This window comes from Temnothorax nylanderi, unplaced genomic scaffold (genome assembly GCF_030848795.1).
Source record: "Temnothorax nylanderi isolate EJ_2023f unplaced genomic scaffold, tnyl_v1.0 TNYL_tig0822_pilon, whole genome shotgun sequence".
Lineage (NCBI taxonomy): Eukaryota > Metazoa > Arthropoda > Insecta > Hymenoptera > Formicidae > Temnothorax > Temnothorax nylanderi.
In genome coordinates, this window is record NW_027249884.1 from 1 (window position 1) to 63,619 (window position 63,619).

At 35.3% G+C, this 63,619-nt stretch overlaps 7 protein-coding genes and 1 long non-coding RNA gene across 17 annotated transcripts; 3 read left to right on the forward strand and 5 right to left on the reverse strand.

Moving 5' to 3' along the window:
* Positions 1–6: 6 nt before the first annotated feature.
* LOC139785523 (transmembrane GTPase Marf-like) lies at positions 7–4,122 on the forward strand. The gene is made up of 4 exons (XM_071724694.1): positions 7–13; positions 94–389; positions 875–1,042; positions 1,651–4,122. The coding sequence occupies exons 2-4, from the start codon at positions 138–140 to the stop codon at positions 1,924–1,926; spliced, it is 696 nt and encodes a 231-aa protein (XP_071580795.1). The 5' UTR covers positions 7–13; positions 94–137; the 3' UTR covers positions 1,927–4,122.
* A 6,124-nt stretch (positions 4,123–10,246) lies between these two features.
* LOC139785524 (uncharacterized) lies at positions 10,247–13,637 on the reverse strand. 4 transcript variants are annotated; one of them, XM_071724695.1, is made up of 9 exons: positions 13,485–13,637; positions 12,899–13,406; positions 12,089–12,226; positions 11,747–11,890; positions 11,588–11,662; positions 11,468–11,512; positions 11,147–11,373; positions 10,531–10,690; positions 10,247–10,420 (listed from the first exon to the last, which is right to left on the reverse strand). In XM_071724695.1, the coding sequence occupies exons 2-9, from the start codon at positions 13,395–13,397 to the stop codon at positions 10,266–10,268; spliced, it is 1,443 nt and encodes a 480-aa protein (XP_071580796.1). In that variant the 5' UTR covers positions 13,398–13,406; positions 13,485–13,637; the 3' UTR covers positions 10,247–10,265. The 4 variants fall into 4 exon arrangements, with proteins under 4 accessions (XP_071580796.1, XP_071580799.1, XP_071580798.1 ...); XM_071724698.1 differs by having other exon boundaries at positions 12,899–13,030; positions 13,485–13,625; XM_071724697.1 differs by having other exon boundaries at positions 12,899–13,409; positions 13,485–13,582.
* Positions 13,638–14,053: 416 nt separating this feature from the next.
* Positions 14,054–16,090, reverse strand: LOC139785525 (uncharacterized). Of its 2 annotated transcripts, XR_011721975.1 has the most exons (6): positions 16,076–16,090; positions 15,776–15,986; positions 15,037–15,648; positions 14,754–14,958; positions 14,566–14,664; positions 14,054–14,461 (listed from the first exon to the last, which is right to left on the reverse strand). It is a non-coding gene; the product is annotated as an uncharacterized lncRNA (long non-coding RNA). The 2 variants fall into 2 exon arrangements; XR_011721974.1 differs by having other exon boundaries at positions 15,037–15,986.
* Positions 16,091–19,307: 3,217 nt separating this feature from the next.
* Positions 19,308–21,051, forward strand: Coa8 (Cytochrome c oxidase assembly factor 8). The gene is made up of 3 exons (XM_071724702.1): positions 19,308–19,616; positions 20,489–20,686; positions 20,769–21,051. Exons 1-3 carry the CDS (start codon positions 19,539–19,541, stop codon positions 20,964–20,966), a joined length of 474 nt encoding a protein of 157 aa, XP_071580803.1. The 5' UTR covers positions 19,308–19,538; the 3' UTR covers positions 20,967–21,051.
* Positions 21,052–21,691: 640 nt separating this feature from the next.
* On the reverse strand, positions 21,692–26,027 carry LOC139785526 (protein claret segregational). 2 transcript variants are annotated; one of them, XM_071724700.1, is made up of 5 exons: positions 25,731–26,027; positions 24,280–25,334; positions 23,496–23,793; positions 23,058–23,332; positions 21,692–22,614 (listed from the first exon to the last, which is right to left on the reverse strand). In XM_071724700.1, exons 2-5 carry the CDS (start codon positions 25,332–25,334, stop codon positions 22,191–22,193), a joined length of 2,052 nt encoding a protein of 683 aa, XP_071580801.1. In that variant the 5' UTR covers positions 25,731–26,027; the 3' UTR covers positions 21,692–22,190. The 2 variants fall into 2 exon arrangements, with proteins under 2 accessions (XP_071580801.1, XP_071580802.1); XM_071724701.1 differs by having other exon boundaries at positions 25,815–26,026.
* A 5,578-nt stretch (positions 26,028–31,605) lies between these two features.
* On the reverse strand, positions 31,606–35,110 carry LOC139785531 (probable ATP-dependent RNA helicase DHX37). Of its 5 annotated transcripts, XR_011721977.1 has the most exons (8): positions 34,983–35,110; positions 34,131–34,898; positions 33,638–33,977; positions 33,176–33,557; positions 32,891–33,097; positions 32,584–32,795; positions 32,407–32,504; positions 31,606–31,755 (listed from the first exon to the last, which is right to left on the reverse strand). XR_011721977.1 is itself a non-coding variant. In XM_071724706.1 (4 exons), the coding sequence occupies exons 2-4, from the start codon at positions 32,733–32,735 to the stop codon at positions 31,679–31,681; spliced, it is 315 nt and encodes a 104-aa protein (XP_071580807.1). In that variant the 5' UTR covers positions 32,736–32,795; positions 32,891–33,030; the 3' UTR covers positions 31,606–31,678. The 5 variants fall into 5 exon arrangements, 2 of the variants coding, with proteins under 2 accessions (XP_071580807.1, XP_071580806.1); XR_011721978.1 differs by having other exon boundaries at positions 33,171–33,977; XR_011721976.1 differs by having other exon boundaries at positions 32,891–33,977.
* Positions 34,345–36,854, forward strand: Tfiis (RNA polymerase II elongation factor). The gene is made up of 4 exons (XM_071724704.1): positions 34,345–34,431; positions 35,020–35,197; positions 35,281–35,636; positions 35,767–36,854. Exons 1-4 carry the CDS (start codon positions 34,363–34,365, stop codon positions 36,100–36,102), a joined length of 939 nt encoding a protein of 312 aa, XP_071580805.1. The 5' UTR covers positions 34,345–34,362; the 3' UTR covers positions 36,103–36,854.
* Positions 36,855–39,590: 2,736 nt separating this feature from the next.
* Positions 39,591–58,192, reverse strand: Hdac4 (histone deacetylase 4). The gene is made up of 13 exons (XM_071724703.1): positions 58,038–58,192; positions 57,504–57,586; positions 53,269–53,375; positions 50,857–50,997; positions 50,018–50,115; positions 49,787–49,921; positions 48,113–48,437; positions 47,428–47,871; positions 46,993–47,262; positions 45,865–46,214; positions 45,088–45,642; positions 44,431–44,570; positions 39,591–44,302 (listed from the first exon to the last, which is right to left on the reverse strand). Exons 1-13 carry the CDS (start codon positions 58,140–58,142, stop codon positions 44,239–44,241), a joined length of 2,817 nt encoding a protein of 938 aa, XP_071580804.1. The 5' UTR covers positions 58,143–58,192; the 3' UTR covers positions 39,591–44,238.
* Positions 58,193–63,619: the final 5,427 nt, after the last annotated feature.

The window sequence follows — 63,619 nt, forward strand, 5'->3', positions numbered from 1 at the left end:
GAAAATGGCTTAGGTGATTTTCGATTACATATTTTGTGATTTGATATGAAGACGTAGCTGAAGAGCTCAAAAATGTTTTATATTCTATTGCAGGATCAAATTTACGAGCCAGACTCAGCACGGCTTTAGCATTGAACATGGAAAGCTCGCAGCGAGAAATGACCGAAAGGATGTCAAGCTTATTGCCCGAAAATAAAAGACAAATGTCGCTTAACATTTTACCACGACGGGAACCATTCGAGATATTTTATCGACTAAATTGTGACAATTTATGCGCAGACTTTCATGAAGATCTAGAATTTCGTTTTTCTTGGGGTTTTACAGCAATAATTAATAGATTCGCAGGAAGGCAGAGTCAGAGATTAGCTATTGCCAATTATCCGCAAGAGGTAAGATGTATTGCGGATCGTTGATGTGTTTTGAATCAATTTTTTCTTTATAAAATATAAAAACACTCACTTATAAATTATAAGCGATTAACAGTGAAAATTAAGCTTTAGGAAAACAAATAATAAAATTGTCACGAGTATTTTTTAGTTAATTTAAAGTAGATTTTAATTTGATAGAATTTTAATTTGAAGCTTAATACGAAATATGTCTCAAAAAGATACAGAGAAACAAATTTATATTCTATATTATATTGTACAAAGATGTGCATATGAAATTTATAACAATCATGATTTTTCTTGACTTTTAGTTTTAGCAACTTTATTAAAGAAAAATTAATTTAAAATTTGACCAAGAATTTGCGGTTAAAGAAAATACACTTTTAGTAAAAGGCACTTTGTATAAAAATATTATTGCAATTGATAAATGGTTTTTATGTCACATTTTAAGTGTGAAAGAAATATAAAAATAATTATTTTTCCTACAGATTCCGCCATGTATCACATCACCTGCAGATAGCATCGATTCTCTCAAATTTGTTTCAAGTACATCAAACTTTCCAGCAAGATCTGATGACTGGTCATTAGCTACTCGTATAGCAGTTGCATCTGTAACATCGCAGGGTACAATGGGTGGTCTTATTGTTGCTGGTTTTGTATGTACAATTTTATTTACAATTTACTTTTACGCCCCTTATATGCAGAGAGGGAGAGAGGGGGAGGGAGAAGGGAGGGAAGACAGAGACAGACAAGTAGTGAATGTCTCATTTATATAACTTGAATACCTACTTTAAATATTTCGTATGTTTTTGATGATGCTAGAAATATCAAAGAAAAATTTTGTTTCGAAATATTGTAATAAGCAAAATTTTGCTAAGAATCATATCTTTCGAGATTTTAAAGTCATTGACATTTTTTTAAATGAAACATATTTGCATTATTATCGCGTTGTAATAACTGAAGGCAAGATCCGGTAATTTACAATCAGGTATTTATTGTAATCTTTATGTGACTTATTTAAATATGAAAAATTGAGATATATATATATATATATATATATATATATATAGATAGATGTAAATAATGAAATAACTATTAATAGAGAGATTAGTGAAGAAAATTGATTGCAAGAAATGTTCAAAATATGATGTTTATTAACTTCGATACATTTTAAACGTTTGTGTGTATACATGCATGTGCAATATGGAGGAGAGGCCGGAGAGGTTTGTGAAAAAAAGATTTCACAAATAAGTGTTTCTTCTAGATGTTAAAAACAGTAGGCTGGAGATTAATCGCTATAACTGGTGCTATATATGGTGCTTTATATCTATATGAACGTCTAACATGGACTAATAAAGCAAAGGAACGAGAATTTAAACGACAATATGTTTCGCATGCTACCAAGAAGTTACGATTGATTGTGGATCTCACTTCTGCAAATTGCAGTCACCAAGTACAACAGTACGTTATAATATCTATATGTTATAATATTTATACATCTATAATCTATACAGATACGACAGTGTACAAATATGTGTAAGAAATAATGTTGCTTTGATTTCAATTATTTTTTTGCTCTTTTTTTAACTATTTGATACTTTAAAATTAAAATGTATATATTATTATAATAGAATTTCAATTTTTTGTAAACTATATATGTATAATTAGTTAGAATAGAGATTTATGATGTAACATGTTTTTCTCTCAAAATGACTTTTCAAACTAACTTTCTCAATTGTTAAAATTTTTTTATATTACAAAACAACATATATAGGGGAGACCGGGGCTAAGCCGACAACGGGGCAAACTTGACACTAGGCTTTTTGCCAATTTAAATCTATCGTAGAAACTTGCCTTTCCTACTGTAAATGCGTCTTTATGTGCCAGTATTATCAACGGAATTTGGTAACATTCTGAGTTATAGTGTAATTTTTAACGCGACATAAGCGTTTTTGATAGTGAAAAGTAATTTTTCTGATCTCTCGAAAATGTCTACTCTTTCATCGAACTTTACTCTTGCGAATCTACCGGTAAGTGATTTTGATGGGAAATTTGATGCTCTATATGAATCCGATAATCGTTTTTGCATATTTTCAAAATTTTCATGTTTTTGAAGTGACAAAAGTGAAAAACGACGTCCGGGGCAAAGTCAACACCACGCCGTTTCGTCGGCTCCCAGTAACAAACGATGCTTGTCATGCAGCCGTATGGCTCATGACAAATGTATGCGCACGTCCGATCGCGAGTTTACCTGCATTAATTGTTTTTCAGACATGAGTTTAGATGAAGATAATTGAAAATTCAACAATTTTTGTTCTCATTATTTTAAATGATTGTTCTAGCTACTTTATTCCGAATTTTTGTACTTTTTAAATACACAATAAACAATGTATTTTCATTTTCAGACAGTAAAAAATAAGTTCCAGATCAAATTGTGTCGATCAGACAAAGTGTTGAGTTTGCCCCGGCGGGGTGTCGAGTTTGCCCCGGCATTTTTTAATTCGAAAATTTGTCTTCGCGTCACTTTTCCTTTTCTGGCGGCAAAACAAAGCGACGTACAGCAAAATTTCCTGAATCAATTTTGTACCTGAAGAAACACTCTTTAAATATGTACCATTGAATTTGCCTAAAAATTTTAATTAAATATTAAAAATTGCCTTTGAAAAAATAGTGTCGGCTTAGCCCCGGTCTCCCCTACTTATTTTTTAAATTTCTTTTCTATAATAATGTTTGGTATGATTATATATAGGGAGCTCTCTAGCACATTCGCACGGCTCTGTCATTTGGTAGATGAAACAACATCCGAGATGGATACCGAACTTAAAACTATAGCGAATACTTTAGCTGTATTGGAAAAAGCAGCAGCTAAGGCAAAGCATCTTCGAAACGAGGCCAACTTTTTAATAAATGAGCTTGATACATTTGATGCAGCTTATCTGAAACCTTTGAATTAAGTGAACAATCTGTTTTGTACACATTTATGAATTTATTGAAATAGCGTAATAACATTGATAGTGTAATAGTTTTGAAGGAATACTTATATGTGATGTAGTTGTTTAAATATCTGTAATATTTTGTTTTTAATCTAAAAATAGTAATTAAATAACATCTTATGTGACAATTGAATGATAAACATTTATATGCATAGGTATAGATTTATATTCTCATCTTATAATTTAGTGTGGTTATCTAACCCTCTTATTACAGGAAAATCATGATTTTTATATTAGATAAATCAAGAAAGAGAAATGGACAGTCGTATTTAAATTTACGATAACAATATAAGACACAATCTGTTAAAACGTACTAAAGGATTGTTTCTACCTGATACAAACTCTAGTCTTACAATTAATGTACAGGAAAATAACTTCTTACAGTAAATCATGTCAAATAACTTATTTTTTGAAATACATAGTAACTATTCTTTTCTAATAGAAAATTATAATAAATATAGTTGTTACACAAGAGAGATGAATTAAAAACAAATTTATATAATTCTCATATTTCTTACTTTCGAAAGCATTACAATATTACAAGTCATTAAATATTCTATCAAATTTTGTTTAATGAGGCTCCTATAAATCATACTTATTTTAGATTTATTACAGATGTATCAATCTTATTTAATTAAAAGAATCAAGCATATATATGTATAAAACTTTATCTTTTTATGAGACTATATTTACTGAAGAATGTATGTAATTGTAAAACTATGAATAAATATGGTTAACTGTTATGCATGAGTAATCATTTTATATTAATATTTGTTTAACAAGTTTAAGGGGGAACATATGAGTAGACCGCAAGAAAAGAAGGTGAAATTCGGGAATTTTTATCTTGGAAACTATTAATTCGATTCGATCCGGGTTTTTTTTATTTAAAAGTATCTACATTGAGGCTCGTTCACAAATTTTTTTAAGGGAATTCATTCCCTCGGAGCGCTGTTCTCGTGGCCGGCGTAAAATGTGTTCCTCGCGGACACGGTTCACGGTTCCCAGAATATCTCGAGAACGGCTGGACCGATTTGCTTCAAATTTATACACAATATTTTACGATAGTTTTTCTCGTTTCCATCGGCAGATTTCATTTAAAAAAAATTTTTTTACCGAAACGTCGACTGTTTGAACTCACATTCATTTTTCGACCCAAATTTTCGACCTTTTATAGTCTGATAAAAAAAAACTAGTTGAGTAAAGAAAAAAATCTCCCGATGGAAACGAGAAAAACTATCGTAAAACATTGTGTATAAATTTGAAGCAAATCGGTCCAGCCGTTCTCGAGATATTCTGGGAACCGTGAACCGTATCCGCGAGGAACACATTTTACGCCGGCCACGAGAACAGCGCTCCGAGGGAATGAATTCCCTTAAAAAAATTTGTGAACGTGCCTCAATGTAGATACTTTTAAATAAAAAAAAACCCGGATCGAATCGAATTAATAGTTTCCAAGATAAAAATTCCCGAATTTCACCTTCTTTTCTTGCGGTCTACTCATATGTTCCCCCTTAATAAATGTATATATTGTATTTTTATATGGTTTTATTTCATATACATTAATATACTTTTCAATATAAAAATAATTAATAGATTGCGGATTTCTATACAAATGTATTTCAAAAGATTTAAAAGATTTTTTTTAAATGTTTATATATCATGCAAGATGAGATTAAAAGAGAAATTTGTTTTGTCACAAAAATATTCTAAAAATACGTTTAATTCTACTGCGCATATTTTAAACAATTGTGTGTATTGTAAAAATAATTACATGAGATAATTAAGAATATAATAAGATATATTTTTAACAAGAAATTATATCCATGTTTTACGTAATAATGTTGAAAAAAGTATTTTTTTCTCTACAAATTACATTTCTATTATACAGTTGTAATAAAAAAAGCAAATTGTAAAAAAAATGTTATGGAATTGTTATATAATTATGTTGTTATGAAATAGTGATATTGAAGATGTGAAGATTTTGGGAAGATGTTTTATTGCATCATCTTTTAAATATTTTTATGATTTCTTTAAGACATGTGTGTTATCTGGGAAACGCAACATCTAGGAATAACAGGTCTCTGATTTAATTACAGTAATAAAAATAATAACTTTATACAGGGTGAATCTTAATGGATGCACCAACCATTTACCATAGGAGATGAGTTACCGACCGCAACTGTAATGAACCGAACGATCCATAGGTGACACCAGCTTGAATCGACCGCTTCGATCGACGAGTCCGAGGTGATGTACAGGCAAGTTAAAAACTGTGAATCAAATAACGTATATCGTATGTTCATACTTTTCTAATATATCCAACTGTCTTACGCATTTTTCTTTTTACATATAATTGTATTTAATTTGATTTCTTATTATTCTCCATCTATGCGCAACGTATTAACCGCATGTACTACGTTTACGCGAGCGTTACTTTTGTAGTAACTTACGATAATTCACTCGTTTACGCAGAGTAAATTATCGTAAGTTACTACAAAATTTCCTTTACGCGAAGGAATTATCGAAAGTTACTACAGAAGTAACGCTCGCGTAAACGTAGTAATATAGTACGGGATCCGGCCGCGTGATTTATACGTTTATCTTTATCTGTTATTTTATCGAAATGCGATTTTAATGGAAGATTACATATCAGGTCATACATCGCGGCCGGTGTGCCTAGCAAAATCTTGCCGCAAGTACCCTCAATTAGAGCTGTTTTAATTAAATTTTTTAAGACAACTTTGTTTATTTGTTTGCGAAGTAAATGAAGCGTCATCTGAAAGAGAGTGATCTAAAAAACTTGAAAAAAATAGGTTCCCACCTCTCAGTCTGCCGCAACCTCCTGGCAGCCAGATGCAAAAAGGTTCTTTTTTGTTAATTATCAACGTTCATCGTGTATCGAAACAATTTTTACACAAATTGAAGCTAAATTTTTCCTCTACACGATGGAATATGGTTGCCTGCGTAAAAGCTGCCGCAACTAGTGGTTGCCAGCATTTGAATGACTCGCTCTCGCCTGCGCGAGCTCTTCAATCTTACAATGTGTTACAATGGAATAATCACAGCAATTTCCTTGCATTTCTTTAATATTACAATAGTTTTTAAACAAGTTTTCAAAAATTCCTTTTATAAATAAATTCCGCCGCTCATTCGTCTTCCGACTCGTCTGAACTCGCAACATCATACTCCAAATCATCAGAATTATCATTCGCGTTTTCAGATCTTTCATTCATCGACACGCGCAATTTTTGTAAATTCGATGTGGCAAAATGCTACAGATCCGTGTTGTATTAAATTACGCGCTGAAGATTGCGGTTGGTTATTAGATGGTTTTTTGAAACCAACGTGGTTCGTTGGGTACCCAACGCCGTTGAAAGTCGAAGATGTATTGCGCATGTCGATGAATGAAAGTTCTGAAAACGCGAATGATAATTCTGATGATTTGGAGTATGATGCTGCGAGTTCAGACGAGTCGGAAGACGAATGAGGGGCGGAATTTATTTATAAAAGGAATTTTTGAAAACTTGTTTAGAAACTATTGTAATATTAAAGAAATTCAAGGAAATTGCTGTGATTATTCCATTGTAACACATTGTAAGATTAAAGAGCTCGCGCAGGCGAGAGCGAGTCATTCAAACGCTGGCAACCACCAGTTGCGGCAGCTTTTACGCAGGCAACCATATTCCATCGTGTAGAGGAAAAATTTAGCTTCAATTTGTGTAAAAATTGTCTCGATACACGATGAACGTTGATAATTAACGAAAAAGGACCTTTTTGCACCTGGCTGCCAGGAGGTTGCGGCAGACTGAGAGATGGCGACCTATTTTTTTCAAGTTTTTTAGATCACTCTCTTTTAGATAACGCTTCATTTCCTTCGCAAACAAATGAACGAAGTTGTCTAAAAAATTTAATTAAACAGCTCTAATTGAGGGTACTTGCGGCAAGATTTTGCTAGGCACACCGGCCGCGATGTATGACCTGATATGTAATCTTCCATTAAAATCGCATTTTGATAAAATAACAGATAAACGTATAAATCACGCGGCCGGATCCTAGACTAATAGAAAGAAATATCTTTTGTATCTGTTTCTACGTTTATGCGAGCGATTACTTCTGTGCGATAACTTACGATAATTCACTCGTTTACGCGAAGTAAATTATCATAAGTTACCACAAAATTCTGTTTACGCGTAAGAATTATCGTAAGTTACTACAGAAGTAACGCTCGCGTAAACGTAGTAAGAGTATCTTTTTTTATACGATTTTTTTTAAATATTTATATTTTAATACAGTTTTACTTGGTGGCGATTTCTTTTCACGCTTACGCGGAACATTTTAGCGCGGTAAAAAAAGAGTTGGATATAAGCGGGGAAAAAAATAAAAATATTCTACCATTCTTATACAAAATTGAGCAATTCTACTTTTCTACAAGAAATATTCTACTGCATACTTTATGGATATAAAGTAATAATGTGAAAAATTAGAAGTAATAACAGTGGACTTCCGCACCACCCTTGAGGTACCACCAATGGCGCGTTAGGTTTTTTAAAGTGGACCTTCGCCTGGAGCCATATTGTACCACATCTTTAGACCTTTTCAGTATAAAAGTTCAAATAGATACATTGAAGTCATATTGCGTAAGAGCGCACGCAGATGAAAAATTATATCAACGTGTGACCGTGCGCAACACATCACCAATTTATCATATTTTTACTTTAGTATGTGCTCGAAATGGCCCCCCTCCATTCTCTCACAAAATGTAGCCCTTGTCAAAATTGCACTCATTCTCAATTTTTATTCTCAATACACAGATGCTTACTTAAAAAAAAAGTAATGTCTACTGAAAAACACAGTAATATCTAAAGATTAAGATCGTAAGCGATACTGTCTGAAAGAAATAATAGAAAAGAAATAATTGCTGAGAAGTTCCATTATTCAATCATGTGCGATTCTGTAACCATTAAGTACTGTTGGCTCTTTATATTCGTTTTATCGCGCGAGTTCAGAGCAGTTCAGAGAGATTCATAACAGTTATTGTAGAATAGATTGTTAGCTCAGCGTTAGCGTATTAAACTGTCATTCCGGAATCTTAGGTTTGAATCCCGTCTCCCGTCAATGTGTTTTCAAAAATTGTAAAACAGTGCGTAATTTTAATTAATAAAATAGAATATGCGAAACCACGAATACAAATTAAACTTAAAAATATTCAAAAAAATTAGACCTATTTGAAAATATAAAAAGAAATTTTTTTTTTAATTATTGCACCGGAATCATTACTGATTTTTATCGTAATGGTTACTGTGAGATCCGTACTGGTTACTGAAAGAATGTTTACTGTAGTAGCGCGTAATGGTTACTGTAAGAAAGATTAAAAGTTGAGAGTGAGCAAAAATACAGGAATTATTACTGTTTTTCGGCTCTTAGTGCAGTAATTAAGTTTGCACAACGCGACTTGCTAGTGCTCAAGATCTGAAGGATTTAATTGTACGAGCTTGTCGTGCAATAAGTCCACGGGTCTTGCGCCGGGTGCATCGTGTAATTTTAAAAAAGGCTACATTTTGTGAGAGGCTGGAGGGAAACCATTTCGAGCACGCATACTGAGATAAAAACATGATAAATTGGTAATGTGTTGCGCACGGTCACGTTGATGTAATTTTTCATCTGTGTGCGTTTTTACACGCAGTAAGACTTTAGTACATCTGTTTAAACCTTTATACTGAAAAAGGTCTAAAAATGTGGTACATTACGGGTCCAGGCGAAAAAACCTAAAGCGCTATTGGTGGTACCTCAAGGGTGGTGCGGAAGCCCACTGTTATTACTTCTAATTTTTCACATTATTACTTTTATATCCATAAAGTATACAGTAGAATATTTCTTGTAGAAAAGTAGAATTGCTCAATTTTGTATAAGAATGGTAGAATATTTTTATTTTTTTTCCGCTTATATCCAACTCTTTTTTTACGCGCTAAAATGTTCCGCGTAAGCGTGAAAAGAAATCGCCACCAAGTAAAACTGTACTAAATATAAATATTTAAAAAAAATCGTATAAAAAGATACTCTTACTACGTTTACGCGAGCGTTACTTCAGTAGTAACTTACGATAATTCCTTCGCGTAAAGGAAATTTTGTAGTAACTTACGATAATTTACTCTGCGTAAACGAGTGAATTATCGTAAGTTACTACAAAAGTAACGCTCGCGTAAACGTAGTACATGCGGTTAATACGTTGCGCATAGATGGAGAATAATAAGAAATCAAATTAAATACAATTATATGTAAAAAGAAAAATGCGTAAGACAGTTGGATATATTAGAAAAGTATGAACATACGATATACGTTATTTGATTCACAGTTTTTAACTTGCCTGTACATCACCTCGGACTCGTCGATCGAAGCGGTCGATTCAAGCTGGTGTCACCTATGGATCGTTCGGTTCATTACAGTTGCGGTCGGTAACTCATCTCCTATGGTAAATGGTTGGTGCATCCATTAAGATTCACCTATATATATATACATATATAATTTACGTATATATCGTGGAAATACCAGAAAAGTAAATAATTTCTTACTTTTAATCAATTCAAAATACTTTTAAACAATTATCTGTCCCTATAAATGTTTATTCCGCATTAATTTTCGCATCTCTTTTTTGTGTGGTAGTTGATTTATTTTATCTACTTTCTTTTTCCTATGTTCCTCTCTTTCTTGTGTTTTCTGCATTGTAATTTGCAGTATAATTTCTTATAAGTTCAGTATCTTCATATTTTATAGATTCTGCAGTCATAATTGCTTTAGCGTCATCAGAAGTCTCAAAAGTTCAAAATTTCACAAAAACAAATCTTTTGAACTTAACTTTACCTTTACAAATATTATATTATACATATATTTAATATTCGTTATCTTCATTACATTCGTTACATTTTGCATTATTTTCTTTAGCTTGATTTTCTCTTTTGTTCCTTTGATTTGCAAAACGTAACCATTCTGCCGTAGTGTTCTCGAAATCAGATTCTGTATATGTGTAGTGCGATGTTATCTCTTCTAGAAAAAGGAAATCATATAAAACTAATAGAAGCATTGTAATAAGAAATTTGGTAAATTCAGCGACACACACATACATATAGACACACACATATACGTCTATAACTTACTTTTCATAATTTTGATGGAATATAAGTTGGATATTTGAAAGTTATTACGTAAACCTTTCCATGAACATTTCATGGCACACTCATTTGTTATTAATTTTTTTAAACATTTGTGTATGTGATCTTTGGCATTATTGCCACCAGTTTTTGATACAAACTGTTTCTGTAAAGAAAAGAAAAAAATTAAGAAATATATTTTACATTTACTTCAATGGATTACTGATAGAACAGTATAATATTATAAGAGGATATGATAAAGTTTAGTGAAGATATTTTTATTCAAACAATTATAGGTATGTTTTTCATCCAAAAAACTTTTACACATAGTTGAACCTTCTGGGTTTCCTCACCGCGGAACTCTTGATTAATAACGTACATCAGAAACAAAGAAATCCAAAGAAAATAAAAAATAATTCCATCGAGCTTAAACTAATTTTTAACTTCTTGTAGAAATATAATTATAAAATATACATATATTAAGTAGTGAATATGTCAATTTTATTGTACAATGTTTACTCTGTAGTTAGCAACAAACATGTTATGCAAAACATTTTAATAAAGTGTTTTTATATTAAAATGAAATACAATTGTAAGGATAGTAAAGAAATGTAAAACTTACAAATTGTGTTACTGACTCATTTGACGTTCTCAGTAAGCATTCAAATTGTTTTATCTCTTCTATTGTTTTAAGTGGCAAAAACGGTGCGATGAGATCGTCATTAATTTCAACAGAGCTTTTTGTACTTTTGTGTTTAATGGCATCTTCTATTTTATATAATCGTTGGTTAATATTTCTCAATGAAATATTTGTAGCTGCCTGCATCCGTAATATTTGGTCCAACTTTTCTACAATACAAATTCAACAATTTGATGTACGAAAAACTGATCGAATATCTTGTGTGCACAAAGTGTTAATAATACGAAAAGGGATATAATTTACCTTTTATATTACTATCCTGTACGGTTTCGGTAAGTTGCTCATATCCTAAAAAATTTTATGAAGTTAATATGCTGTATGTTACAAATAATCTCTGTTGATTTTAACAATGTATATGTATACCTTCTACTATTATAGGCATGTTACTTATTTCAGAATGTAGCCTCTCGTTAAATGTAGATGGGACTGGGTTATTTTCTGTAAATGCATTAATGACTAAATTTAATATTCCTATATTTATAATAATTACTCTATTTTTCATAATATTTCAAATCATAATACCGTTTTGCGAAATTTCGTACACACTATTTCCACTTGCATCGTTGAATGTTGCAACTTGTGGTACGTTGACATGTTTATTCTTTATTTGAACGTTTGAAGGACACGATGGTACTGTAGTAACACTACTCACATTAATCTGTTTTCCTGTACAAAAAAACAACAATTATAATTCTAATATTTTAATTTCTTTACAAATATATCACATTTTATCGAAATCAAAAGATAGAAGGATCCTTCTACAGATTTCATTATAAACATTTAAAAAAAAAGGCAGCAAAAATTATGCGTAATTATAACATAAAATAAATGTAGTACACTGTATGTTTGTACTGTATGCATTACTTTTAATATGTTTTCTACATTGGCAATTATGCTGTTCTTCCTCGCTATCACTGTATACAGTATGTCGTCTTTTTCTTTGGCCTAATCGCTCTTCATCAGTTGTCATATCGTTTAAATTGACTGCACTTTTTCGAGATGCTATAATGAAGAAAAAAGTAGCATATAAGTTTCTTGTATAAAGCATCATGATTTTTGTAACAAAGTGCGTTTCTTGATTGTAATGTGTATATATACCTATATATATATATATATATATATTTATTTATTTATTTATATATATATATATATTTATATATGTAATTTTCTACATGTCTATCAAAAGATAGCTTCCAGCTTGTATAAAAAAATGTTTTGCTTTTTAGGATTTCCTAGGAATGGTGGGTCAAGGTCAAGGTGAGCTGTAGCAAGAAGCGCTTTTTCCAGCGTGTGGTTCTGTCACATGCCGCTTACTAGGAATTGAAATTTACTGTTACTAGATGATTCTATAAGAAGCAAGATATCCTTCTTATAGCTGTAGAAAGCCACCTTTTGTTAGGCATGCTGACAGTTTGTCTTACCGCTTCCCGTGTGATTATTTACTTATATTGTTTAACTAGTTCCTTGATATCTATCACGAAATGAACAAAATGACACATAAATCATTATTCAGTTCAACTCGAATCTACATAGTACGGCTATTGTCTATAAATTTTCAGTCACCCTGTATGTGTGTGTGTGTGTGTGTGTGTATGTGTGTGTGTGTACATTATTCTTTTGTCACCATATACATAATTAAAAGTACAGGCGAGATAAAATAATGCATGTACTTACTGCAATTTGCACCATTAACTGTACGAGGCCGCCAACATTGTTGATTTTGAAGCAAAAGTCGAACATCCTTAGGCAAATCTACATGCCCATGTCTTCTCAGAATTGTAAGTAAATCGCTAGCAGCGTCATGTGCTATGTTACAATCAATAATAAATGTTTGCAAATCATCCCGTAAAGTAATATTATTCGTACAGTCAGAAACATTTGTTACTTCAAAGACGTTATATTTTATTTCAATATCTTGCTCTTCGTTATTTCGTGTTTCAAACTGTGATTCTATACTTAATTCATTTATTTCGTTTACATATGAGGGTGACGTATGACTCCTACAGGATGTATTATCAGAACTTATGGAAACAATTTCCGCTTTATCTAATAAATTAGACGATATGTTTAAAGGAGTTGAATGTAACAATTTTGAATCTTTATAACGATTTAATTCAATCTGAATTAATTGATCTTTTCGTCCTTTTGATAACGATTGGAAATCCTTAGGCATGATGATGTTCTGCTTGAAAAGATACAATCAAGCAATAAACGAAATAAATATTATTTACACACAAATATTCCATATTATAATAAATACCTATCTTCTTCTTCTTCTTCTTAGGTTTATTTTGGCTCCTGCCTCTACGAGGACAATATGGCCAGCATTTGCCACTGCTTGCATAGGCAACTGAGAGGTGCGCTGTTGTATTTGAGTGTTGACTCTACCACTTGAGTCGGACGCTATATGTAGGGGGCCAAGACTAGGGGAAATGGAAACAAGCATGGTAGAAAGAAAACAAGGTATGCTGTTGCGCATTCTTTCTAATAACCAATGAGTGTGTTAGGCCAAGCTGGAGACATATTGGTTTATTGGCCAATAGAATTAAGACCGCAGTTTTTTAAATAAGAATTAAATTCTTTTTCTGTTCTGCATATAATGCAATTTTATTTCATGTAATAATTAATTTTAAGTAAAAAATGTTAAAATTATATATAAATATTAAAATAAATGTAAAAGAAGCATGAATTGAACAATATAATAGATGTATGAAGAAAAAGTAAATAATTTTCTGAAGTTTTAAAAATATTGTGGATATAAGATAAGTTTATTTAAATACAGCAATTTCAATAAATGTAATAAATATTTTATTTTAATAACACGAGAAGTTGTGTTCAATAAGTTTATTATTGAATAGTATACAAGAAATTGATATGTGAAAATGAACATATGTGGCACGTTGATATTACAGATTTCAATACATGAATTTTGAAACTTTTTTGTATAAACGTTTTTTTTTACATCAGACACTAATTTCTTATTAATTTTTCGCAATCTTATGTACGTTCTTGTACGAACAAGACATAGCATTACTTCTTCAGGTATACCATACTCTTCTGGCATTTTTTCCATTGTTAATTTAGTTACAGTCTTAAATTTTTAGATAAGCCAGAAGTTCCGTGAAATTCTTCAAAAATCTTGTTCATTAATTAACGCTGCTTCAATGAAATGATCAGAGGGATAAATCAAATGACCATCTGATACTGTTAAAACCCAATCAGGCTTAACTTGCACTGCTAAAAGTAAAAAATATTTAAGAAATGAAAATATAAAACAACATGCAATAATTTCTTGTACAGCAATGAAGTCGTTAATACGCATGAAATCAATAAAATTGTACCTAGCATTTTCTTTTGAAGATTGCATAAAACATGTTTCTGTTTTATTTTCCATTGAAGTGTCGATCAAATTGGTCTCGGACTCACTAAAACTGTTTTTGCTGTTAAAAAAAGATATTGTAAATAGAATTTATTGCAATCTTCACATATTATAATAAGAAAACATTTTATATAATACAATAATACACACCTGCTGTTTTCACTAACATTTATTATGTTGTGTTGATTTTGCACTTGCTTTAGCACTTCTCCTTCCTTCAATAGTGGCAAGTGTTGGAATTGCATGATCATGAAGTCTTCGTAATTTCTTAGGCGAGTAATTTTCGCAGTTTGCTAAATACGCTGGCTTTGGTTTGTATAACAGCTTGGTGTAAAGTGGACAGAGCATATGCGAGCTACAAAAATTAATTTCAATAAAGTATTAAAAATATATGCCTCAATATTATAATTTATATAGATTCAAAATAGCGTACCGTTTTTTAGGTTAACTTTTTTCTTGGAAACTTTCATCCATTTTAACGCAGTTTCTTCATCCTTTGGATAAGAGAAAAATTGAATATTTTTCTCTTTTGCATTCTCACTTCTATTTTTGCATCCACTTACACTACACATAGGCATTTTAAAAAAGACAAATTAAGCCGAAACACGTTCACTTCTGACGTATGTATATACATAAAGTATATCTATATATATTCAATATGGCGCTTGCTTGGCCGTCGCCATGTCTGCGCAGAACATGCTCAATTTCGACCCCTCTAACGAGCACACCTTGTTTTCTTTCCACCATGGAAACAAGGATATGGGGGATCTCAGGAGTCGTATATGCGCGCGCAGGCGCGCGAACTTACAAATTTAAATCCGTTGACTTGCAGAATGCCATAATGAGTCTGTAAATCCTGATTGTAGGTTTTTTTAATATCGTGAGAAAATCATCGCAGTGCGGGCCCGCGAGGGATTCGACCATTCGCCGGAGACCCGCGGCCCGGTCAGACGTCAGAGGACAACGAAAGATGATGTGATTTATGTCTTGCGAGGGATCCCCGCAAGCGCACGAACCGTCGTCGACAATATTTTTTCTAAAAAGACTATGATTAAGACTGTAGTGATTCGCTCTCAGTCGGGAAACCGTGACTATCGCATCACGCTTCAAATTTAGTTTATAATACCACGGTTTGGGGGTATTGACATAAATCGTTCGAAAGAAATGATTACCTTTATGCAGAGCCCTTTTAAAAAGATAATTGTGAAATTCTATTGATAGTCTCTCTTTTTGATCGATAAACAGGTCCGAGTGAGGAAGTTTAAAGACGGGGGGTTCTTGACCATAACGAATGGCCTTTCTGGCGAGTTCGTCTGCCTTTTCGTTACCAGTGATGCCCTTGTGGGATGGAATCCAGATAAACTGTATGGTTTTTCCGCGCTCCTGCGATGCGATTAATTTAGTTTTGATGAGTGGGATCAAATAATTTGAGCGGCACGTAACCGGGTTCATTAGGGCGTCCAAATAAATACCTATGAACTATCCACAAACGGCCGTACCAGAAAGAATGGAGAAGCCTGAGAGCGGTACTCACGATCGCTGTTTCGATTTTCGGTAGAACTAGAAGGAAACCTGAGAGCGGCCATGGACGTCATGGACGCGATTTAGGCTGAGTTTCCACTGAGCGCGCGCGACGTGTGATGCGCTCAGTGGAAACTCAAGCGTCGTCTACAATTGACCGCTGTTATGCTAGGTCTACAATGCGAGTCGCAAAGTCGTGAGTCGCAAGAATTGACCAATCACAATCGAATTTGAGGAGAATAATCGACTGTGATTGGTCAATTCTTGCGACTCATGACTTTGCGACTCCCATTGTAGACCCAGCATTACACGTCGGGTTTAATAACATCGGTAGTTCTTAGGCTGGCAAATCACAGACCGCTGTTACACGGCGCCGTTAATCGAGTTTAATAACATCGGTAGTTCTTAGACTAGCCAATCACACTCATTCTTCAGAAGAAGGGAATAGCTGTGATTTGCCAGCCTAAGAACTACCGATGTTATTAAACCCGACGTGTAACAGCGGTCACAGCTATTCCCTTCTTCTGAAGAATGAGTGTGATTGGCTAGTCTAAGAACTACCGATGTTATTAAACCCGATTAACGGCGCCGTGTAATGCTGGGTCTACAATGCGAGTCGCAAAGTCGTGAGTCGCAAGAATTGACCAATCACAGTCGAATTTGAGGAGAATAATCGACTGTGATTGGTCAATTCTTGCGACTCACGACTTTGCGACTCGCATTGTAGACCCAGCATAAAGCCGTGATCAGACTACGGATTGGGATTGAGATTGGATTGAAATTTGATCAATTAGAACAAAGTTTACTAAACTTGAAGTTAGTTTTCTTTATTCTGATTGATTAAATTTCAATCCAATCTCAATCCCAATCCGTAGTCTGATCACGGCTTAAGACGTAAGCAGTAAGTTATTGAGGGAGCTTTCCAGCAAGCGACACAAGTGGACACGAGCATCGTTCTATCTTTCTTTTTTGGTAATAAGTAACAAAGATAAAACCATACTTGTGTCGACTTGTGTCGCTTGCTGGAAAGCTCCCTGACTTAAGAGCCACCGCACAAGACTCTCGTATGGTCACGTAGCATAACGTAACGTAAGCCAACGCAACAAGAAACGTATATTGGTTACGGCCGTTACGGCGTTATACGTTTCTTAAGCTGGCCACACACACTTTTTCGTAAAAGTAACAGTAGGATTTCGACCAATCGCGTTCGGAAACGTACGGCCGTACGTTTCCGAATCGAGCAACGCGATTGGTCGAAATCCTACTGTTACTGTTACGAAAAAGTGTGTGTCCGGGCCCTTATGCGTTGATCTACGTTATGCCCGTATCAGACTACGGATTGGGATTAAGATTGGATTGAAATTTGACCAATCAGAGCAAAGTTTACTAAACTTGAGATCAGTTTTCTCTGTTCTGATTGATTAAATTTCAATCCAATCTCAATCCCAATCCGTAGTCTGATACGGGCTTTACGTTACCATGCGAGAGCTTGTGCGGAGGCTCTAACCGATACGTTTCTTGTGCGTTGACTAACGTTACGTTACGCTACGTGACCATACGAGAGTCTTGTGCGGTGGCTCTAAAGCCTTGTGTACACGATACTAGAAATCGGTCCGAGTTTCGGTTTAAGCCAATCAACTTGCAGCTCTTACAGAAAAGCAGCAGTTTCATTGGCTTAAACCGAAACTCGGACCGATTTCTAGTATCGTGTACACAAGGCTTAATGCTGGGTCTACAATGCGAGTCGCAAAGTCGTGAGTCGCAAGAATTGACCAATCACAGTCGATTATTCTCCTCAAATTCGACTGTGATTGGTCAATTCTTGCGACTCACGACTTTGCGACTCGCATTGTAGACCCAGCATAAGGCCCGGTCTACAATGGGTGTTGTAAGTCGTAAGTCGTAAGAATTAACCAATCACAGTCCATTATTCTCTTTGCGGTCGAAGAATAATGAACTGTGATTGGCCAATTCTTACGACTTACGACTTACAACATCCATTGTAGACCGGGCCTAAGGGCCCGGATACACACTTTTTCATTACAGTAACAGTAAAGTTTCGACCAATCGCGTTGCTTGAATTGGGAACGTACGGCCGTACGTTCCCAAATCGAGCAACGCGATTGGTCGAAACTTTACTGTTACTGTTACGGAAGTGTGTGTGGCCAGCTTAAGCCCCGGACACACACTTTTTCGTAACAGTAACAGTAGGATTTCGACCAATCGCGTTGCTCGATTCGGGAACGTACGGCCGTACGTTCCCGAATCGAGCAACGCGATTGGTCGAAACTCTACTGTTACTGTTACGAAAAAGTGTGTGTCCGTGGCCTTAATGGGATTTTTACAATTCAAGAATAATCGACTGTGGTTGGTCAATAACTTACTGCTTACGTCTTACTGCATACTCCTGCTGCCATTGTAGACGACGCTTCAGCCAGTTCAGCCTAAAGGTGCGATTTCACGATGACGCTCGACGCTGGATTCAAGCGTCAAATCTGGTCACGTGATTAGATTCAGCCAATCCAGTGGTTAGGTTAGATTTCGCGTCCCTCTGAATCTATAGGTGCAATTTCACGATGACGCTCGACGCTGGATTCGAGCGTCAAATCTGGTCGCGTGATTAGATTCAGCCAATCCAGTGGTTAGGTTATATTTCGCGTCCCTCTGAATCTATCACGTGACCAGATTTGACACTCGACGCTCATTTCAGCCAATCCAGTGGTTAGGTTATATTTCGCGTCCCTCTGAATCTAATCACGTGACCAGATTTGACGCTCGAATCCAGCGTCGAGCGTCATCGTAAAATCGCACCTTAAAGATGCGATTTCACGATGACGCTCGACGCTAGATTCGAGCGTCAAATCTGGTCACGTGATAGATTCAGAGGGACGCGAAATATAATCTAACCACTGGATTGGCTGAAATGAGCGTCGAGTGTCAAAGCTAAACACAGTTTAGCTTTTTGACGCTCGAATCCAGCGTCGAGCGTCATCGTGAAATCGCACCTTAAGGCTGGGGCTACACTATGCGCGTTTTCGCGAATCGGATTCGCGAATCGTGCATTTGTATACCATGTGTGCTTAGCACGAATGGCATACAAATGCGCGATTCGCGAATCCGATTCGCGAAAACGCGCATAGTGTAGCCCCAGCATAAGATGCGTACGCGTAACTTGCACCTGCCAATCAAATCTCAGTCTCAGTACCTAATCGTATCATACGTGTATGGTAGTGAAGCCAGCCTTGTGGCTTCTGCACCAGTGAAACGTCTTTCAATAATAAATTATGACACTTCTGGCAGTCTGGCGTCTCTAAAATCAATGGCCGTAAAAAACCCGATTGGGGAATCGAATGTTCAGCAGAAAAAGAAGATGTATTAATTCGATTTGTTGTATTAATGTGATAAAATCTTGAGATGTTGAACGTTGCACTGCAATGTTATAACTATCGTACAAAACATTTCACAAGACAACTCTGTCGGTTATTTAGTGTGGTAAATATTTTGATAAATATGGACATTGATAATTTAATTGTTGCATTCCAATTTCCAATGAAATTTTATATAGGTATCAAGAGTGTGTAGAATATGTAAGAACAAGATAAATATTTAATTTAAATTAATTCGCTCTCCTTAAATTTTGATGAAAACGCACTTGATCGTATGTGTAAAACAATGCTTGGAAAGTTAATATTGTTAGATATTATAAAAAGAGTAAATTAACAATTAAGCACAGTGTTTTTTAAAATGAAAGATGTTATACTGATCGAATAAACGCACAGAAATGTGATTAATATCTTTGGCATATTTATACTTAAATAACAAATTAACAAATTAAGTGGAATGGTCTGAATTTCAACATCGACCTATTGATGATATGGAAACTTTTTATTCAATTAATTGTAAGGCAATGAATCTATGATTACAACCTAAGAGATTAGCGCGCATAGATTTAAGATTGTTTTTATTTATAATTATTTATCTTATTTAAATATTTTGTTAAGTAGAGACATATATACATTGGCTTGCATAGAATATTTATCCATTGGCTTGCATAGAATATTAATAATCTTTATTTCAAACATGTTTTCTATTCCTTAAAAGTCTTTATACCTATTTGTATAGTAAAATTATTATTTGATTTCAAGAACTAAGGATATGTTAAATACAAGCCTACAAGTGCTAAGGTTTTATAACAGATTTATGGATCTTGAAAAAAGTACTTTTAACATGTTGTTATTTTATTTTCGTAATAGAGTGCATTTTAATTATTTCATATTCTACTCACAAAAATATATAATAAGTAATAGAAAGTTCCATCTATATATATATTTTATTTATTTATTTATTTTAATCATTTTTGCTAGGAAACAGTTAAGCTAAAAAACAATTATCAACTTCGTGATGTAATTGGACCTCCTGATCCAGTTTCAAACCTAAGACCTGTTCTATTTGCCAGCCCCACAAAGGAAACATATTTAGAGAAGAGGTATAAGGAGCTTAGGAAAGAGACGCAACAATGGAATCAGATATTCTGGTCCAAACATAATACTAACTTTATTAAGGTACTAATTTTATTGAGTTGTGATTTTTTTTCTAATATATAAGATTTATTATGACATGTAAAAAGATTTAATGAGATTTCAGGAACGTAAACAATTTCAACAGATGTTAGAAGCACAAGGAAAGACATTGACTGCAGATAATATGTCAGTATTTTATAAACGATTTTTAGATAAAAATTGGCAGTCTCATTTCAATTATAACATTATGTGGTATAAAAGAAATATAAAAATTTTATTTTTTGGAATAGCAGTAAAAATATCTAAGCTTAAAATTAAATAAATTTGAATTGACATTTATATAATTAAACATTTACACAAATTATGTAATGTTGCAATTATTTAAATAAATATATCAAAAAATGCTATTTTTCTCTCTTTATTTCTGAGATATGTAAAGAATTGCTTTATAATAACAATGTACAATAAAATTATTAATTCTTTAATAACCGGAACGTTAATGTAAAATTGTGAGCAAAATTTGAACTATTAATTGCCCATAAAATTATGCTTCTCATGTCATACAAGACTGCAAACGTACAATCTAGCTCAAAGACAAAAGATCGAGATTATAAAATTTAGAGGCTTTTGAGGATCTAAATTTCAAACAAAATTTCTAAATTGATATCTGAATATCATGTAGGGCGGCAGTGTGGTCTAGTGGTAGAGCGCCGGACTCGTAATCTGAGGAACCAGGTTCGAGTCCACTAGAGCCATGGAATGTTTTTTCCGAAAGCTGCGCCCTCCGTGCAAGATAGGCTCTTGTGCGGAGCAAACTGGGCTCCGTCTTTCGGAAAGAGACGTTAAGCCGTTGGTCCAAAGGGTTAAGTGAGAGAAGGGTAGTATTGGATGAGAATTGAATAAAGGGTTGGGAACGTCCCTACAAAACGCCTTGCAACCCTGAGGGGAGTCAATAAACGTATTTATCTTATCTTATCTGAATATCATGTCTTTATTTCATGTATATACACGTTTGAAAGTTAAATATTATTAAAGAGATATAAAATGTTAGTATTTTCAAAACTTCAGTTTTTATTTTCATACAATATGCAAAAGTATTTGTTTAAATGTTCAAATGTATAGGCCTGATAACAATATAAATTGAGAAAAATTTTTTAAAAAGTTATTTACATATACAATTTATGTGCTAGTACATCAATTTGGCACAACATGAAATATATATTTTGTTCTTGAAATTTTACTTGTAGAATAATAGAAAATGTTATTGTGTTATGATAAAACGGATAGATCTTATATTTATCACTCTCATAAACTTGTCTTTAAAGATAAATATTATTTATTTTACTGTTATATTCAACACCTAATTTTATTATTATTTTATTGTGGCTTTGTCACCATATAATATAATTCACGAGAGAATACATCTTCCTTAAATTATTTTAAATTACATTTGTAATTGTAAAAGAAATGTTAATCATGTAAAAATAAAACATATTAAAAAATGTAATTTGACACTACTCTATAATCAGACTTAACACGTCCAAATTCAGTTAGTCGTATTCTGTAAAATTGTCCGGCTTCGTTTAATACTTCCAGTCTTGCAATTATTGACATTACTAGCGAATCTCAGCGAATTTAATGTCTCGTTATAACATTCGTCTAATGGAGATACATTTAATAACATCAGAGTTTTTGAATTACCTCCTAGAGAAGGCATCAGCAGGTGGGTCAATTTAGAATTTCTATAAGGTATATGTTCCTGTTTTTTCAATAGTGCTAAAATTACGTTGCCAAGATTGGCTAAAGATTTGTTAATATTCTTTGTTTCTGCAGTTCTAACAGCTCCTTCAGTTTTCAAACGTTCAGACCCGGCTAAGTCGACTAAATTAAGGTTTCCTATTGACACTTCTTGTTTCGTAACATGTGTACCAATCAAGCGTATTCTTGCTACTGAATGAGATCTGGATGATCTGAAATGCAAATTATTATTTATTTTAAATTAAATTCTATGTTAAATTATATCCTAATAAATATTTAATCATATAATAAACATTTTCTCGATAACTATGTTATTTATTTAATTGAAAAGATAAAAAAAGTTTGCTTGTGTAACTTTCTATTGTACAATTTAAAGTACTATAATGGGATGATGTGTGGCTCTGTGTGAATGCAAATGATTAGTAATCTAAGGATCCTGGGTTCGATCCCAGTCCTCATCTCACATATATCCCGATAACGGAGTGAAAAAGATTCTGTACATTAAGAGAATGCTAGAAATTTAAAAGGGCTAGAACAAAAGAAATCCTGTGGTATATGACCTTAAAAGTGAAGTCACTTAACTTTTATTCATTCGAAGGAAACCTCAAAAGAATAAATTTAACCTAGATATAATATGAATGCAAAATAAAATTACCGTTCATTTGACTGAGTAGCTGCAACTGCTCGGTTGCGTTGTGCAGTTCGTAGGCATTCGTGTAATTCTTCTGGACTGTGTATTTCTTCGATTTGAAGGTTGCTAACGTATAAATCTTGACCTTTATTGTCAACCATTCGTATTTCGTGTGTTTTTGGTTCAGAATCGAGAAGATCAACGATATGCTCGTTATAAATTTCCAGAAAACTTGCTTCTATTCGATATTCCCAACCAAGAAGTTCGAACTGTTTCATTTCTTTAAATATATGACGTACCTGAAATTACATACACGTATTTCGATTTTCTTTTTGATTCTAAAAAGCCAAATTACAGTCGTAAATTTAAATATTTATATAAAAGTATGATTTAATTACACACACATACATATATATACATATATATACATATATTATATTGTAAATATATATAAAAACATACTGTTCTAGGTATCATGCCTTCAGTCTGTAATCCACATTCTCCTTCCATAGTATACGTCTTGCCAGAACCAGTCTGACCATAAGCAAATACACAAACATTATATCCTTCAAGTGCTGATTGTACTAAAAGGGATAATTCTTCGAACACATCTGCTTGCGAAGCATTGGGAGCAAATACTTTATCGAATGAAAATTCTTGTTTTGTTCCTCGTAGCTTTCCACTGCAGCTCATTGCATCTGATCCATCCGATTTACCTACTTCAATAGTACACTCGTCAATGAAGCTGATATTACACAACCTGTAACAAACAATATTTTCACTTAGATACACAAATCAAAATATCAAAATAATCTCTTTTATTCCCTTGAATAAAATATATTTTTATTTATAGTAATTGCTGAAAGAAACTCATCAAATTAAGAAAATAATTAAGAAAATGTATTATTAATTTTTTAATTTCCAAATTTGATCTTCTCAAAAACTTTATACAAAATTTTTTAATATACATTATTTATTATATATTATTATATATTATTTTATATACGCTTTTCCAACTACTTTTCAACTGTATTTACAATCGATTATTTATTTAAAAACACATACAATTAAGAAAAAAAGAATCTATAAAATGAGCAGCAGTGTTATGATATACAATGTAAAATACATACGAAGACCAACTTGTGTTCTGCAGAAATTGTAAAATACAGTTGAAAAAGTAATCCTATGTTCTTATTTTAATAATTAATTAAATTTTCTCTAATAATTGCAAAACACATTTACTTACGCTTTCATCTGCTCAGTTTCTTTCGGCGTTCGTGGACGCACTCGACAAAACACTCTTATATTGCCCTTTAGTTCTTGAATCACGTTATGCAATATCCTGCGTTCTTTATCCATCTTATGAGTCAAAGTTTGCAATTCTTCTTTGATGGTACTTAAATCTTTGTTTATTTCCCTTTGTAATTCTACATCTGTTTTTAATGTTGTCAATTGCTGAGTCTGCTTTGAAATTAATACCTCTTGTGTTTTAGATCTTTCTTGAATTTCATTCAAGGCGCGCAAAAGATTTGTACGTGATTCCTCTGATTCCTGCAAACGTTTCGCTAAATCTTCCTCATTTTTTCTAATGGCAACTATTTCCACCGTTAAGGTCTGAAGCTCGTTAGTTAAAGTGTTATTTAAAACCTCAAGTTCTTCTACTTTAGTTTTACATGCAGTTTCACTAGTTTGTAAAGTATTTGCCATTTCTTGGAGCACATTACATTTTGATTCTAAGTCTTTATTTTTTTGTTGCTCAACCGATAGTTTGTCACTTGTATGGGCCAAACGACCTCGTAAGTCCCATTTTTTAATCTTGCCTCCCTTATCAACGTCATTTTGGATACCCTTGTTCATTCTGTTCGCTGTATTATTAGTCATTAATGCATTATTAGTTGGCTTGTTCATTAGTGCTTTAGCAACAGGTCTAGTAACAAAAGGCTTCTTTGATTCTCCATGTGTAATATTAGTAGCTGTTCGTTTTATCGCCTTTACATTGTTTGGTCGTGTAATTGTGGATAACGTTTTTGATCGAACCAAGGGTTGTTTGACCGATAGTTTGTTCTCGTTTATAGATTTCACACTGGCAAAAGCCGAGGATGTTGAAGCTGACGTCGATGTTGACGTTAACGTTGATGTCGATGTTGACGGTAACGTTGATGTCGACGTTGAGGTTGCGGTCGACGCTGACATATTGTTACTATTCTTGATTGTCTTATGATTATTATTCTTGGCAGTTATATCCGCTATACTAATCGCTCTGTTTATTACTATTTTTGGTTTCGGTAAACGAGATTCCATCTGTCAAATACAATAGGTAAAATAATTTATAAGTATCAAATAAATTTAGAAGAAAGTTCAATATATTTGATATGAAAAAAAAAAGGAAACAAATATATCAAGTAAACCATGCATATATCATACTGAAGAAAGCACTTTCTTTAAAACAATACTATTAAATAATATATTTACAATTTATCTATTGTGCACTCACTGACACTGAATAACATGCATTCAAAAATTCAATATACTTCATGCATGCAATATAAATAAAAAGAATATCAAAAGCTACGTCAAAAGAAATTCAACTCCATATATTCATGGTTAGATGTCGTGTACATATATAGTTTTTGCGTAAACGAGAAAGTATACAGAAAAGATTAACAATTACGTTAAACAAAGCAAAACAAAACAAACCTCGTCGCTCACAATATACAATCAGTTCTTCAATATAACAGTACACTCTAACAATCCTCTACTTATTATACGTCGTAGAATTACCTAAAGTTCACGTAACATTGACATGTTTATTCACTTATACGAACTAGAACGTCGATCTGTACGAGAGAAACGATTTCCGTAATCACGAATAGATCACAGCTGGATCACAAAACGGAGAAAACAGCACACAGAACGTTTCGTTCCTTGTGTAAAGCCTCGGCAGCAGCCAGCAACGGCGGTTAGCAATAGCTTCGTTTGAACTGAATCTGGTGGTGTGGTACTTATATTGGCCGCATTCAGGAAACACAACTGTTGAGTGAGCGGTCAGTGATTCTTTAATATGATTGGTTCTTACCTTTGGTTCTTTTCCGGATCTAAGTGTAAGAACCAATCATAATGAGCGCTCACTCAACAGTTGTGTTTCCTGAACGCGGTCATTGTATATATCGACCAATGAGAGATACGGGTACCGATTCGTGCATCACTTCAACGAATACCACAATGGATACGACGGACGAGCCAATCGCATATGTCTAAAAAAGGAGTACAATGGGGAGCAAAAATGAGTTCCCTTTCGGTGTAGATGAGTGTACTATTTCTAGGCTCGCAATTGGCTGGAAGGTAGAAATAATGCGCTCACCTACACCGAAAAAGGAACTCATTCCTGGGTAGTGATCATGTAACTTTTTTCCTAGAGCGGAAACGTGAAAAGTGAAAAATTTCATGTAACTATCTCTTTCTATTGCCCCTTGCTTAGGTATAGCTTTGTCGGCAAACTTGTCGCTGTCGCTATCGCTATCGTTATCGCCTATTGTGCAAGGGGCTTTAGTGTTGAATAGAAAGAGATAAACTTTTCACTTTTCACGTTCCGTCCTAGGAGAAAAGTTAGGGCCAGGGCACAAACATTGCCGTAGCGTCTTACGCCTTACGTGAGAATCTTGCGTTACGCGACACGCAAGCCAATCTTACGGCAACGCACAAAGAAGAACGTAACGTAACATACCATACGTTACATGCGTTACGTTACGTTTTTCTATGTGCGTTGTCGTACGTTTGGCTTACGTGTCGCGTAAGGCGATTCTCACGTAAGGTAGCGTAAGACGCTACGGCAATGTTCGTGCCCTGGGGCCCTATTCTTGAAAAATATCGCATACGATATGTCATGAATATCACACTCTGCAACCAATAGCACACTTGCAAAGTGTAATTTTCTAGTGACATTCCTAAAATATCGTATGCAATATTTTTCGAGAATAGGGGCCCTGGCCCTTACATGGAAGTCGATTACGGTTCTTGAAACGAGGTAAAAATTACAAAAGTGAACAGATTTACTAGATTTCGACCAATAAAATCATAGATACCCTAATGAATTTCCTCACTTTTGTAACTTTCACCTCGTTTCAAAATCCGTAATAAGCCCCCTGCTCCCCATTGTACATACCTAACCAAGGTCGGTAAATGGCGCGTCGGTAGCGATGCTACATAAGGTCTTCCGACGGCCGCCATTTTGGATCCAGTGACTGTGTATTAGCAGAGAGAATTCTTCTCTCTGGTATTAGTGCACGTCGTACAATAGTTGTTACTGTGTGCGTAGTTCGCCATTCGCGGACCTGCACGGACCTTGGATCTGTATTCGCTCAACGTGCGCGGACCAGTTCGGACGTGTTTTGTCCGGCAAGAAAATTTTTTAAGTATTGCGACTGTTACTGTCTGCATTGATTCCCACTCAGACTCAGCGATTTCCTTTTAGACTTTGTCACGCTAACGTGTACCAGACTTTGTTAAACAAATAGTGGAAAATGCTGTAGCCCTATTCTGTAACTCTAACGACAGTATCGATATCGTTATATCGTCGTTGCGCAGCTTTTTTCCCATATAGTATACCTGTAGCCCTATTCTGTAACTCTAACGACAGTATCGATATCGTTATATCGTCGTTGCGCAGCTTTTTTCCCATATAGTATACCTGCGCAACGACAACATAACGATACCGACACTGTCGTTAAGAGTTACAGAATAGGGGTACTGCGCAACGACAACATAACGATACCGACACTGTCGTTAAGAGTTACAGAATAGGGGTACTGGCCATATTGACCTCGTATTAGAGGCAGGAGCCAATACAAATATAAGAAGAAGAAGAAGAAGCGGACCTTGGATCAGCTGAGCGTTGTGGTCGCCATTTTGGATCCAAACAGCTCGAAGTGCGGCGGAAGACCTTAAGCCCGGTGTCCACGATGCAAGAACTGTGTCCAAGTTTCGGTTTAAAGCCCGGTGTCCACGATGCAAGAACTGTGTCCAAGTTTTGGTTTAAGCCAATCAACTTGCAGCTCTTAAGCCTTGTGTACACGATACTAGAAATCGGTTCGAGTTTCGGTTTAAGCCAATGAAACTGCTGCTTTTCTGTAAGAGCTGCAAGTTGATTGGCTTAAACCGAAACTCGGACCGATTTCTAGTATCGTGTACACAAGGCTTTACAGAAAAGTAGCAGTTTCATTGGCTTAAACCGAAACTTGGACACAGTTCTTGCGGTCGCTACCGACGCGCCATTTACCGACCTTGTACCTAACATACCAGGGTCTCAATCTTGAGCACACACAAATAACTTTGACATACAAATGACACTAGTGACAGTTTCGTGTATCGATTGGTTGTTGATTTGTTCAACATAGATTAACTTTAATATCTCGGTTTAACAGTGGTTTAACTTACTTTTTATCCTTTTCTAATTTTAAGAATTAGAAAAAGATAAAAAGTAAATTAAACCGAGATTAAAGTTAATCCACATTGGCAGAAAATGGACATAAAATGGGAAATATCCATTGCGTTCAGCGGAAAAAGCAGCTTTAGGGCCGGTATTCATAGTCGTTTTTCCTTGTAAAGCCGTGATCAGGGGGTCGATTCTGTATCTTGGGACGAGGTAAAAATTACAAAAGTGAGGAAATTCACTAGAGAATCTACAATTTCATTTGTCGAAATCTAGTAAATCTGTTCACTTTTGTAATTTTCACCTCGTCTCAAAATACAGAATCGACCTCCAGGGGGTCGATTGTGTACCTTGGGACGAAGTGAAAATTACAAAAGTGAGGAAATTCACTAGAGAATCTACAATTTCATTTGTCGAAAACTAGTAAATCTGTTCACTTTTGTAATTTTCACCTCGTCTCAAAATACAGAATCGACCTCCAGACTACGGATTGAGATTGAGATTGGATTGAAATTTGACCAAGTAGAGTAAAGTTCACCAAACTTAAAGTTAGTTTTCTTTATTCTGATTGATTAAATTTCAATCCAATCTCAATCCCAATCCGTAGTCTGATCACGACTTAAAACCCGTATCAGACTACGGATTGGGATTGAGATTGGATTGAAATTTAATCAATCAGAACAGAAAAACTGATCTCAAGTTTAGTAAACTTTGCTCTGATTGGTCTAATTTCAATCCAATCTCAATCGCAATCCGTAGTCTGATACGGGCATAAGAAGTATTAAATATTCAATAATATTAATATTACGTACAATATATCTATTCAAATTTCAATTTTAAATTCAGTTATTTTTCTATAGATTATTTTAAAAACTGTCATTATTTTGCTTTTTATTTTACACGATTGAAATATATTAAAAATACATATATATATTTTATTTAAAAAATCTACATACGTTGTATCATTTTTATATTATTGTCAATTAAATGTAAAAGATTCAAATATCCAAAAAAAAATATAAAATGTCTTCTCTCTTGTGATAATTTACACTTATTCCTATTTACCTTTCACAATTTTCATTGCATGTATAAAAGATTTGTAAAACAGTGATTGGATAAGGCTGAAATCCCATGGTGCGGAATGGAAGTGCGGAATAGAGAATGCGTCATAGACACAGCCAATCAGAGCTATGCCGCATCAACGCATTCTGCAAATGTCTCCCGCCCTGTGCACATGGTGCGTCATAGACGAGCAATGACGCATCTGGAATGAAAATAATTGATATAATAAACATTTTATTAAAATAATTCAAACGTTTTTATAAAAAATAATCTTTGTAATAGCAATAATAATTATTAATATAACATTAAATGAAATTTTATATTGAAAATGAAAAAGTTGAAAACAATATTTTTAAATTTTTGAACTGCATTGACGCATTTTTGGTCATTTTTCTGCACCATGTGAACAGGCCGGTCAAAGACTTGCGGAATGCGGAATGCGTGATGCAGCCTCTCGGCACAGTACTGTTGGTCTCGATCATACATGCCATACAGTATTGTTGGCGTTTTTTGCTAAAACTGTTTTGTGTGAATATGGAAACCAAAATAATGATGGTTGAAGAGTCTATTAAAGATACACAGATCAAATACTAAGGTTATGGCTCTATGACGCAAATCTTTAACGCAACTGCGCCACGAACGCATGCAGGAAAAATCGTAAACACTGCGGCATAGCTCTGATTGGCTGTGTCTATGACGCATTCTCTATTCCGCACTTCCATTCCGCACCATGGGATTTCAGCCTTGTTTTAAAACATGTGTTCGCACAGAGTTTCTCTTTCGCATATCTAAAGCCCCTTGCACAATAGGCGATAGCGATAGCGATAGCGACAGCGACAAGGTTGCCGACAAAGCTATACCTTTGTCGGCAACTTTATCGCTGTCGCTATCGCTATCACTATCGCCTATTGTGCAAGGGGCTTAAGGCTCTATAAATTGTGAGGGTGCCATTACATGGAGCGCGGAAACGCGGAAACGCGGAAGCGCGGAAGACAAAATTTACTAGATTTCCGTCGATCCGTTCCGTCTGTTTTGAATGCCTTAAGCCTTGTGTACACGATACTAGGGTGGAGTCCCATGGAGCGGATTACGCGGAAGCGGAACGAGCGGATCACCAATCACGGGATCATTCTGATAGAACTCTTTCAAAGATTCCGTCGAAACGGTCCTGTGATTGGTGATCCGCTCGTTCCGCTTCCGCGTAATCCGCTCCATGGGACTCCACCCTTACATGGAGCACATTTTGAGCGGAAAAGCGGAACGGAGAATTATAAAATATTAATTTTTAACGGTATTTATTGATTAAAATGCTTGTATTCAATAGATAAGCTGAAAAGATAAGCATATTAATAAAAATTGCAATGAATTAAGTAAACACAATTTTAAGAAATGAATACAAATGTCTATTTGTCACTATACTGTTCCGCTTTTCCGCGCAAATTGTGCTCCATGTAATATAAGGAGAAACAAACTCGCGGAACGGACGCGTCAAATGTTCGTTCTTTTTCTCTGTACTGTTGCACGCAGATACCTCAGATAGGTTTGTATTTTTATAATATATTTCTTTATTTCATACGATACATATTTATAGACTATTTATAATATTTATTACAGAGTAACAAGCAGTTTCAAAGGGTTCATACGTGGCAGTAACTTCATTTCGTAGCTTCTGAAAACCATTCCCTAAGAGCAAAAAGTCGACTTTAAGTCGACTTGAAGTCGACTTTCACTGAAACTGACTTGGCAGAGAAGTCGACTTTTGTCTTGAAGTCGGCGAATGTCGCAAAAACCACCGACTTAAAGTCGACTTCCCGTCATGATGAAAAGTCGACTTCCCGTCATGATAAAAAGTCGACTTCCCGCCAACTTTTAAAGTCAATAAAATAAACCGCCGCGTACGTCTGGAGATCGGTTGTGTATCTTGAAACGAAGTGAAAATGACAAGTTAACAGATTTTACTAGATTTTGATAAATAAAATCGTAGATACGCTAATGAATTTTCTCACTTTTGTAATTTTTACCTCATTATTTCAAGATACACAATCAACCCCTTGCTAGAGGGCTAAAACTGATGCATTTCGATTTTTTTTTATATATAAAATAATTTAATTATCTAAAAAACTGTATAATTACAATCCTAATGTTTTGTTCTTAATTACAAAGGCGGCCATATCTGTGCCACTTCTGCGTGCGCGGATTCCGGCAGCCACTTCTGGTAAGCTGACAACAGAACTAAAATTAAAACATTCCAGCGTTAATCGCGAAACAATATGCAAAATTAGCTATATAAATATATATAATATATATATATCATATTATCATAATGTTGTAAATATATAATAATATTGTTATATATATATATAATGTTATAAATATATAATATCCACAGACTTTTATACTAGACCACTAACATCTATGGACGCACTGCCGAAAAGCTGATGCGAGTGCGAGGTGCAAGTGGTAGTGAAGGGTGCGGCCATATTGAATTAAGTCACTATCAGGTGTTCAGTTGCTCATGATGTGCGTTTATCTGCATTCGTTATTACAGTACATAACGAAGCAGGCGAATGTTTTTGTGTTAAATATTGGTACATGTTATCAATAAGTTTGTAAGTCATGCCTTCGACGTGTAGCGTACTTGGATGCCGACATCGAACCACTACTCCTGTAGTATTAAACCTTTTTTTTTGGACATTCTGTATATGCCAGACTATTGTATAGAAATCTTGTATAAAACCACTTGTATAGAATCTGTAGTATAGCATATCTTGACTAAAATCAACATGGCGGCAAGCATCACGGCCGAGATGCCTGTCAGTGGTCTAATATTGTATAGAAGTCTATGATAATATCTAAATATTATTTTATAAATTAAAATCTCACATTTTTTATCCGAACCCCAGATTTCTAGCAGTTTGTATTTGGACACGACTCCCTGCGACTGCAGCGTTTGTACTATTGCTTGAGTGCGTGGTATCAATCTGAAAAAATCGTATTGAATTGATGTAATCTATTCGATGAATCAACGTGAAATTGAAAGGAGATAGAATAACGATTTACCTGGCCCATGACTTGGTGATGCTCCCAGGTGTCGTCAGCAGTGACGGGACAAATCGTTTCAGCTTAGGGCACACTTGACCCTTCAAGAAGAAATGCGCGAACCACTTGACACTGTCCACGGATGCTTTATATCCATCGATGGTAGTGCCCATCCGGCCTTTCCGAATGTACCAGACACGCGGCAAATAATCTTCCCGGTTCCTTGATTATATCTATAAATGAGAATAATATTCGATCATAATGAAGATTAATATCTTTATAAATAAGTAGGAAAAACATTATAAAGCAACAATTGTGATAAAAATACCTTGGCGGTGGATCAACCAATGGTTCACTAAGATGGCATAGCATGGGAGCGAATTTCGGCAATCATTCGGGTTCTATCGCCGTGACACCTCGCATGTATGTACATCTTATTCGTTTCGTACACCTCTTTATAAACCACCTATTTCGGACTGATTTTCCGTAGAACGCACGAAGAATGCATGAATACGGTTCCTCCATTTCTGGTGTTCTGAAAGATGGTTCAGAATGGAGAGCTGTCGCATTCAATAGGTCTTAATTACCGATGATAATTAATAACACACCATACCTAACTTGTAAGCATATGTTTCCACTTGGCCTTATCCTGATCCTCTTTTACCTCGTCGGGCGAAACCTTTCTCGCGACTTGATCCGCCTTACCTGCAAGAACTATCTGGCGCAGCAATTTCGCTTCCATGTCGGTTGGTAACGGCATTCTGTAACAATTCCTCGCACTCGCGTAAGCTCTGCTCCTCCAGCCTCCTCTCGAGATTCGCCGCCATATTGATGAATGCATGACGCGCCGCTTGACTGTTTTCCGTCTTTTTATAAGTTGACTATTTAGAAGTCGACTTTTAGTCGACTTTCCGTCATTTTTAGAAGTCGACTAGAAGTCGACTTATAAAAGTCAACTTGCCGTCGACTTTCCGTCAACTGTGCTCTTAGGGTTGCTATCAAATATGTTGCATATATTCAATTTTCAATTTAATGAGGCACAAATAATGCTTTGCTTTTACAGCGTTGGACGTACTTCACAGACACAACCTGACTTGCTTGATATCCACTGTTCACGCCGCGGCAAAGATTTATGTTTTCCACTTTTTTCGTCGCGCCACATTTGTTGGAATTGGAAAAAGTCGAAACCCTTTTTCGCTTCTATTACTGCAATTAATTGTAACGCAGCCAGTCATTTTGGAAGCAGAAAATACAAGACCGAAAAGCGTATTGACGTTTACGAAAAGGTTCCTTGAAAGGTTATGTTTTCACATATGGTTGGAAGAAAAATGGCGGACGAGAATACCTACTTTTTTAGAGCTCTATCATATCTTTTTAAGTCAAACCAGTCGATAACGTTAGTGCTCTTCAATTACCTTCAAACGGGAAAATCCCCATTGATTAATTGTTATGAAAATTTACCCAGAGACAATGGTTTTCAATAATATATATCACCTTAATATGACTAATATTATTATATTATTAACACATTACAATAATATTAAATGCGCTCACGTGAAAAAACTTACAAGCAAGAATGCAAAGATGGCGTCACCGCGTCGACCTGGCGTTATTAATCTTTAAGTTCGCCGCCTCGTGTCGCAGGCCAACAATCGCATCGCGAGACACGGCCGTGAGGCTCGTGAGCGTTTGTGAGCGTCGACGAGAGGTGTAGTGAGTGGTAGTGAGGTGTTGTTGTCTGCGCGTTCGCGCCTGTTTATAACCGACTTTGTGCAGCGAGCAGCCGTGCGGTCGCCGACGATGAGCGCCGAGGAGGAAGTGCTGCGTATCCAGAAGAAGCTCAACAAGATGTCGAGCGGTGACGGGACGGTGAGTAATAAGTGAGTAAAATTAAAGATCGCAGTATACTGGCCGGGGTGCGCGCGCGTTGAAGATGGGGGAAACGTCGTCCGATCCGCGAGGAAAGCGCGCATCCTCTTTCGACGAATATCGAGCACTTTGCTGAATTCCGCGTTCTCGATGCGCGCGAAAGCCGCGTAAACAAGATCGCCCTAATATCGCGGGGGCAACGTTTGTTTACGCCGTGGAACGCGATGTTGCACGACGTCCAATTCATTCCACGTATCTTCCATATCCGAGAAATTGAGTACTTAAGAAGAGAGTCCCCAACTTGATTCTTATACCAGTGTGGTTTTATATCTTTCAATGTTTATCTTTCGTCGCGACTTCCGTTGCAAAGTGATTTTCGCGCAGGTATTTTTGTTATAATTGGACTGAATTTGTCATTAGAAAGTATTCCACTATGATTTTTTGCTTCCGCTTTGCCATGATTATTCCTGAAAAATAAAATAAAAATATAAAACGTCAATATATAGGAATGTTGATGTCGGAATTATACTACTTAAAACAAGAATACTTGCTGTATACAATGGTTGTTATATGACGTTTGTCAATCAGGGTCAGGAACAGGCTTTGGAGTTGCTCAAGATACTTCAGAAGTTGCCCGTTGATTTGGAGCTTTTAACTAAGACACGCATTGGAATGACTGTAAATGCCTTGAGGAAATCGAGCAGGGACGAGGAAGTTATCTCTTTATCGAAGACTCTTATTAAGAACTGGAAAAAGTTTTTATCTGGTATGTATGTAATGTAACTGAAATAATTGATTTTTATATGTAGATAATTAATAAGTCTGTATGTATAATTTGATTAATATTAGGGTCGAATAAAGAGAAAGACTCCACGTCGTCGAGTAGTTCAAAGAAGAAGGACGAGAAACCGGACAAAGCGAAAGAAGAGAGCGATCAGAAGAAGGAGAAAGATACAACGGATGCCGCCGAAGTAAAAGTGAAGGAAGAGAAACCAGTCAGAGACATTCAAAGGAAACAATCGTCTTTCCCTGCTCCTACCACAACAGACGCGGTCAGATTAAAATGCAGAGAACTGCTGGCGGCTGCTTTACGCGTCGACGGCAAAGTCGTCGACGGGTGTGCCAGTCCGGAAGAGTTAGCGGAAGAATTGGAGGAAGCAATTTATGCGGAATTCAAAAATACCGATAACAGATACAAAAATAGGGTAATTAAATGTATATCATCTCATCTCGCGCATTATCGAAAGCCTTTCTCTTAACGTATAACGTAACGGTATCTATGCTAATTGCATTGTGTGTCACATATATTTGTCATTTTACGTACTTGAATTACAGGTACGCAGCAGAGTCGCCAACCTGCGCGACGTGAAGAATCCCAATCTACGGACGAACTTCTTGGTGGGTGCAATCACGCCTGCCAGGTTAGCGGTGATGACTGCGGAGGAGATGGCGAGCGACGAGATAAAGCAGCTACGCGAGCAATTCAAAAAGGAGGCCATCAATGACGCGCAACTTGCCACCGTGCAGGGAACCAAGACCGACTTGCTCAAGTGCGGCAAATGCAAGAAGCGCAACTGCACGTATAACCAAGTGCAGACGCGTTCGGCCGACGAGCCGATGACTACCTTCGTGTTGTGTAACGAATGCGGAAACCGATGGAAGTTCTGCTAAGAGAGCTACTGTTTCTTGATCTTATACTATACCGTGACGAAATGTATCTCTCAATCATCATCCGCTTAGAATTCAACACTTCTAAGTTGATTTAAACATCGTGATATATACTTGTGGTTTCTTGATTATCGCGTTGTAAAAGGAAACTCTCTTTCTCTTTAATTAATCGAATGTACGACATAATTTTTCATATTTTTCAAATATCGCTGGCTTTCTTGTCAGAGAAGATCATGATATTTCGAGATAAATATCTATTGTAAGATTTTACATCTGTTAAAAGTTGCACGCAAATCTTCTAGTTTCTCTGGACCATCTGAAACAATCGTGAAAATTCCTTTCGATCGAGTAACCGAATTACGCAGACGAGCGACAGAATGTACATTGATTCATTGAACATAGTGACAATTTTCGCGAAGAATACGTTTCCATATCGTTGTATATATTTGAAACCGCTCCATTAGATCAGAGCTTCGAGGAAATTTGAATGCTCATCCCGAAAACGAGAATATCTAATAAATATATTTCGTAAAATACGTAAACGGCATTTCAATTCATGCGCTTTTATTTTAATTGCAATTGCGTTTTATGCTACGATTGCGATTCCGACTGTTATAATTCAATCCGCTGTAAGTTTTCGATTATGCGCATACTAGTGTGATATAAGTAGATCACTTTGTCACTGTGCTGAAATTCAGATGTTTATAAGAGCTATAAATTGTGTCTACAAGTCTGAAATATACAGATACGTACAATACTGTCGTTCGAGCTTTTCTCAATTACCTCTCTAACGTTTGGCAATCGCTGTAATTATAGCGAACAACTGTTGTTTAATAGCACAGATGCAGATAACGAAGGCATGAGATACGGAATCACCGAATCGTCGAGTCAGATAACACGTACAATGTATTTATAATCTAATGTCGAGATTTAAAATGGATATGTACGCTTTGTATTACTTACGAGATAGCGTTGCGCAAATAACGACCAATTGTCGCGCACAGAGGTGACGACTGATTCCGAGAGCGCAAAGCTCCGATATTTTATTATTACGTTTCTCCAGAAGATTCAAGAACGAGCCATAGAAGTCATCGCTCGACGTGTTTTGACACTCATAACAATAGTCAGCTGTTTTGCTGACACGCAGAGATCTCGCAAGCAGATTTTGTCGATTGTCCTTTCTCCTTGTCTCGTATGTTTAGAAAGATATGCTTCCTGTGTCGTTGCGTCTGCTCCATGTACCGAAGGCCCAAGTTCATATCCAGCTAGAAACATCGGATTTTATATCGCTTTTCGGAAGGCAATGGCACCACCGAGCGTATCTTGCCGTGATAACCCTGCTTCTAATAGAGCTCGTCCGGAATCAGCGTTATTGCCCTTCAAGTGGACAGTGGACTAGTAACCCATTCCCTTAGAAAATTAAAATACTTCAAAACCTTTAGTATAGAGGTCAAGATCCTATTTGAGTCGTTCCCTTCTCCTTGAGGGAAGCCAGGACTAGCGATGGGATTAAGTATTTTACAAGTAGGTTCGAATCTGTTGGCGTAGTTTCAAATTCTCTATAATTACTTCGAAAAATAAAAGCAGTACTTTCAAGTGAATTCGACTCTGGATAAAATGAGTTCAAACCTGGTTATTCTATAAGTACCTTGAGAAATAAGAGTATTACTTTCAAGTGGACTCGAACCTAGATCAAATATATTCGAATCTTTTATGAGTACTAGAAATTTTATATTCCTTCGAGTCAAAATGTTTATGTAAAGCGACAATTATTTTAGTATATTATTTTTTGATAATTACAAATATTAGATTATCAATCGTTGAAATTAAATATAATAAAAATATGATTAAAAATATGAAATAAAAATTTACTTAAAATCTTTACACATTACATTCTTTAAACTAATAAGGTCATTCTTAGAGTTCGAATACCACTTGTAAAAGATTCGATTCTTTCTCTCGCTAGAGAAACTATATTCGATAGAAACTATACTAAGTACATTTCGAATCCTACAGGTATTCTAAGATTCAAAATTAATTAGTCGGGATCGATTACTTCACAAGTACAATATATAAAATATTAATTTTTATGAATATTACTCAAATCTCAGATAATCAAACTTGATTATTAGATTTGATTCGGATTTTTAAGTACATATTAAACTTGATCTTATCGGTAGCCAGGACCCGACTAGCACTGTAGGTAATGTGGCCAGATATTCTGTTTTCGGCGGGACAGTCCTGCCTTGGAGGTGATTCCATCATCCTGCTAAATACGTCAAATGTCTCAATTTTAGTAAAAAGGTCCCACCAAAATAAACTTGAAAAATTTTGTCAAATTGCTTGCGATGGTAAACTTAATACGTTTCATTCTCTGCAATAAACAAAGTGTGGACAGTGGAAAAATAGCTCAACTTCGAGTTTGCATTTTAAAAGCAATATTGTTAACAAAACTTAATTTTGATTTAAGTTGCCAAGAATTCTATACATTTCTTAAATCATCACCTTCTTTATTAAAGCAAATAAGTTCAAACACTAAATACGAGTAACTGTATTGTTCTGTAAAAATAAATTGAATGTTGTTCTTGTGTTTATCTCTTTACACCTCTTCTCTCCCGACATACAGTTGCCCGGCTTTGGATTAGAAAATATCTGGTCGCATTAGCCACAGAGTGGATGGATGGATGGATTATGCTTTCTAGGAGAGCGTCGAAACAAAGAAAATCAAACGATTTTCCTGCTTGATAATAAAAGCTATTAACTGCTAATGAGTATGATTACCCAAGATTCTCAGTAAACAAACTGTCCGGACAGTGTTCTTAACGATGTTGAATTTCAAATACTGCGTTTACCATTTTTTTTTGCGAATACAGTTCAATGAAATCCCGCAGTAATTGCAATTGTAATTTGCAAGTGGCATTGTCATTTGTGAAAGTCACTCCATCATCGAACGATGTTGCGTTGTATTTTTAATTAAGGTACAATTAAACCGAATAAGTATATTTATTACGCCAATAAATAATTAACAATTAAGACTTTTAATCGACTCTATTAGCTATCATCGTCATGACAAATCGACCATTAGTTTTGGTCAGATTAATCGTCAAGACATTTCGAACACGAGTTTTGATCCTTCTAAATTGATATAATTTTGAAGCTTATTATATAAGCATCGTATTTAAATCATTTAATTTATTGCGAAAAACATCACCTTAGCCAGGGTTCGCCTGCATGAGGTGAGATTTTTCGCAATAAATTATAAATTATTTAAAATTTAAATACGATGTGTATGTGCTTACCTATATATAAACTTCAAAATTACATCAATTTAGAAGGACCAAACCCCATGGTCGAAATGTCTTGACGATTAATCTGACCAAAAGCAATAGTCGATTTGTCATGACGATGATACCAATCGAGTCGATCAAAAAAGTCTTTAATCGTTAAGGCACAAATTGTTCAGGATATCATTAGATCGAAGAGCTATAACGTTTAACACAATGACTATACTTTTTATTTAAAATTAGTTTACGAGGTACATTTATATACATAAAAAATTTATGACTATTACATTAAGCTTATGCAATATAGACAGTATATTCGTGCATGTGTCTGTGTGTGTATATGTATGTGTGTGTTTTTTGTATACGTGTACGTGTGTACTAACGTAACAGTAGAGCTCTATTAAAATCCACATTTATACTCGGCGTTTGGATAAGAACTTAATAGTCATTTACATCTAGTTTGTATCAACTTGCCATGGGTGGTGATACCGGAATGTCGTAAGTTTCTCGCTCTCTTTTTTCTTTTGCGTTCCAAACAAAACTCCCGCGAAAACGTCAATCGTTCAGATTCTGTCCAAGCGACGCAAAACTTTAAAAGATTAAAATCTGTGTTCGTAGGTCAAACGCATGTACGTAGGTCAAACGATTTGAATTTATATTTTGCCTTACGGAAAATACCTCGAAAAGGTCTTACTTGTTATCTCAAACACAAATTGTAAGATAGCCATGTTTAGCATTAATAATGCGATATGAATACGAGGTCACTGGTTCAAGTAATGTTTAAAACATTGCGTCTCGTATCAACATCCTACATTTGGCTAAACGTGGCCGTTTGATCATCACCAATTGCAATTTTTACCTTGCACGAATAGAATTCCGAATCTTTTTAAATTGCCTTTAACAGAATACAAGTACAGATCTAGGTTTCTTTGGACGTTCGTTTCGGTTGCTTGGGTACGATCGCATGATAATCGTACGACAATCTGACGACAAAATGAAGCATACGTTGGGGGGGTAGGGAAGGACAGGCGGGAATACTGCGGGTGAACGCGAGGATGTGATTAACCAGGGTGTGATGTTTGTAGGCCCGCGATGAGAATACGCAATATCTTTCTGTAAACTTTCGGAAAGGGCTCGCCCTGTTGTCCGCGAGCGAGCCACGTACCCTTCACTTTAATCGACGCGACTGCCACGGGGTGCGCGCCGCCGATGATAGAGACTCGCTCTTAAATTATAAACAAATATACACGCATGTCTAAAATTACCTCTCGATATTGTTACAATAGAGTCGATTGCTGTTTCAACTCAATGACAGACTGGTGTACCAACGAATCGTCATATAACATTCTCATTTTTATCCTTTCGCATTCTCTCTCTCTCGCTCTCTCTCACATTAATTAACTTACTGTATACACACATAGGCTGGACTCGTATCTTTATACTTAAATATACATCGAGTCGATCTTTACACGTTTTCTTCAGTGAATTATTTTTTATCGGACAAACATTTAACAGACACTTGAGATTCTTGCGGTACACGGATATACAATGTACATATATCGGTATATCTTAATATATATATACATACATATATGTGTATGTGTGTATATATATATATATATATATATATATATATATATATAGCATTATAGATATATATTCTTTTTATTTCTTGCATGACAAACGCGCGATATATAATATATGCATTCTCGTGTAATTCGTTTATCAATAGACTCTCCTCTTATATTCATCTTTGTTCTTTTTTTTTTAATCCTTTTCTTTTCTCCGTAAAATGCATGACACAAAAATAAATGCTTGTATCTGTGAATTATATTTACCTTCTTTTTCCGCCCTCCCTTACACACATCTTCCCGCGACGTATACGCTTAATTAACCATATATAGCTTAGCTTCTTCTTTTTACAAAATATCACAAAAATCACACCAGCCTTTGTTCGCAACAAGAAGCCATGTTGTTGAAATCTCGTCAAAACGATACACTCCCCGGTCCGTTCTGCGCTCTCGCGCTTGAAAACATTAACATATATTAACGTGTGTATTCGATGCGATCGCACGTGCTCGTGGGAACATGCGGCCATGCCGTATAAATTGTCGTTGGCAGTGATTCACATAACAGATAGACGAGGAATTCTATGCAGCGAATACTTGTGAGAGCTTCGGAGCCACGTATCATTAAAAATTGTGAAAAAAGAAACGCCCAACTGACATCAATCCCTCCGTTTCCAATTTATCTTGAACGTCTCTTAATCGATGTGAGTTTTAACAAGTATGCGTTTCATTGATTTGATCAATTTTACATGCAAACAATCATGTGTGAGAATCAAAGTTCCTCCGCCAAATCAAATTATTATCGAGCCGCGACGCAAGCTCGAGGAGCCAAGCTTGTCGTAGGTGTAATCGGTTTGCAACAAAATTATCCTGGATTCAATTCTGATCTGGAGTCACCTTATTTTCTCAACAGCGGAAAGATCAAAGATTATCATACATCGTATGATTACAGCCAAATTGGAGCAATCTGCATCGACATGTCATGGCATCTCTCAGCATATCTTTCGGTATGGCAGGTGCGCATCCTGTCCTGTTTTTACCACGTGCACGTGATATCGCACACATATGTTCGCACATTTTATTCGCGCACACGATATAATATCGCCTTAGGATCTAGACATCGACATTTTTCTTTTTTTTCCCCCTTTTATTCTTTTTCCTTTAACATTATCACGAATTTTGTCGCCTAAGTCGCATTAAGTGTCGCCTCGATTCGAGATAAGTGTTCACGCACTGCGGAGCTCTCGCCTCATCTCGTACTCTGAATGCCCTGAAGATCAAGGAAAGCGAATCGGACGACGAAACAATGAAAGCGCTAGTGACCAGCACGATGCGCGGACGCGCGGCGTCTTCACCAAGTGTAGATCGCGCGTGTTGAAGGCGGAGAAAATACATCTAAACGCTACTGTCTTTTATAAATATACAGTTGTCCAATCGTATTCTTATTGCACGAACTCTTCTAGCGAGGCCTGACATACGCGTGAAAATCTCTGGAAATCCGGAGACCATTTATTTTTTATGCACACCGATTGGATAGTCTGATACTTCCTCCTCCTCCTCAGGGAAAAATCTGTGCATCTCACGACCCATTACTCGCGCGCATTATTTCATTCAGAAAGAATCACTTGACGTGACATTATTCTACCAATGTGTCGGTTGCTTTCTTGATAATTTTCTTACGCATTTTATCAAATTGTCATTTGTTATTTTCAATGGAAAACCTCTTCGGTTTACCACACGAAGAGAACTTCCGTATACAAAATATTTAATTTTTTAAATTGTATAATATATATATTTCTATATTATCGGAACTGTGTATTTCTTTCTTCTTCCCTCTTTCGATTTTATCTATTACGAGAGAGAAATGAGAAACAGCGAGCGATCATAATGATTCAAGCTGCTATCTTGCCATTAAACTCGCCATTTTATCATCTCTACTTAATTTTCTTATTAATGGTTTATAGGAAGTACATTCATTATCTTAGAAAAGCGATTTCGTACACAAACAAAGATGCTTATGCCGATGTTCCTTGTGAATCGTTTATATCGAATAATCATACATCTCATGGTTGATGTGTTATTCATAGCGCGTCCATGTTTTGTTTGTAACAATAAACGCAATACAAAAAAGAATCTCTAGGATTCAAGATATACATATGTCGCATTAACACAGCTCTTTCTCAAATTCCCTGTACTTATCTCCCTGAATGTTTCGATAAAATACGGCTCGTTGAAAGTGTTCTAAGCAGACGTCCGAGGTCGCAATTAGCATTCAAAAATATATACACGGATTATCACGAATAATTAATTCTTCCTGCGAATTATCCAAGGCAACACGATGCATCAGACTTGTTTTATACAGCTGTGGGAAAGTTCGAAACGCCTCACCACCTCATATCGATAACGTCAACAAAATATTCGCGGATGTCCGTCATTTTCGAAGAACGCAAGTGTCCACAATTTATTTTCTCCCACCGAATCATCGAACGATAATGCGCTTCTACAATTCTTTTTCCACAACAATCAAGTGGTACCATCCAGACAAGAGTTTGCTAATAATATTACAAAATGTCTCCATTCCAGCTTTCACATCAAATCTCGAAAAACCATTCGTTGTTCGTCGATAAGACACTTGGATCGAAAATTTATCAAGCGATATCCAATTGGTGGGCGAAAGCTATTTAGCGCGCTCGAGTTCATCTCAACAACGTTAACAGTGATTCGTTAAAAAGATTACAAATCTTGTGTTCCACAATAAAAAAAGAAAGAAATCTATAGAACGGACAAATACAATTTGTCTCATCATATATAGTTAACTATACAACAATCTCCCGCATCAAACGCGCGAGGTGCAATAGAAACATTTGCAAAACTCACAAACAACTTTTGCGCTTTCGCGTCTAGCACAAAAAAAGTAAAGAAAGGGAGGTCCGCGAGCTTGCGTTGTACCGTCGCAAAAATTGTCATTAACCTCCCGAAAGGTTACAGATCACTTCTTCCTTATTACTTGGCCGTTGTTTATCTATCGTCTTATTTGGAAAAGAAAATGTTTGAAAACCTTAATGTCGGGGACTGCGCGCGAATTTACACGCGTCGTCGACCGCGTTCCCGCAAATGGAACATTCGTAGCTGACTTTTGTGCGCCTGTCACAGCAGCCACGCGTGATGACGGCGAGTCCCTCGATCCGCACTGAGAAATGCACTTCTAGAGATCCCAAAGAGCATTTACACAGTTTCGTGCAATTAATTAATGCTTTCTACACCTAGCAGAATGATCTTCATACATCTCATTTGGCCTCGTCCTGCTCCATCGGCTCCTCGGAAACCTCTCGGGAATGTTCTGGCGTAGTCCTGTCATTTTAAATAAACATATATAATTTAATTGTAATACGTATATGTATGTAATACTTAATTATAAGTTATTGATATTTAATAATATTTCAAAGATAGATAATGATAAAAAAATACTTGATACTAACGTGAGGTTTGTAGGCTGCTGCATAGATAGAGAGGCCATTGCAGACACGGTTTCCGTTTCGTCGTGTTCCTTTTGGCTCGCCTCTATAGCGCTCATTGCGACCGTATGGGCAGCAAGCTTTACGCAAGGCCAATGTGACATCTAAGAAATAATATGTTACTACATTAAATGATAAACTAAATACATTTAATTTGTATCATTCATAAATAAATTATTTTTAATAGTTTACAACAATCTTACAAACACTAAATCTGATTTTTCTCTTATACCAAGTATTGCACAAATGGTATTTCTTTTCTTTCATTTGCTTTTGTGCTCTAAATAAATGCATGCAGGATAATACTTTCATTCTACGTATTTGTGTCAAATCGTATTAGAGAAAATAAGTATGAACGTGGAAGGGGAGTCAATAGGATGACGCATGGCTTTGCATGAGAGCGACCGATTCATAATTGGTTCCGAGTTTGAACCCAAACCTCAGAGGAGTTAAAAATTGTAAATAAAGGAATATGAGATAAGATTTTACTCTATTTATAAAAAACATAACATAAACTGATACATAGTATATACGGAAGAGAATTTAAAAATAAATATTGCTCAGTTCCTGATTAAGTAACGAATAAAAAGATTTAACTACATCACGCAATATTCGACTTACCTGGATGGCGATGGTCTTCTGCAGCGTATCAATGGCATTTTGGCAAGGAATCCTCGTGAGTTCCTCATCCCGAAGCGGACTGGGTTCGTCACCGAGCAGCGCTCGAACGCACTCCTGTGCCGAGTCGCAGATCGCCGCTAAATCGTAGCCTCCTTCCAGGGCGAGGACGACCTTGCCATCGGCTAGATTAAGTAACTGTTGCGTCATCCTGCCGAAGCACGCCGGGCTGACTTTGTAGCCACCCAGTGGCGCCGGATGGCCCACAGCAGCATCGAAACCGGCCGAGACGATTACGATGTCCGGATCGAATTCCTTGGCGATTGGCATGACGATCGTGCGAAACGCCGCGAGATACTCCGCGTCGCCCATGGGCGGATTCAGACCACCGGACCATGCCACGTTTACGTTGTAGCCGAGACCCTCGCCAGCGCCGCACTCAGTAGGCCCGCCGGTTCCGGGGAAGAAGTTACCATCGTCGTGTCTGTGTATCGACAAATACAGCACTCGTGGATCATCGTAAAACATCTGCTGAGTACCGTTCCCATGATGAACGTCCTGAAGAAGATATAAAATGCATGATGTAATATTTTGTCATACGTGGGCATGTCCGAAAGTATTTAGAATCGCAGCCTGATCTTGACTACAACTTCGATCCCTTATATCGCATTATCGACATTACTTATTTTCACGATGTAAAGACGTTTTAAAATCACATATCATATTGTGTATTCTCGTCGTAAAGAAATCATGCTGCGCGATGATAATAACGATTCTTACCCAATCTAAGATTAAAATTTTTCTAACGCAATCGAGCTTTTGCTGAAGTAGCCTCGCTGCGATTGCTACTGAGTTGAAGAAGCAGAAACCCATGGCTTGGTTGGTTTCCGCGTGATGCCCGGGCGGTCTCACTACGGCGAAGCCGTTCTTAATGTCGCCTACTGCCGCCTTGAACGCAAGATCGACAACGCATCCCACTGCCATTCGAGCGGCGGGTGCGGTATTAAGCTCGTTCCACGTTGTGTCGGAATCAACGCCAACTCCGCCGCAGGGAAGTCGGACGAAACTCTTGATAGGCAACTGCGACAGCTTGGACATATCCAGTTTCTGTCGATTCATCGGATTCGTTCCTGCGCACACCATGGGACTAGATTAATGTCACTGCTTGTCGGCATTATTCTACAGTTTGATTAAAAAATTTTTTAATTTTTTACAGTACCTATATTTTATTTCTTTTTATTTTACTAATAATACTAAAATTTGTGATTTAACACGTTCCCCGTTGGACCGATTTTCGGTAACTTTCAGATTGCGTGGGTCGCCCTATATTGTCGAGACTGACAGTTTTGCTTATAATATATAATATAATGTTTATAAAAATATTGATATAATTCATTATTATTAAGAAAAATGTATACGATCTTCCCATGATCTTGATAACTATTATATATATATAATAGTTAAGAATCAATGCATAATTTTATAAAACGTTTTATGATGATGTTACGTATAATAGTGAAAATAGCCTAAACGGAACGTTTAGTTTAGCATGGGACGTATACACTCCACATGGCAAGTTAATTACAGTAACATTAGTTGACGTATAATATTAGTGAACGTGTTAATTACAGTAATATTAGTTGATATGCTTGGTATTAATATTTATTCAATTATTATAAAAAACAAAAATGACTATCGCTTCAGTTCTACAGATAATACAATTAGTTTAAAATAAAAAAATTATAAAATTTTAATTGTAAATTCTGCAAAATTTTCAAGGTTTTCTCAATTTTTAAAATAGCGTTCCAGCGTAACAATTATCTTAAAACTGATAGTTTCATCTCATTGTCAGTTAAAGTTATTATTTTCTTCATAAAGCTGAAACAACGTGGAAAGAACAAGACTCACCAAACAATAGTGCATGAGCTTCACTATGGCATGTTTGGATCTCTTCAAGTGTAGCCTTGCGCGAGCGTACTCGGTCGCAACGTTGCAACAGGCCCGTCTCCGATAGCCTAGCCCATACGCTCTGCAATCGGCCACCATGCTCAGGATGACCTCTGACCGTTTCGCCGCAGACACATGCATGTTTTAACATTAGTGGGTCATATGCTAATCCTGTGGTTGGCCGATGCGAAGAACTTCGCACGAAAATGTCACCGCTGCTGCTCTGAGGACCTTTAGAGATAAAATCATGATAATTTCATGAGCTAAAAAATATAGATTAACTTTTTGAAAAATTAGATTAGGTTTGAATGCTACACGGATTTAATATAATATTAGAGATAAATGCAAAATCTTTAGCACGTCAATTCAAAAGATAAAAGTATATTGAAGTTTTACCTAAGTGTACTAGAGGACTTGACAGTGCTCTCGAGAGCGGCCTAGCCACTTGAGAGGTCCTGCTTAAACCTCCGGCGTAGATGGTCGATTCATTCGTTTGCAACGTGTGTCTCATCATGAGATCCCTCTGTTGTTGTAGGAACTGCTCGCGGTCTCTCTGCTGTTTCGAGATCTCGCTCTCCTCCGGATGATCTTTCTTGCCTGTTAGATCTATCACCTCGGATTCTTCGGACTCTGGTGCCTCGTCCAGCTGATTAGCCTGGCCGCGCGAACCTACTCGCGTCAGAACAGTCTGACGGATCTGCTGTTTCAGATAATTGTGCGCTTGTTGCTGATCGTGCAACTGTTTCTCCGCGAGATATTCCTCATAGTGAGTGGTCGGTGCGATTATGCCGCCCTGCAGCATCGGATGACCTAGCGGTAGGGGCGCAGATTGGGTTCTACCTATATAAAGAAAAGACAACAGTCGTATAAATGCTTGCCGACACGCTGTCGAGAAGTTACTGAACGACGCGTGCTATGTTTCGTGTAGGAATGGTCCCTCGGGGAACTTTGGACGGCTGATCTCGGTAAGTTCAGCCTCTCTTCCAGAGTCATTTTTTTTTCTCGGCGGAGACCATTGTCCATTGGAACAGGGCACGCGCACGGTAAGAGCTTCTACGAAGACAAAGAGGGAACATACTACCTAAAGGCCGGTGATGACCAGCCTTTTGCAGTCTCGCGTGCGCCACTTGTGTATCCGTGATCGGCGCCGCAGTGTGATACACCGCTGCCGCTGTTGCCGGATGCTGCCTGCTGCCGCCCACTGTCGCGGACGGCGGTGTCGCTTGCTCCTGTAGATTCTGCTGTATCTGCTTGTGGATGTACGTCGGCTCGCCCTCGATGACCGTCAGGGACGGATAGAACGGCAGGTTGCCGTGCAGCATCTGACCGGTGAGCGGCATGCCGAGACGCGCCGTAAACGCGGCCCGCACTTCCGCTTCCGAGACTGGTGCCAATTTTGTCCCGCTCTGCGAACAAAGAACAGCCCAATGCGCATCGATCAAATACTTGAAAAGATTCTAAAATTATCGACGTTATCTAGATTCTAAAATTATCGACGTTATCTTATCGTTTTAACGATAAGTATAACGACGCGAAGTACAAACTCTACTCAGAGTTAATGCAATAGATAACTTCGGTGCCAAAAATATCCTATCATTTTTCGCAACGTTTATCTATTTTGCATAAAATTCTTTATTTTATTCAGATTATCACAATTTATCTTTTGCTTATGGATTCCATCACAGTATTGATATTTCCTCAAGAATACTATTATTCAAAACACCATTATTCTTAACATATAACTGAAGATACAGAAATAATAGAATTTTGTCTTTTATATAATCCTATGTACGAATTTTTAAAATTAGATAAGAGAGAGAAGGGGAAGAGAGAGAGAGAGAGAGAGAGAGAGAGAGAGAGAGAGAGAGAGAGAGAGAGAGAGAGAGAGAGAGAGAGAGAGAGAGAGAGAGAGAGAGAGAGAGAGAGGATACGATAAAGAGATTAAATTTAAAAAATCAAAAAGACAGCATTTAATAAAATATTTAGTAAAGAAAAATTTACTTTAAATTGAGAAAATCAATAAACGAAGATAAATGAGAAGGATATATATAGGGTGTGCCATTTTAAATGCGCCAGGCAAATATCTAGAAAAATATAGCAAATATATATATATATATATATTAAAGAAAGTTGAATTGTCACATTACACCATAATAACAAAGAAAGCTTTTGATAAGTATAAACAATTATGTATACAGAATGTCCCATTTTAATGGAAACTGCTATATATCTCTTAAACTTGACAAAAAATATCTCAGATAAAAATTTAATAATTTTTTTAAAAATAACTGTATTTTTTTACGCTAATTGATTTACTTTATTATTCTATGTATAAAAATATTAAGGTACGATTATAAAAAAATGAATAGGTAGAAAAAAGTCTACAGTAAAATATAAAATACCTTGTAAACAATTTATTTTTTCAACATTTTTATATGAATCATTAGAGAAATCATATTATGTAAAAAAATTCAATGATTCCAAGAAAATGGATAACCTTCATGTGATCTTCAAACGGCTATCCGAGGTCAAATCACTAGCGCTATCACATGCCCCTTTAAACCCTAAAACTTTTATCTGAGACAATTTTTTGTACAATGTCAAGTTTAGGAGATATATACTTGCATCCATTAAAATGGGGACACCTTCTATTTAAACATATATTTGAGAGAAAATTACAAACTTTGAATTGTCGTATTCATAAAAGAGCCGTAGTTAAAAAAGGACCCGAATTTTCGAGGAAAAATGTACTTACCGAGCTCGACGGTACATGAGGTCTGCCCAACGAGATGTTAGGCATGGACGGTGAACTGAAGAGCGAAAGATCCGAAAGGCTGCCCTGCTGACTACTGCTAGTGAGACGTCCTCCATACGCCGGATTTTCACCTTCCTGCAATAAATCAGAGCGAGATATCTCGCGGTAAATTTTCGCGGCGTACAACATCGAAAGATCGTGGCAAATATAAACGGTATTGTCGAAGCTTACTTCCTGTATCGCTGTGTTGCTCCCAGCAGTGGGACTGGCTTGAGAATTGTTCACGGTCGGAGGAGAGTTAGGCCCGGACTCAGGATTGCTGCCAGAATCTGAAAAACGTACAATTAGCACGTCGGGACCCCCGAGAGAAGGATAGAAGGAGGAACAGTGTCGTCGTTGCGCAATATAAAAGAACATACGCGAAACAAACGGATGATGATCGCCCGGAAATCGCATGCGAAGTCGCGCATTTGCAACGCGCGAACAAATAGGACAAACGTTGTACGACTCGAAAATGGTACTCCGAAAATAAACTGACTTCTCCACACCCGCCGCGCCGCGCCGCGCCGCGCCGGTGTGTAACGCATGTATGTAAATTTTGATGTATGAAAATTGATGATCCACGAGGAACCGGCCCAAACGACAGTACCCGTTTAAAAGCGTGACTCTTTGGACGCTTCTCGATCCATCGCGTTTTATTTGGGGAGCCTCGTCAGCGGCGACTCATTCGAATACTCCCGGAGCAGTTTCAGCGCTAATTTACATTATGTTAATCGGACAGTAGTCTTGCTCATGCCGTTATAGGAGAGTAAGTAACAAACGTTAAAAACTCAACAGTCTATTAATCGAACACTCGGGGTGCAGTGAGAGAAAGAAAGAAAAAAATAGAGAGAAAGAGAGAGATATAGATGTGTATATGTAATAATGTTGGCAAATGCATCGCGCAGAGGAAAATAAGTGAGAACTCTCGTTCTACGATACTCTAGAGAGTAGTTCTCTCGAAGAGAGTTCACGCGCGCACACACGCGCGTATGTGTGTGAGAGAGAGAGAGAGAGAGAGAGGAACGTACTTGCTAATAACGACTTCCGCTTGAGGTGCGACGCCAGGCGGTCCTTCCGGCGTGCCATCAGGGGTGAGTTTCTCAACGCTGATGCCATGTTCCTCTCCACGCGCTGTTTTAGTCGCACCTTCAGCAAGTTCGGCTCCGAGGCTGGCCAATTTTTTCAGCCGGTTGTTAGTTGGTCATTGTCATACCGTAAGAAAGGGGCGCGTGGGGCGGGGGCGGGGGCGGGGGAGGGCGGGGGAGGGAGAGGAAAGGGGACGGACGGAAGGCAAGAACGCGATGCTAGACGACCCCGCCGTTTCGTATTTCGCGTTCGCGTTCGCTCGCTCATATTATCGCGGAGGAAGAGATCGCGAATGGAAAGAGGTCTGCAAAGGCCTCCGCGTGACACTCGCCTGGACGAGGGGCAAATAATTAATAACACGCGCGATTTACAGAAGTGGTCAAATGTCACGCGGTTAAATATAAAAAAACTTTGAGGAATAATAAAAAAAATGTTGAGAGTTGCAAAAGTACGTCACGTTTGCAAAAGTATCGCTTATTAATTCGGCATATTAAACAGAAGTTTAAATCATATAGCCTGTGATATGTTGAGTTACTAGATATTTCTGCGGTTATTTCTGAGATGTGTATATTTTTTCCTCCTCCTTTTTTTTTGTAATCTATAGTATAATATTTTCAATACTTTCTGCTTTTTGATTATCTTATCTGAACAAAGCTCTCACGTGAGATAATGAGGACGAAAGTCTTTCTGTACGGCGAAATTACTCAAAGGTTCAACCTGTATTAAAGGATAAGAAAAGCGAACTAATTTTAGAATCGCTATACAATTAAAATAAAAAAAAAAAATAAAGAAATTTTTCACTTAATTTCTAAAATCGTTATTATTCTTCCAAATACTGAAAAACTTGCATATAATTACAAATTATGTAAAATTTTATTATCATATTTATATATGTATATTACATATGTGTAAATGCTAATACAGTGCCGACCAAAAGTCTGAGACCACATATATAATTTAAAGATATTCCAGTGAAATGCTATTTAAAAGTCCGATTCATGCCTTATTCAATATTTTTTCTTAATTTGAAAGTAAATAAGCGTTATATTTAGCACAGTTGTGATAATGTATTGTATAATGTAGCATTTTGTTTAATTTCAAGAAAATAGATTATAATCATAGAGCCTTTTTTCCAAAACTGAGCTGTGGACTATTTTAGAAAAAAGGTAAAAGAGTATCAGAAAAAATAAATAAACTTGTATCTAAATTAAAGAAGTGTCTAATGCTCTTTTCATCTTGTAAAAGATATTTAAAAATTTTCAAACATTTTATACTATTTTTTATTTTATTATAAAATAATGAATAAAATAATAAAAAATAAAAAAACGTTAAATTATAGATTTGATTTTATTTCATATAGTAAACATTTTCAATGAATAACCTCAAACTTTTAGGAAGTGTATAAGACATGAGGAGAATTAATCATTATATACTATCGCTATATTTCTCATACAAAAAAGCTTCCCAAAGCTTCGAAGAATATTGAAATGCTGACCAATATGGATTTTTTGTAATTTTTGAAATTTTATTTCTATTTCGCCGCATCGAAAAATTCAAACAGTTCTCCGGAGATTTATTAAGGATATGTATAAGTTCCCAGGGTTTTTTTTTTACAAAAGTGTTTTTTCAGTAATCGTTAAAATTTACAGGTTGTCTTAGAACTGGTGGTACCAGCGAGAAAGAGGTAATTCTACATGAAAAATAAATCGAAAATGTAGAATAAAACTTTTTTTACGAGACTAAACAATAAACAGAAACTTTTGAAGAGATAAGGCTAGCCGTACCGCTTCCTTGCCATATGTTGCAAATGTTTTCCGTATACGAATTTGCAGACATATGTTAGCACCTTTTTCGCATAAATAAATGTATATCAGTTAGAGATAACGCGCACATTAATTAGCGATTCGCTGGCCAACTGGTCGATATACATTAAAAAGAGCCAATGAACGGACAAATTTAGCTTAATTCTTTTTCATTTTTATTAAGACCAAATATACGTGAAGTGTCACATGAAGAAAAGACAGATATTCGCAGAAACTAATTGGAGATTCACCTATAATTAATTCGGAGATGATTGCGACGTGCCGACTTGCTATGCGTGCGTGTCGGCGTTTTCCGCGGATAATTCGAGCGAGCGAATCTTGTGTCGAGGAAAATCATTGTCTTTCTTTATATTCTCGGATAAAATCATGATCAAAGAAAGCAAACATCGCGTCGACGCGTAAGCTGTTTTTTTTGGGACTCAACTCGTTTCTCGAACATCGAAACACCATGCTTTAGTAGACATTCTATTGGCACACAAACTACCTGTACGAAATATGCATAAGTTAATCGACACATCTCGGGACAATTACCTGTCTTCCTGAGCGGAAAATCGTCGCCGAACTTCTGCAGCATCTGCGGCATTTGATATGGATGCGCCGCATTCGTGGTGCTCGATGATTCCGACTGCGGTTGTAGCCTGGATAAAAAAAAAATTCGAAACGCCATTCATAACAAATCATTAATATTTAGATAAATAATGGTCAATAAGAGAGCAAAGTACGTCGAAAAGAGGCGTCTTATCTAATCCGAAATGCGTAAAACTTTATGCACATAAAACAGTTTATTATTAAGATATTTCAAGTAAAAAAAATAAGATAAGTTAAGGTATACTTAAATATATTGGACTAATCATTTTGACAAGTAAAATTATAATGATATTTTTTTTACATCTAATTTTTGCCTGCTTTTTAACGCACAATTTTTTAGTTTAAAATAACATAACGTTGTAAACGTTATTTTTATATAAGTACATAATAATGCATAAATTTTATACAATATATTTTTAAGTGAGCTATTAAAAATAATGTTAAAAGTTAAAATTCTGAATTTATTTACTGAATATTATCTAATTTATATATGACTCATGATGCCATTTTCGCAAGTCGGAGATGATATACGTTTCCTACGACTTCTCGAGAACTTGGGTGAAAAAAATATATATTTCGAGTATCGCATATACATGTTTAAGATGAAGTTATCATTGGCAGAGACAAGGAAATAACGTTGAGGGCACATCGGCCGTTGCTAAATGGATAACTGGGCCAGGTTGTGCTATTACCGTTACTTCGTCGGCGGCGGAGAAGACTATAACGACGACGATCGCGACGACCCATTAAAACCGAAATGAAACGTGCAAATTTTGATTTGAGCGTTCTAAACTGATCGAGAGCATCGAGAACAGTGGAACTTTTTTTAGCTTCAGTTATTCTAAAAGTGGAACGATAATCTTTGGCTAAGTATAGTCGGTTTCAAGATAGAAGAGGGTATAAATATTTGCAGCTATTACAATTTCAGAAAAAAAAACATGCAATAAAAAAAGCATATTAATATATATGTATTTATAACAAAAATTAAAAAATGAAGTTAAAAAGTCTCTATCAGCATATGAAAACTAGTCTGACAATATATGTATTAAATGGAAAAAAATCAAACATTTTTTTCGTTAGTTCTTAGTTCGGTGACAATCTTCACACATTAAATGGATTAGGATTTTCAAGAAGTTTTAACAGTTCTAATAGCTGTAAAATTTGTACCGTTTCAAAAACGGAATGTAAAGCTTAAGTAAACAAAAATTCAAAATTGCTTATAACAGTCGAAAATTACAAAGTTCGTGCTAAAGAACAAAGTTTCGGTGTTCAAGAAAATTGTATTTGTAATTGTATTTTTGCTGTTCCTAACTTTCATATAGTAAATAATTGTTCGCGATTGACTCTGTGCATGATTTATTTGAATATGTCATTATAATATATAAGCTGAAATAAATTATTTGATTTTTAATCTTCCCTTCCTTATTGGAAATTTTATTCCAGAAAACAATCAAGTTTAGAAATTATTTTTGACATTACGCAAAATTATAACTCATTTCGTTCTATAACTTTGGAGAATATCTTCAAGAGATTGATCACAGAATATCTTCAAAATTATTGAAATATATTTGATACAAATTTAAAAAAGTCATAATTTACATTATTCCTTTATAATAAGAAAAAATGAAATATTTGTCATGCATTCACTCTGAAGTAAAACGCTAAATTTAATTACAAATTCTCATAAAAAAATTTCATTTACGTTAAATTTAAAGGGATAATTATATTTATGCTATAACTTTTTTAAAAAATTAAAAAGAATAAAAAAACTCATGTGACATCTCTGATTGTGATTGTGTGACAGCGACAATTAATGTAACAAATTATAACAATAATTTAATTATAATCTTCTATTTTATATTAGAAAAATTATGCATATTTTAATCAATCCAATAAAAAACAAAGTATGTTTTTTATATGTTAAAGTTAAATTAAAGAATATCACACTTAATATGAATATTTTAATATTGTATTTTTGCAATCAGCTAAGCGCCATAGAAGTTATGGAAACTTTAAGTTTATGTTTCATATCTTGAAAAGATCTTTTTCATTACTAACTTGTATTACGAAAACTAGGTCAAATAATAAACGTTACGTTTTATACGATTACAACATAAATCAAGAAATTATTAAATATCAAAACTAAATTTTATTTTAACTTTAATATATATTTTTAATGTATATTTTAATATGTTTTCTATTTATTTAAATTACAAAAATTTGAATTTTATTTTATTTGAAATAATTAGTATTATTTAGTTATATATGTTTTATCGTAAATTATTTAACACACTAATAATTTGGAACAAATGCCATTTGTATAAATAAATACAAGGTTCCAAACAAAATGCCATTTAAATAAAGTAAAACACATGTTTATTAAAAAAATAACATTTTCTTAGAATAATCTAGTATCAACTAGTATCAACTAGTTAACCTTAATATTTATTTGTCTGTAATAATAAAAAAATAAAATAAAATTTTTGTTTAATACAAGAAAAATTATTATAAAGAAATATTGATTTATAATAATAAACAATTTTTCTTAATTCTTTACTATTAAAGATCAATATTTACAAAATAAAATAATGTGTAATAGATAATATTATAACAAAAAACAAAGTAATATTATTTTTACAACAAAATATGAATAACCAAAATTGAATATTATATTCTTAAGATTCCTGTTCACTCACTGCGGCTATCTTGGATTGATAATTTCTCTCCAAAGAGAAAAAAATATAGCATGAAATACATGAAAATTCTTGCAACATATATTGAAATAAAAATATTTTTCAATAAAATAGCAATTTGGAATCGTTATAGAACAGACTTGTAAAATATATGAAAATTCCCTTTTTGTTTAGGAAATCGATAACCCATATATGTCGAATTGAATTATGCCTAATCAAGAACGAAAACAAGCTGTTCAACTGCCAAATTGAAATAACCATTTAATTTCGCACATTAAGTTATAACAAAATGGGAGTTCTCTATATTTTAACGCTACGCCAATTATTTTAAATATAAAAATACTGCACTAAAACGAAAAATGACGCGTATGTTGCAAGAATAGTTCAGTTTTTTTGACATCATTTTTCGTGCTTTATAGTAGTTCACAGTTTTGCCAAGTTTAAATGTTACGTGTACTGTCAACGCAGACTTGGCAATCGAGCCAGCAGGAGCCTGGAAACTATTTTAAACATTCAATTTTTCTTAGTAAACATTCATTTACATTCGAAAAAATATATATAAATGAAGAGATTATTGTGTAAAGTATAATAAGTATTTTATCAACATAATTATTTTTTTAAATTACTATAAATATTGTTTGGAAAGGAGTAACTATATAAAATATTTTATTGCTAAAAGTAAATATGAGCAATTATTTTGTAATTAAGAAGTATTCTTACCGAGATAAGTAATTATTTTTAAATAAAAATATATTAAATAATCAAATAAAGAATAAGATTTTAATATTTTCTAACACATTTTCTTGTTCGAAGTAAATATCCTCTTAAAATAAAACAAAATTATTTGAAAGAATAACTAGATTTTATCTTTCAAATATTCTTTCCGTATTAAATTGGCAATTATTAGTTTCAAATTTATATTATCTTGTATGATATAAATTACACTTAGGTACTATTGCATAAATATATACTTGTTTGAATAAAATATTATGTTGCGTGCAGTAAAATATATTTTTAAATCAAGTAAAAATTTGCTAAGGAGTGTTAGAGTATTTAATTTATTTTGATGAAATCAATATTATTTGATTCAAGTTATCTTTCTTTATGCAGTGTATTTTTTAAGATATACTATATTCGTATCCAATGTAATAAAAAATGGACCACTAGAACCACAATACATCTATATGCTTTTCTCAAATGTAAAAAAAATACACTTGAAAGGAAATTTAAATTTTAACGAAATATGATCGATTCTCAACGTCAGATATCAGCGCTGTTTGTTGAGATATCTGCACAATAAAATTAAATTCATGTGCGAATATAAGCTTTACTCACAATCAGAAAAAGTGCCTTATTTCGAATTGCTCGTGATCAAAGAGTGTCTGTTTTTATTTCACTCAAGTTTACGAGACCTATTTCTTCAAAACATCTTACAGTTCGATTATCTTATTCTATCCACTTCTCGTGCATAATTGTGCATCTTACCAGCTTCTATATCCCGGTGTGCCGGGTAGACATCCGTTCGCCGCGGCAGCTGCCTCTCTTTGCTTCTTGTTCACCAGGAAACTCTGTAATCGTAAGGGCCTCGTAAACAAAAAATATAAAATTCGCGTATAATTCAGAGCGCGCGTCGCTTACATGCTAATTCGGAAAATCGATACACCGATTCTGACTGAACAAACTGGGAGGCTCGTAAACGACTAAACATTGCTCCCTCAGCTAAACGAAAGTTCCTTTCAGACAAATTGAGACTTATATTTTACGTAAATATGAGAAATAAAAGCTCATAAAATTGTTCATCCTTAACGCGCGATTCGCGAGATCAATTTGTCCCTGCATTTTTCTTTACTTTTATCGAGTATTATAAACCGTAACTAGTATTTTCTGATTAATAATACTGAAAATATGCAAAATTCAAGAAGTAAGGATTAATCCTTGTGTAAACTTACAATCGTCATTGCTCGTAGCTGAAAAATGCTAGAAATATTTATTAAACGTTTAACAGCAAAGTTCACTTACATGAAGGCGTTCCTTGACTTCCGTGGACGCGTTCGCGCTGTGATCGTGCTTGTCCTTCTTTCTCAGAGCCTCGAGCCTTTCCTTCTCTCGCCTCTGTTCCTCCATCTGCTTCTGCTGCTCCCAGAGCTGCGGGCAAAGGTAAGTTCTCAGAAACTCATCTTTTCTTTTACGACGTATCTCCTATGTGCGCTTTCATCCTGAGATCATTATAGGATTCCGCGAATAGGGATGAAAGTGGGGCGTTCGTCGCGATAGGTGGCGTAATTATATTTCGATCGAAATCAGAATCCGAGGATACGCATTTGCGAGCCGGGAAATACGCTGCAAGGGCAGTATTTATGTTAGATCCAATCCCCCACCCCCTCCGAAGCTATATGTTTTAATTGATTTAATCCGGTAACTGCGCGCATAACTCACGCAGCTCGAACAATCATCGTCTGTAAATGACGTAAACCGTGTCCCCCGAGTTATTATCGGCGGCTTTAGCTCGATTACGAGACGCCACGCACAGCTGCTGCATCAATGGCCATGGGATTCAACGGTAATTTTCCATACGTTATCTCGTCTGCTTTTCTCGCATGGAAGATACCGCGCGTTTTCAAAGTTGAGACTCAGATCCCCGTCACAAAACCTGTCATAGCAATATATATTCCGTATACTGCACCAGCAGTTCCTCCTTCAGATCAACATGCTAAACAAGATTTCGTATTTGATGCAACCTTGTTTCCAGAATTAATAAGACAAAATAAAATCAAATATGTGCATTTTTAATTCAAAACTTGTAAAAGATATGCCATTCATGGGATATTACAAGGGACAAGAACGTAATAAAGGATTATTTCAAAATGTATCAATCAAGAGGCACGGTATAGTGTCTCGCGTCAAGTATACACGCGCAGCGCGAGACTCTTTTACGCGAACGCACGAGTTGCAAGTACCCGAGATTTTGAGATCTCAATAACGAGTATGATGGATATTACAGGGAAAATACGAGCGCGAAGGAAAAACGAATGCGTCTTAATCGACAATGGCGCAGATAAAGTGCGGAAAAACAGAAGTGACTACAATACGCAAATCGGATTAGTTAATCGCACATATAGAAGTAAGGGTATAGCCAAGCGAAGCATTAAGCTCTATATTACTCGCGCGCTGTGCGTACACCAATAGAAATTCGATAAATTGATCGGGTAAAACTTTTTTATCAATCAAATGCTCTTGTACATCTTTAAATTGATTTATACAAAAAAATACGTATTTCATGGATAGAATCTATAAAAAATCAATATAAAAATACGTAGAGTGTATACATTTTGCACAAGTAATAAAAGAATACAATATTTCTAATTATTGCGCTTAAAAAACCTGATAAATTTAATACTATTACATAAAAAATATAATATATATTTTAATGTTTAACGTCTAATTAATATCTTATTTATTCTCGTTTATAATCTAGAGTATCCTAATAACAATTCAAAAGACTTCAGAACTATATGAATTGAATTACATTTTTGCAATAATTATCAGTAGCCAAAGAATGGCAAGTAAATAATAAAGTGTAGAAAATAAATACAAATAAATAGTAATTTCGATTTTTATAATAACTAATAATCTTTCGTATTTTGTAATAGGATTTAGAACATTATATTCACATAAAATCTGAGCACTTTAATCAAGATTTAAACGGTAAAAATTACAATGACTTTGAAGTGAATGACTCAAATATCACATCAACGAAATAGATCAAGTCATATAAAAAATATAAGTAATATATCTTCACATTATAAAACTAAAATTTGTAATTCATTTTGTTTTATGTTCAAATATTTCATTATTTTAGTTTATTATTTTATTTTTGTAAATTTTATTAACTAAATTACATAAAAGGTAATTTTAATAAACAAATAAAAATTGATAAAACGCCTGATTCTAATTTGCCTTTCTGCCTTTATTTGAAAACTATAATATAAAACAAATATAATTTATTAAATTTGTTTTTCAATATATTAAAATTATTCAACAAAAACTCTATTTTTATATATCTTTACATATAAACAAAATGCAGGATGTAAAATACATCCCGCGCAAGTAAAAAAGAAGCACGTGAGTAACGTAAAGTTAATCTAATCGCGCGTCGCATAATCTTTCCCGCGCGATAAACACTCTCCCTTTCTCTCTCTCTCTCTCACCCTCTCCTCCTCCCTCATCATCCCACTCTCTTTTCTCTTTTATCTCCCCTTTCTCTCTCTCTCCCATTCTTCTCTTCGTCCCCCTCTTCCCGCCCTCCTTTCTTGTATACGTTAGAGAGTATGCATACCACGATCGTCGGCATCGTATGAAATAACAGTCGCGAGAATAAAATATTTATTAATAGCTCTCGCCAAATAACATGTTGGCTTGCATCGGCCGCGTCGATAAAATCGCGTCTCACCTCCGTGAGAAGTTCTTTTCCTTCGTCATCTCCTCTAATTCGAATCTCGCGATATTCCCACCGCGGAAAACGAAGAGTCGCGTTCCCGGAGTTCATCGACATCGCCACGCGACCGTGGCTCTATTAATCTCCGGTCTGGCATCGCTCTCGTTCACGACATCTCGTTATTCGCCAATTAATATCCGCTACGCACGTGGAACGTTCGCGTCTCTAACGAGGGCGGCCGCTCTCTTCTCCGCGCGGGATCGCTTTCTCGCCCTCGCGTTCTCGTATCATCGATTTGAGCGGTATACTGTTATTAGATCTAGACACACGTGAGTATAAACGAACGGCAAAATCATTTTGTCCCCAATCTCATCTTTTATTATGTAGGAATATTTTTATTGCAAATTACAATTATATATATGTAATTGTAAGTTATGCACGCGTAATTTACATTAAACATATATATTTACGTAATAAATAAATATATATATTATTCAATATTAAATAAATACGTAATAAAAGGTGTTCGACACAAGAATAGTGACCTATTACGAATGACTTAATAGAGAAAAATCAATCCTAATGTCAAGAGAAAATTACAGTTTTCTAATCTTACAATTTTAGTTTTTCGAAAAACAACTTTACTATTTTAAACTTTATAACAGATTTCATATTTTTGAATAATAAATGTCAAATGATATATTTGTTTCATTATTCAATTAACATAATTTATTATATTATTCAAATAAAACCTCTTTAACTTTTGAGATAAATTTCTGCCTACTTGACTTGTGAATACGTATAAATTATAAAAATAAAACGTAAATTTTTCTCTGAGTTATTTCATAATTTTATCTGTATAAATTGTGTGTAGAGTTGTATTATAAAGCATTGTTTATATATATATATATATATAAATTAATTATTATGAAGGAAATTTATCCTTGATTACATAATTATTTACATATAAATGAGAGCGTTCAGATTGAATATAATAACATACACATAACAGATAGAGTTCTTTTCCACTGTAGCGTCTGTCGTAATGTAATTGATACTGCTGTGTTTAATATTACGCATTTTCTGTCGACCTCGTCGTTAACGATTGTCGCGAATCACGCTTCGCCCGCTTACGGTCACCAATAAAATCCGGAAGAATTCCGCGCGTTAATCACGAGATCCGGTAGCGGCAGCGTGCCGAAAGAAAACGTCGTAATCATGACGGTTAATAAAGTACAGTCCACTCGCTAAATCTGAATCAATAAATAGTCACTGATTCAGCAGTTTCACTGATTCAGATTTAGAGAGCAGACCAATAAAGCAAATCGGAACGGGGCGCCCCGTTGTGTACGATACGTCATACAATTGTACAGCGCAATCCACCTGTGAGACCGGGAACACCTGCGCACACCTGTTAACATCTCTTGCGCTTGAAACACCGCGAGGCGGAAGTGACGTCGGCACGCGCCACAGGTGCACCGTTGTATGTTTACGTATGTCGGCTGCCGAAAATAGCGTAGACATTACGAGAGATTGACCAAAGTGCGAATGAATCAACACTTCCTCGCGACGGGACCCACTTCAGGTCCGGAGTGTTCAAAGGAAAAAAAAAAACTTACGATGTGAGAGTAAAACCGAGCGCAGTACAAGAAAGTATTTCGTCCGTAAATTCGTCCAGAAAAAAAAGTTTCGATTTTACTCAGATGTTGAGACGGAAATTTTGTGCTTTGCATTTATTTCATTCAAATTCATTTCACTTGATTAAATTTAAAACACCTTTTATTTGATTGATTCTAAAAATAGTATCGAGTTATCTTAAAAAAAAAGTTATATAGAGATAATTTCAGATATAAAAATAAAGTAGAGGAAATAAGCTTCTTAAGCTTTAAAGATTGTATGTAAAATAATTAATCTTGATACTATTTACGTAATTATAGATTTGATTGGAAGAGATTTAACTAAAATTAATGACTTCAAAATTATCGCATATCTTTCAAAGTTGTAATCTTTGGGTGCTAGATTTTCGATACTAACGCGTGATTGGGATGCAATTCTCAATTTCAATGTGTACTCATGTGATATAAAAGCTTACAACAATTAAATATTATTAATTCTATAATAAATTCTGTGAATTTTAATTAAAAATATAAACGTTTGAATAAAACTTCAAAAGAGATTTCGTAGCAACTTATACAGAGATATATTTATACATTTTACATGGAAACGAGAGTGACAGCAAACGATAAAAAGCAGACATTTTCTCTGACTAAAAATAATAAAAGTCTAACAAAGGAAAAATGTTCTTTTAAAGATGCGTGACATAAATGTTTGATGAAATAATTAAAAATGGAATATGATAGAATCACTAACACAGATCTGTAATAGGCTCGCTCAATTAATGTACTATTCCAAATCTCACATTTTCTAATGTAAGTGATCAGATTAACTGCGATAGATTAACAATAAACAGATGTTTAAGCAATCAATTTTGATTTACTCGGATTCTAATTGGGTCGAGTCTTATTCATACGCGTAACAGCAATGTATTTGCGTACGTGAGAAACTGAGATTAATTCGAAGTCGCGTTATTCGAAAACAAGCTGCACGTGTGTCTATTTCAATTTACCATACCTCGTTTCGTCCATGAATAGTAATTTCCTATGACAAATATACACGATGTTACATGTGCAAGATTATACGATGCGACGAATCCATGCATAATTACGATAAACGTGCTATACGATGCGGAAAGATTATCGATTTATAGTAGAACGCTTATTACAAAAAAATCCAATACAAACCAACATTTTGAGAGGTAAATAAGATATTTCAACATTGTTGAGAGAACCGGAATTAGTTTACAAAAAGACTCTTCCATTTATGAATTTATTCTTGCGCCAGCATTTTCGTGAATAAAAAAAAATTGACTCCAAATTCAATAAAAACTTGACTGAAAAGATTTCTATGATTTTGTTCATCGCACGTGCGGTCTGCTTTTCATCGCCTGTATAAAAATTGTCGTCCCCGTTCGTACGTAAAATGACAGACAATTATTTTCAAAAGCTGTCAACTCTCGGCCGTTGTGTCCGGTGTCAAAACGCATTCGTGTCACACTTGGAAATTAAAGCGTGCTATAATCTCGGAAGGAAAGAGAGAGAGAGAGAGG

Coding starts and splice junctions, on each gene's coding strand:
- LOC139785526 (XM_071724700.1), bottom strand. CDS start 25,334: ATGGAATCTCGTTTACCGAAACCAAAAATAGTAATAAACAGAGCGATT. Junction 23,333..23,495: donor AAGGCATGATACCTAGAACA/GTATGTTTTTAT, acceptor ATGTAATTTCAG/GTACGTCATATATTTAAAGA. Junction 22,615..23,057: donor GCTACTCAGTCAAATGAACG/GTAATTTTATTT, acceptor TTTGCATTTCAG/ATCATCCAGATCTCATTCAG.
- Hdac4 (XM_071724703.1), bottom strand. CDS start 58,142: ATGGAGGAACAGAGGCGAGAGAAGGAAAGGCTCGAGGCTCTGAGAAAG. Junction 53,376..57,503: donor ACACCGGGATATAGAAGCTG/GTAAGATGCACA, acceptor TTTTTTATCCAG/GCTACAACCGCAGTCGGAAT. Junction 50,998..53,268: donor TTTTCCGCTCAGGAAGACAG/GTAATTGTCCCG, acceptor AAAATTGGCCAG/CCTCGGAGCCGAACTTGCTG.
- Tfiis (XM_071724704.1), top strand. CDS start 34,363: ATGAGCGCCGAGGAGGAAGTGCTGCGTATCCAGAAGAAGCTCAACAAG. Junction 34,432..35,019: donor TGTCGAGCGGTGACGGGACG/GTGAGTAATAAG, acceptor TTTGTCAATCAG/GGTCAGGAACAGGCTTTGGA. Junction 35,637..35,766: donor ATAACAGATACAAAAATAGG/GTAATTAAATGT, acceptor CTTGAATTACAG/GTACGCAGCAGAGTCGCCAA.
- LOC139785523 (XM_071724694.1), top strand. CDS start 138: ATGGAAAGCTCGCAGCGAGAAATGACCGAAAGGATGTCAAGCTTATTG. Junction 390..874: donor TTGCCAATTATCCGCAAGAG/GTAAGATGTATT, acceptor TTTTTCCTACAG/ATTCCGCCATGTATCACATC. Junction 1,043..1,650: donor GTCTTATTGTTGCTGGTTTT/GTATGTACAATT, acceptor TGTTTCTTCTAG/ATGTTAAAAACAGTAGGCTG.
- LOC139785531 (XM_071724705.1), bottom strand. CDS start 32,735: ATGGGCACTACCATCGATGGATATAAAGCATCCGTGGACAGTGTCAAG. Junction 32,505..32,583: donor ATCACCAAGTCATGGGCCAG/GTAAATCGTTAT, acceptor CGATTTTTTCAG/ATTGATACCACGCACTCAAG. Junction 31,756..32,406: donor CTGGGGTTCGGATAAAAAAT/GTGAGATTTTAA, acceptor TTTTAATTTTAG/TTCTGTTGTCAGCTTACCAG.
- LOC139785524 (XM_071724695.1), bottom strand. CDS start 13,397: ATGCCTAAGGATTTCCAATCGTTATCAAAAGGACGAAAAGATCAATTA. Junction 12,227..12,898: donor AGTTAATGGTGCAAATTGCA/GTAAGTACATGC, acceptor TCTTCATTATAG/CATCTCGAAAAAGTGCAGTC. Junction 10,691..11,146: donor ATGAGTCAGTAACACAATTT/GTAAGTTTTACA, acceptor TTTTCTTTACAG/AAACAGTTTGTATCAAAAAC.
- Coa8 (XM_071724702.1), top strand. CDS start 19,539: ATGTTGAACGTTGCACTGCAATGTTATAACTATCGTACAAAACATTTC. Junction 19,617..20,488: donor TCTGTCGGTTATTTAGTGTG/GTAAATATTTTG, acceptor CATTTTTGCTAG/GAAACAGTTAAGCTAAAAAA. Junction 20,687..20,768: donor ATAATACTAACTTTATTAAG/GTACTAATTTTA, acceptor ATGAGATTTCAG/GAACGTAAACAATTTCAACA.